At 44.1% G+C, this 69,538-nt stretch overlaps 6 protein-coding genes and 1 long non-coding RNA gene across 10 annotated transcripts in view; 2 read left to right on the forward strand and 5 right to left on the reverse strand.

Moving 5' to 3' along the window:
- Nucleotides 1–1,561: 1,561 nt before the first annotated feature.
- On the reverse strand, nucleotides 1,562–9,074 carry LOC118375406 (angiopoietin-related protein 1-like). The gene is made up of 5 exons (XM_035761948.2): nucleotides 8,745–9,074; nucleotides 5,516–6,385; nucleotides 4,204–4,397; nucleotides 2,708–2,978; nucleotides 1,562–2,579 (listed from the first exon to the last, which is right to left on the reverse strand). Exons 2-5 carry the CDS (start codon nucleotides 6,315–6,317, stop codon nucleotides 2,392–2,394), a joined length of 1,455 nt encoding a protein of 484 aa, XP_035617841.1. The 5' UTR covers nucleotides 6,318–6,385; nucleotides 8,745–9,074; the 3' UTR covers nucleotides 1,562–2,391.
- A 6,028-nt stretch (nucleotides 9,075–15,102) lies between these two features.
- On the forward strand, nucleotides 15,103–22,859 carry tada1 (transcriptional adaptor 1). The gene is made up of 8 exons (XM_035761949.2): nucleotides 15,103–15,439; nucleotides 15,641–15,732; nucleotides 16,061–16,126; nucleotides 16,418–16,515; nucleotides 17,547–17,759; nucleotides 18,499–18,650; nucleotides 20,030–20,186; nucleotides 21,979–22,859. Exons 1-8 carry the CDS (start codon nucleotides 15,366–15,368, stop codon nucleotides 22,129–22,131), a joined length of 1,005 nt encoding a protein of 334 aa, XP_035617842.2. The 5' UTR covers nucleotides 15,103–15,365; the 3' UTR covers nucleotides 22,132–22,859.
- Nucleotides 22,860–24,010: 1,151 nt separating this feature from the next.
- LOC118375408 (transcription factor Jun-like) lies at nucleotides 24,011–25,871 on the reverse strand. The gene has a single exon (XM_035761951.2). It carries the CDS (start codon nucleotides 25,483–25,485, stop codon nucleotides 24,520–24,522), a length of 966 nt encoding a protein of 321 aa, XP_035617844.1. The 5' UTR covers nucleotides 25,486–25,871; the 3' UTR covers nucleotides 24,011–24,519.
- A 1,911-nt stretch (nucleotides 25,872–27,782) lies between these two features.
- On the forward strand, nucleotides 27,783–37,347 carry fggy (FGGY carbohydrate kinase domain containing). 3 transcript variants are annotated; one of them, XM_035761945.2, is made up of 16 exons: nucleotides 27,796–27,960; nucleotides 30,288–30,494; nucleotides 30,709–30,820; nucleotides 30,931–31,082; nucleotides 31,207–31,295; nucleotides 31,429–31,544; nucleotides 31,710–31,838; nucleotides 32,752–32,855; nucleotides 33,244–33,351; nucleotides 33,681–33,742; nucleotides 34,216–34,369; nucleotides 35,115–35,189; nucleotides 35,440–35,560; nucleotides 35,821–35,915; nucleotides 36,555–36,616; nucleotides 36,847–37,347. In XM_035761945.2, the coding sequence occupies exons 2-16, from the start codon at nucleotides 30,297–30,299 to the stop codon at nucleotides 36,923–36,925; spliced, it is 1,656 nt and encodes a 551-aa protein (XP_035617838.1). In that variant the 5' UTR covers nucleotides 27,796–27,960; nucleotides 30,288–30,296; the 3' UTR covers nucleotides 36,926–37,347. The 3 variants fall into 3 exon arrangements, with proteins under 3 accessions (XP_052332646.1, XP_035617839.1, XP_035617838.1); XM_052476686.1 differs by lacking the exon at nucleotides 34,216–34,369 and having other exon boundaries at nucleotides 27,783–27,960; nucleotides 33,681–33,761; XM_035761946.2 differs by lacking the exons at nucleotides 34,216–34,369; nucleotides 35,115–35,189 and having other exon boundaries at nucleotides 27,788–27,960; nucleotides 33,681–33,761.
- Nucleotides 37,348–37,879: 532 nt separating this feature from the next.
- LOC118375405 (peroxiredoxin-6-like) lies at nucleotides 37,880–52,097 on the reverse strand. Its single transcript, XM_035761947.2, has 5 exons — nucleotides 51,937–52,097; nucleotides 40,149–40,305; nucleotides 39,852–39,998; nucleotides 38,678–38,824; nucleotides 37,880–38,441 (listed from the first exon to the last, which is right to left on the reverse strand). The coding sequence occupies exons 1-5, from the start codon at nucleotides 52,026–52,028 to the stop codon at nucleotides 38,313–38,315; spliced, it is 672 nt and encodes a 223-aa protein (XP_035617840.1). The 5' UTR covers nucleotides 52,029–52,097; the 3' UTR covers nucleotides 37,880–38,312.
- Nucleotides 52,098–53,313: 1,216 nt separating this feature from the next.
- LOC118375404 (uncharacterized) lies at nucleotides 53,314–56,641 on the reverse strand. 2 transcript variants are annotated; one of them, XR_004823802.2, is made up of 2 exons: nucleotides 56,096–56,641; nucleotides 53,314–55,281 (listed from the first exon to the last, which is right to left on the reverse strand). It is a non-coding gene; the product is annotated as an uncharacterized LOC118375404 (long non-coding RNA). The 2 variants fall into 2 exon arrangements; XR_004823801.2 differs by lacking the exon at nucleotides 56,096–56,641 and adding an exon at nucleotides 55,433–55,780.
- A 9,452-nt stretch (nucleotides 56,642–66,093) lies between these two features.
- The window catches only part of LOC118375409 (myocilin-like), a 3,888-nt gene continuing 443 nt past the window's right edge, over nucleotides 66,094–69,538 (reverse strand). The window contains exons 1-3 of the mRNA XM_035761952.2: nucleotides 69,263–69,538; nucleotides 68,531–68,614; nucleotides 66,094–67,321 (exon numbers count right to left, since the gene is read on the reverse strand). The exon at nucleotides 69,263–69,538 is cut by the window's right edge and continues 443 nt beyond it. Coding sequence (XP_035617845.1) covers nucleotides 66,519–67,321; nucleotides 68,531–68,614; nucleotides 69,263–69,538 — 1,163 coding nt within the window. The 3' untranslated portion in view covers nucleotides 66,094–66,518. The remainder of the gene's footprint in view (nucleotides 67,322–68,530; nucleotides 68,615–69,262) is intronic.

Genomic DNA, 69,538 nt, shown 5'->3' on the forward strand with positions numbered 1-69,538 from the left:
TCTAACTATCTTATACAAAACCTAGCCTTAACCCTAACCCTAGCTTCATCTCTAACTCTAGCTTATACTGAACCTAGCACTAACCCTCGCTTCATCTCTAACTCTAGTTTATACTAAACCTAGCCCTAGCCCTAACCCCAACCCTCGCTTCATCTCTACCTCTAGTTTATACTAAACCTAGCCCTAGCCCTAACCCTCGCTTCATCTCTAACTCTAGCTTATACTAAACCTAGCCCTAGCCCTAACCCTCACTTCATCTCTAACTCTAGTTTATACAAACCTAGCCCTAATCCCAACCCTCGCTTCATCTCTAACTCTATCTTATATTAAACCTAGCCTCAACTCTAACCCTTGCTTCATCTCTAACTCTAGTTTATACTAAACCTAGCCTTATAACCCTAACCCTGTCGTGGTTCTGTAGCTCAGTTGGTAGAGCATGGCGCTTGTAACGCCAGGGTAGTGGGTTCGATTCCCGGGACCACCCATACGTAGAATGTATGCACACATGACTGTAAGTCGCTTTGGATAAAAGCGTCTGCGAAATGGCATATATTATTATTATTATTTATATTACCCTCGCTTCATCCCTAACTCTAGCTTATACTAAATTTAGCCTCAACCTTAACCCTCGCTTCATCTCTCACTCCAGCTTATACTAAGCCTACCCTCAACCCTAACCCTAACCCTCGCTTCTTTTCCACATCTTGGCTCAAACCTAACCTTCGCCATAACCCTATCCCTAATTTCTTGTCCACATCTCCGAGCCAAGATGTGGAGGGCTAGAGTTATGGCTAGATTTGGGATGAGCCGGGATGTGGACATGAAGCTATGGTTAGGTTTACGGTTGAGTTTAGAGTTTGCCTGCCTGCCTGCCTGCCTGCCTGCCTGCCTGCCTGCCTACCTGCCTTTTTTCCCCATTGACTGCAATTTATTGACATCAGATTGAATTGGTTGACACTTATCTTTCCCCATTGACTCCAATGTATTGACATAAACGACAACCCTGTGACACTCATCTTTTTCATTGAATGCAATGCATTGACATAATTGTCAACCCTGTGGCACTCATGTTTTCCCAATGACTGCAATGTATTGAGAAAAACATCAACCCAGTGGCATTTGGATGACATTTTCAGGCTGATAATGGGCTGTTCAGGCAGCATCAAAACTCATGATAATACTTTTTTTTCAGTCACGAATCAGTCCCTTTTATTAATTCCCATTGACATTCAAGTTTTGTGATATGGATGTGTATGTAGTGTGCCGTGTGTTGCAGACCAATCAGTCAGAGGAACCCGCTGGTCTCCTCTTCTGGGATCGGTTTCCCTCCAGATACAGCCTGTTCTACCGGTGATTACAGACCACAGGGAGTCGTGACTTTTTCAATGAAATATATTCAAAAACATATAGCCCAAGCACTTTTGTATGGAAAGAATGTACATTTCTCTGTAAAGGAAAAAAAGATCACTTGGAAATGTGGACAGATTCCATTCCAGTTCCCCCCTCCCCCTCTCACCCACTTTTCTTTCTCTTTCCCTCTCCCCCAACCTTTCCTCCCCCTCTCCTTCTCTTCTTCCCTTCTCTCTGTCCTGTATGGCTTTCAGCACTGTGTTTCTCGCTGGCTGTTCCAATGCCTCTCACTAACTCTCTGCTTCGTCTGCATTTTTGAAGTCTCCAAAACCACACAAAACAAACCATAATTCCTTTTCTTTTTTTCCATTAATACTTGTTTTGACTCTGGCTCGTATTGAAATTTGATCAACAGCAAAATTAGAAAAACATCCACACAGCTTGGAGTACATAAGTCAGCTGTGAAAGCGCAATACATGATGCATGATGCACAAATATAGTGAATAGAAAACCCAATGTTTTCTGTTGGATGAGTTACAGCTTCACCTTGGCGCCTGGTTTATTTCAAACATATAAAATACAAATCATAAAAGCATCAGAAGATGGAGAAGTTGGAACAAAGTAGATTGAATGCTTTCTTAAGAAGTTATTACAACTAAAGATATTTACACACCTCTAAAATAGGCAACATTTTATCTCTAGTGTCTAGAATGGATATACAGTATCAATGCCATACCATAGGTCAGTTGTTTTGATTTCTTCTCCATTGTAACTTATATGTCTGGTACTCCTTGCTCTAATTCTAGTGCTGCCAGTGATGCCTGGATAGTAGTTTCTAAAGGAAGTGCTGAGGGTCTCTAGGCCTGCAGGAAAAACCTGTCGTCTGCCTGCAAATTAGCTTCACATGTGAAATACTATGCCACCTCACACAATGAGGTCACACAATGTTTGTAGTCAATGTCTGTGAGTGGGTTTGAGATAGGCAGTACTGTACATGTGTTGGTTGAGGGTTAAGATGGTCATGGTTCTCCCTCTCTAGTCTCAGTCTATGGGTCTGACCATCATGCGGACTCCCTTCATAGAGTAGAATCCTCCGCCGTAGTCCGCCCAGAAGATTCCGTCCTGAAACTTGCTGCGATAGACCCCACCGGAGTACCAAACACCGTTCAGATTGGCCTGGCCACAGGAGTTGTACCACCAGCCTCCCTTATGGAAATGTGCACAGTTACCTGCATCGAGAGAATATAAATAGTCCATTAAAAAATACCCATTCAGTTTGGCTCATATGCGTTCTTAAGGACCTACTGGATGTCTTAGGTGTTTAGTCAACAGTGTATCATTTGATTGATTGACCCACCTGAGAAGGCGTCCTTGTCTTGGTCCAGTGTGGTGAACTGCTTGCCGTTGTGGCTGCTGAGTGAGTCACCAGCATTTCCCTGATAGGTGCCCAGCCTCAGGCGGTAGCCCTCGCTCTCAGGCTCCAGGTGAAAGCTGCTGTACTCAGCATACACTTTCTTCCCCACCCAGTCCTCCAGCTCCACCAGAAGTCTGTAGTCAGACTGCTTCCCTAAGTTGTAGATCCCAAGCAACCCCAGCCAGTACTCACCGTCTATGTTGCCAAATCCATTCTGAGAAAGACAGAAATAAAAAAAATAGTCATTGGTTTTGTAGTCAGAGTGGTTTAAAAAGAGGAATGTTAAAATAAGGAATACTGTAAATCAACTTTTGTCAAAAAGTATGTTTGGAAGACAAGACAAGTAATCTTGGCCAATCATTTAATTTACTTTTTGATTCTCCTGCAAGTTAGTATTAATCTTCCTTGGACATAATAATATATAAGACAAACAATCATTTGATATTCGCATTGAATTACTCGACTGTAATTAAAATTGGCTATACAGATGAAACTAAAGACATTGTGGAATCCATACTGGAAAATAATAAGCATCAATCTTAGAAATGGGGGCTTTCATTGTTCATATTTCAACCCCAAACAACAGTTGGAATCCCTGCTAATGGTGATGACACTGGCCCCACTGTGTGTGCTGAAAAACCATGACCAATCTGTACCTGGCTGTTCTCCTCAGAGCACTTCAACACTAAATGGCTGTGGTCTGATTTGGTTTCTGATTGCGAATTAAGTAGTCCAGCCGGGAATTATGATTGTCCTGGTTCTCCACTACAGCTGTGTGTGTGTGTGTGTGTGTGTGTGTGTGTGTGTGTGTGTGTGTGTGTGTGTGTGTGTGTGTGTGTGTGTGTGTGTGTGTGTGTGTGTGTGTGTGTGTGTGTGTGTGTGTGTGTGTGTGTGTGTGTGTGTGTGTGTGTGTGTATGCATGCGTACGTGTTTATACAGTATGTGGTGGATTGGTGGTGGGAGATTGATTCACAACCACTCATCTATGTCGAGGAGAGTTATTAAGTTCCAGTTAAACATACGCTTGCTAGCCTGGCAGAGCTATATGGAACGCTGAATCAAATCTTCAAGCAAGAAGCAAGGCCAACGCAGATACAGTTCATCCTTAAGATGTACTGGATGGATGTAGCTAGCAGAGCTGTAGTGGTTTGGAACGTAAATGTTGGAGATTGAGCGGTGGAACATACCTTCCTGCTGGGTCTTCCTATGTTTCATAGTGGCAATCTCAAACTTAATCTCTTCAGCATGAATACGCTGAAACACACATTATATTATATTATAAGTGAAAACACAAGGGGACCAGGCCTTGGAAAGGATCCCGAGACACCAGACCAGATGAGTTCCTTTGGATAGGTCATATAATGGCACCATTGTTGTCTCTGGTTTAAAGGTTTTGTAAGAAGAGACTGGACAGGCAGAGGTGTCTTTGTCATTGTCACCTTGTAGGCGTCCCAGTTCCTGAAGAAGTTGACGGAGCCATCCCTCCTGCTCTGGATGACAGTCCAGCCTCCGTTGTCCAGGCCCTGCTCACACCACACCTGCATGGGCCTCTCTGCCTCGTCAGGTTTCAGCAGGTACATACCGCTGGTGCTATGGCCAGCCTCCTGCGCCTGAAGACAGTCCCTGAAAGGACCTGGGGCAGGATGGATGGAGGGATGAAGGGAGAGATGGAGGCAGAGATGGAGGAATGGGGAAGAGATGGAGGGATGGGGAAGAGATGAATGACCAGAGGGAGTGATGGAGGGATGTATCTGTTACAGACCTTTAATCACCAACCAGATGTAGGCAGCTAAACCAGTGAGTGTGTTTATTATTCTAGTTTACCTCTTACTACAGTTCATTTGTTATACATTTGTCTTAGAGAAGATGTGGACAGTTAAAAACAGTGACTCACTGGGTGCAGATGTCATTTTAACGTCTAGGTCTGATTTACATTTGGTTGTCAATTAACGTGAGTTCAACGTGAAATCAGTCAAAACATTTAATCAGGATTTAGGTTCAACTTTGGGTGGAAAAAAAGACTAAGTTCCTTTATTTTGATGACTTTTTGAAAATCCAATCAGTTTTCCACGTTGATTCAACATCACCTTGAATTTTTTTCTTGAAATGACGTGGAAACGATGTTGATTGAACCAGTTTTTGTCCAGTGGGTAAATTGTTTAATGTGAGATGAATATTTTCCTAGTTTATAGAGGAGTGTAGCTACTGTATTAGTCTGTATTAGCCTGAGCAAGCAGTGGTGAAGTAAACCAGAAGTGCTGCTACTTGTGGTTAGGGGAAGGAAACCATGTCATTCCATCCTGGCTTCTGTCCATGCTTAGCATGAGAGGGAGCAGTCCTGGAGAGGGTTTGCTTTCATACAGAGCTGCCTTCAAATCACACATGCTTTATTATTCTAAATGTGTCAGGAATTTTGGTTGATGAGTAGAATCGCACAGGCTTTTCCTTTCTCTTTTCTTTCTTCTGATTTTAGACAAGACCACATTTTTATTTCCATCGAGGTCTTTCTTTCTGGTGAGCAGCACCAAACCTAGTTCCAGCTGAACCTAGTTCCAGCTGATATGCAAATGTTTCATAATAAATACTCAGTCTGAGAAGAAAATGAACCTGCTGTTCCATTCATTCACCCATTGGTCTGAGGTTGTGAGGTTCATTTAGAAATACCTGTTTTACCCTTGGCACCAACCACCCACCCACACATCCCACCAACCACCCAACCTATTAAATGACTCAATCAATCAGTTCCCTCACCCTCTGCGCTGAAGTTGCCCTGCGGAGCCGTCCGGAGCTCCAGGGTGCCTCCTGTGGGTGCCGGCCCCACTCGGGAGCTCCTGTCTCTGGGGAACGCCCGGCTATGGTCCCTCTGGATCTCGTTGGTGAACCTTGGGATGCTAACCGGTATGTTCTCCGGCACTACCTGTACCAGCGGTGGGCCCTGAGGAGGCTGCTCCTGCCGCCGGCCGTACACCTGTAGACAGCGCTCCTCCAGGGCACCAATCAGAACCGACTGGTTGTTGACCATGGCAGAGAGCGTGGCGTAGCGGACCTCCAGGTCGCGGTAGCGGGCGGCCAGACGTAGGGACTCTGCTGTGGCGTTGAGAATGCGTCCCTCCAGCTGAGCCAGCTCCAGAGAGTTGTCTCTCTTCCTGATGATCTCATGAAGCAGCTGCATGTAAAGCTGGGTCACCCTGGAGTTCATGTTCCTGCTCTCCTTCCTCAGCAGCTTCATCTCGTTCACCATGTTCCCGTCCACATCCACCACCAGCTTCAGGTTGTCCATCTCCCGTCTCTGTTTGGAGAGCAGGTCCCTCACTGCCGCCACATCCAGGCGGGTCACGCGATCCTTGTCCGTGTGTAGGCCCCGGCTGGCGCAGATGGGCCCTGTGATCTTCTGCTCAGGGACCAGGAAGGTGTACGAGCACTTTTTGGGTGGTTCTCCTGTGTCCCCTGGGGCCCTCCGCCTTCGGGTCAAAATGGGGGATCTGAGGCCCTCACTGCTGCCCCAGACAGACAGCCCAAGCAGGACAAACAGACATAAAGCTCTGGGCCCCATGGTCAGTCTCTTGGTTACTCTTCTCTTCTTCCGTTCCTCTACAGCTGACGGCTGTGTCACTGTTGCACCTAAAACACAGACGGGAAAGCGGGGAAATATGTGGTTGAATTCTTAGCAGTGGTGTGTGCAAGCATGCAGAAATATGTTATCACAGCTCCAATTCTGGCTTCAGTTCATTTACTCCTGGGTGTTCCTTCATGCTACTGAGCATGTTTGGTTAGCTCCTGTTATCATCTCCCCTGCTTAATCAAAATTCTCCAAAAGCTTCCAGGTTGTATCTTTAGATTTGAGAAAAGGGCTAAAGAAAACATTTGTATTATTATGTGGACGGATACTGTTAGAAAAGGTCTGTACTCTTCCATAAAAAAGTCTGAAAACCAAGTAGAGAATTTTTGTTTGGCATTAAAGGAAGGCAGACATGTAGCCCCAATTCTAAATAAAATATAAAGGTCTCAGAGAGACCTGTGCACCTCTTTGGCACCAGTTGGAGGACAATGATTGTTTCAGACTGACCCATTTTACTCACATCCTATTTCGTCTGGATGGCCTAAATATGGAGACATTTGGTATCGGCTGAATTTGGTACAGAATTAAAGAGCTGGATGTGTGAGACTGTGAACATGAATCTCCTGGTTTATGAGTAATGTTTTCTGGGAATCTATTTTAAGAGGAGAGGCTCACATTTTTACCTTATTGGTCTTGACAAAGAATGGAGAGCAGGGAGGGGTGCTGTTAAAAAATGCATGTTAAGTGAAAGACCCCTCCTTTTCAATAGATAGCTTGGCTTGCCTCCGGGCATTCAGATTGCTAACAGCAGGCCAAACGTTAAGACTGATGTTGCACTTCAGCCAAACCACAACTAGAATGGCGTATGCAGAGGATGTGGGCCAAAAAGGTTAAATAACCCTCAACCATCCAACACTTTTGACAGGCGCACATTATGACCTACTTCACATCAATAGGCTACCCATCAAAACAAATCCCCTGGATTCAAACATACTGAGGAAGCAAGGACTCACTGTCTCTTGAATGGAAAAAGCAGTGGGGGCACTCAATCATTTCTGCCTGCGGTCTTTCATGAAATATTCTAAGCTGCATTGAAGGTTCCAACAATACTTAATGGGAGGATGGTGGCAGTATTACCTAAACCAAAATGGTGACAAAATTGTTCCCTTTATCACTGTCAAGAGAGAGAAACATTGTTTTACTGCCTGGCTTTGGCAGTAGACAACATACATTTTGTTCATGTATGTACTATTGATTTAGTTATTTGTCATTAGCAGTGCAGCACTGGAAATCCATTCATTTCCTTTGTGTCAGGCTTTCAGACAAATCAAATCAAAAACACCCAAAATACAGACTAACAGATGAAAAATAGTTTTAAGGAAAGTTGGAGGAGAGATTTTGAAAATGATATTAGAATTTGAGACTTGGTTCTTGAGCATAAGCCATCAGCTGTCTCTCCTTCTTTTAGTAAAAAACACTCATTCATAATCACTCTCAATAATTTGGCATCAGTGATTGACCCTTCTTAAAAGTTAGTCCCAAACCCCAATTACAGACTCAGATAAGTGACAATGTTTACACAAAAGGCTCAGTATGAGAATCACAGGACTATTAACCTAATAGTGTGTTATTACTGCTATATGTGTCTGTCGCTAACAGCCAGCCTAGGCCTGCTGGTCTTCATCAAGTCAGCCACAGTCAGAGCATGACATTTTTAATTGACTTATAAAAAAAGTATCCAAAGTACATTTTCCTACTCAGGCAGAGCCAGACCAATAGCTCATCAATATTAATGGGGCGGTTTGCATCCAGACAGGTCAAACTTGCGGTGACTGTCCTACAGTACAGTAGGCTAGCAGAGGACAGTGCCAGTCATTGGGGTAAATGCCCTCCAGTGCCAGCGGGTCACTGGCTGTTCTGTTGTGACTCAAGTGTGTCTGTCCATTCACTGGCATGCCCAGGGGGGATGTTTGCTCAGCCTTTTCCCCCCTACCTTGTGTCTGTCTAATAGCTGGCGCTTGTACGTTAATAAACCATTGATAACAGTTAATACACCTTTAACAGCAGCTACTAAAGAGGTAATAAACCGAAAATAAATTAGCACACGAGTGTATTACAATAAATAAATGAACAATTCATTGTGGTGAATGGTGCCAGTTCTGGGAGGCTTCTATTAAAGTACAAGACCTTTGTAATGACATTTCTACAAAATGAACTACTTAAATATAATAGACCGCAATTTGGTAATCACAGAAAATAAACAACCACGTACCCATGGCGATGACAAATACGATCTACAAACTATCTCTGGTCTGAACAATACCGGAACTGGAATTTGCCATTGAGGCATCTGTTGAGCAATGTTTAAGAAAAGACACACAGGACAGTATAGGCCACAGGAAAAGAAAAGTGTGTACACACCTGTAGCTATGTGTGAAGACAGCCTGTGCGTCTCAACGTTGTTTGCTTCTTCTGCTGGTGCTTGTCAGAGGCTTGTGGGGGCCGATGTCTCAGTCTCAGTTGTGGCTCTGTATAGCGGCATGCTCTTCACTCTCCTGCCTTCTCCTCAGTACTGGTCTCTCTGTCTCTCTCTCTCTCTCTCTGGCCTCACAAACTGGTTAGTGAATGTCTGTGCAGACACACACACACACACTCACAGTAGGATGGAGGCTGGTCCAGAAAGTTTGAGCTAGCCTGGGGGGGATGGTGAGTTTTTCCCTCTGGAGTGGTAGGTTGTCCTGCCTACTCCCTCTGTCATAGTGCTCCTAAAGAATAACATCACTCCTCCTATTATAAGGTTCCAATTGCTAATGAAAGAAAAAAAGAAAAAGAGCAAAATCTACTAAGCCTGGGTGCCTGGAATTGGTGTGTGGTGATGACACCCACTCAGGATCACACACACATACTCACTCTTGCCATTGCAGCTTAGAGCATGGAATATGTCTCACTCACACAAACTCTCTCTCAGTCAGGCATAAACATTCAATCTGTGGTTAAACTAGGAAACTTTCCCATATACGCCATACACACACTTGTTATTAACAACTCTCAATCAATTTTATTTTAGCAAAGCTCTTTGAACATTTCTCTCTCATACATACTCCATCTCTGTCAAAAACACTGGTCCTACAAGTCCTCTTAGAAGAACTGATCTTAGGGATATTGGCAGCTGTGTTTATTTGGCTACGGACACAACATGTGGAGGTCTTAGCAGACAAAGACGTCTTTAGACAAAATGTTTGGGACGTAAATCCCAAGGGAGGAAATAATTTTGAGTGTGGGAGAAGGGTATCACTTGGAAGATACTGGGATGGGGGACTATTAAACTTTCTTGACTGCGGTGTGTGTGTTCATATGTTTTAGTTTCTCTCAAAGGTGGTCGTTTGAATATAAAAAGAGGTCTCTAAATAAATTATATCGGAATGTAGAAGCACTTAACTCTGGAGAAAAGGTCCCTTATGAATGTGAAGGACACCCGAAGCATGTAGCATTTATTTATTATATTTTTTAATTTATTTAACTAGGCAAGTCAGTTAAGAACAAATTATTATTTACAATGACGGCCTAGCCCGGCCAAACCCAGACGACGCTGGGCCAATTGTGCGCTGCCCAATGGAACTCCAAATCAAGGCAGGTTGTGATACAGCCGAGCAATTGATTTCATGCTTTCTCCACCCCTCAAAACTCTTTAAGGAACCTGTTACAAATCACATGCACAGATTATATTTTATTATTGTGCCATAGTCCTCAATAAAAAAGTAAAGTCAGGAATTATAGTCAATGAAATAGATTGTTCTGTCGGATTTAGACACTGTACTTTTTTAGAAATTGTGTTTTATATTTTTATTTAACCTGTAATTAACTCGACAAGTCAGTTGATTAGAACAAATTCTTATTTACAATGACGGCCTTGTGCACCGTCACCCAATCACGGCAGCATGTGATACAGCCTAGATGTGATACTGTAGGCTAGTGATTTTTTAAATGTTTATTTTATTTCACCTTTATTTAACCAGGTAGGCTAGTTGAGAACAAGTTCTCATTTACAACTGCGACCTGGCCAATATAAAGCATAGCAGTGTGAACAGACAACACAGAGTTACACATGGAGTAAACAATTAACAAGTCAATAACACAGTAGAAAAAAAAGAGAGTCTATATACATTGTGTGCAAAAGGCATGAGGAGGTAGGCGAATAATTACAATTTTGCAGATTAACACTGGAGTGATAAATGATCAGATGGTCATGTACAGGTAGAGATACTGGTGTGCAAAAGAGCAGAAAAGTAAATAAATATAAACAATATGGGGATGAGGTAGGTAAATTGGGTGGGCTATTTACCGATAGACTATGTACGGCTGCAGTGATCGGTTAGCTGCTCAGACAGCAGATGTTTGAAGTTGGTGAGGGAGATAAAAGTCTCCAACTTCAGCGATTTTTGCAATTCGTTCCAGTCACAGGCAGCAGAGAACTGGAATGAAAGGCGGCCAAATGAGGTGTTGACTTTAGGGATGATCAGTGAGATACACCTGCTGGAGCGCGTGCTACGGGTGGGTGTTGCCATCGTGACCAGTGAACTGAGATAAGGCGGAGCTTTACCTAGCATGGACTTGTAGATGACCTGGAGCCAGTGGGTCTGGCGACGAATATGTAGCGAGGGCCAGACGACTAGAGCATACAGGTCGCAGTGGTGGGTGGTATAAGGTGCTTTAGTAACAAAACGGGTGGCACTGCATCCAGTTTCCTGAGTAGACTATTGGAAGCTATTTTGTAGATGACATCGCCGAAGTCGAGGATCGGTAGGATAGTCAGTTTTACGAGGGTAAGTTTCGCGGCGTGAGTGAAGGAGGCTTTGTTGAGGAATAGATAGCCAACTCTAGATTTGATTTTAGATTGGAGATGTTTGATATGAGATGTCCACATATTCTAGGTCGGAACCATCCAGGGTGGTGATGCTCGTCGGGCGTGCGGGTGCAGGCAGCGAACGGTTGAAAAGCATGCATTTGGTTTCACTAGCGTTTAAGAGCAGTTGGAGGCCACGGAACGAGTGTTGCATGGCGTTGAAGCTCATTTGGAGGTTAGATAGCACAGTGTCCAAAGAAGGGCCGGAAGTATACAGAATGGTGTCGTCTGCGTAGAGATGGATCAGGGAATCTGTGGCACCCCCATAGAGACTGCCAGAGGATCAGACAACATGCCCTCCGATTTGACACACTGAACTCTGTCTGCAAAGTAGTTGGTGAACCAGGCAAGGCAGTCGTTAGAAAAACCGAGGCTACTGAGTCTGCCGATAAGAATATGGTGATTGACAGAGTCGAAAGCCTTGGCCAGGTCGATGAAGACGGCTGCACAGTACTGTCTTTTATCGATGGCGGTTATGATATCGTTTAGTACCTTGAGCGTGGCTGAGGTGCACCAGTGACTGGCTCGGAAACCAGATTGCACAGCGGAGAAGGTACGGTGGGATTCGAGATGGTCAGTGACCTGTTTGTTGACTTGGCTTTTGAAGACCTTAGATAGGCAGGGCAGGATGGATATAGGTCTGTAACAGTTTGGGTCCAGGGTGTCTCCCCCTTTGAAGAGGGGGATGACTGCGGCAGCTTTCCAATCCTTGGGGATCTCAGACGATATGAAAGAGAGGTTGAACAGGCTGGTAATAGGGGTTGCGACAATGGTGGCGGATAGTTTCAGAAATATAGGGTCCAGATTGTCAAGCTGATTTGTACGGGTCCAGGTTTTGCAGCTCTTTCAGAACATCTGCTATCTGGATTTGGGTAAAGGAGAACCTGGAGAGGCTTGGGCGAGTAGCTGCGGAGCTGTTGGCCGAGGTTGGAGTAGCAAGGAGTAAGGCATGGCCAGCCGTTGAGAAATGCTTGTTGAAGTTTTCGATAATCATGGATTTATCGGTGGTGACCGTGTTACCTAGCCTCAGTGCAGTGGGCAGCTGGGAGGAGGTGCTCTTGTTCTCCATGGACTTTACAGTGTCCCAGAACTTTTTAGAGTTAGAGCTACAGGATGCAAATTTCTGCCTGAAGAAACTGGCCTTGGCTTTCCTGACTGACTGCGTGTATTGGTTCCTGACTTCCCTGAACAGTTGCATATCGCGGGGACTATTCGATGCTATTGCAGTCTGCCACAGGATGTTTTTGTGCTGGTCGAGGGCAGTCAGGTCTGGAGTGAACCAAGGGCTATATCTGTTCTTAGTAATGCATTTTCTGAATGGAGCATGCTTATCTAAAATGGTGAGGAAGTTACTTTTAAAGAATGACCAGGCATCCTCAACTGACGGGATGAGGTCAATATCCTTCCAGGATACCCAGGCCAGGTCGATTAGAAAGGCCTGCTCACAGAAGTGTTTTAGGGAGTGTTTGACAGTGATGAGGGGTGGTCGTTTGACTGCGGATCCGTAGCGGATACAGGCAATGTGGCCGTGATCGCTGAGATCCTGGTTGAAGGTCAGGATGACACCTATGAGGGTGTCCTTGTTTACAGATTTAGGGTTGTGCCTGGTGGGTTCCTTGATGATTTGTGTGAGATTGAGGGCATGTAGCTTAGATTGTAGGACTGCCGGGGTGTTAAGCATATCCCCGTTTAGGTCACCTAACAGAACAAACTCTGAAGCTAGATGGGGGTCGATCAATTCACAAATGGTGTCCAGGGCACAGCTGGGAGCTGAGGGGGGTCGGTAGCAGGCGGCAACAGTGAGAGACTTATTTCTGGAGAGAGTCATTTTTAAAATTAGTAGTTCGAACTGTTTGGGTATGGACCTGGAAAGTATGACATTACTTTGCAGGCTATCTCTGCAACTCCTCCCCCTTTGGCAGTTCTATCTTGATGGAAAATGTTATAGTTGGGTATGGAAATCTCAGAATTTTTGGTGGCCTTCCTAAGCCAGGATTCAGACACAGCAAGGACATCAGTGTTTGCAGATTGTGCTAAAGCAGTGAGTAAAACAAACTTAGGGAGGAGGCTTCTGATGTTGACATGCATGAAACCAAGGCTTTTTCGATCACAGATGTCAACGAATGAGGGTGCCTGGGGACATGCAGGGCCTGGGTTTACCTCCACATCACCCGCGGAACAGAGGAGGAGTAGGATGAGGGTGCGGCTAAAGGCTATCAAAACTGGTCGCCTAGAGCGTTGGAGACAAAGAATAAAAGGACCAGATTTATGGGCATGGTAGAATATATTCAGGGCATAATGCGCAGACAAGGGTATGGTGGGGTGCGGGTCTAGCGGAGGTAAGCCCAGGCACTGGGTGATGATAAGAGAGGTTGTATCTCTGGACATGCTGGTTGTAATGGGTGAGGTCACTGCTTGTGTGGGAGGTGGGACAAAGGAGGTATCAGAGGTATGAAAAGTGGAACTAGGGGCTCCATTGTAAACTAAAACAATGATAACTAACCTGAACAACAGTATACAAGGCATATTGACATTTGAGAGAGACATACAGCGAGGCATACAGTAATCGCAGGTGTTGATTGGGAGAGCTAGCTAAAACAGCAGGTGAGACAACAGCTAATCAGCTAGCACAACAACAGCAGGTAAAATGGCGATGACTAGGCAGAGAGTTCAGATAAACTACACACAGAGCCTGAGTGCGGCTGGGGCCGACAGATAAAAACATAAAAAACATAAACAAACAGAATGAGTACTGTGATTAATGGACAGTCCAGCAGGCATCAGCTATGTAGCCAAGTGATCAGTGTCCAGCAGGCATCAGCTATGTAGCCAAGTTCACAGCAAGGATCCGGTGGAGTATTGGGCTCTAGCCGTGTATGAGTGTGGTTCGGTTGAACAGCTGAGTAGGCCGGGAAGTGGGCCTCAGGGATAGCTTCGGTACTGCGTGCAAGCTAGCTGCGTGCAAGATCAGAAGTAGTGGTCCAGGGATTATGGTAGGAATCCGTCGTTGTTGTCGAGAGACAGCTATCCAGGCAAAAAATAAAAAATAAAAAAAACTGGCTGGCTGTGCAGAAGGTAAAAGCCACTAGCAGTGGCTAACAATGACTCAATAGCTTATAGCTAGTTAGCTGGTTAGCTTCTGGAGGTTCTTGAATGTGTTCTAAAAATTAAAAATAATAGCGATTCCGTATTATTGGATCACATTGGGTGATCCAGAGGTACATCTGAATTTAATTTTGCTTCTTTATATAACCTTTTCCTCCAGTCTATACAAGTATGGATCAACCACAAGGAAAGGTTTTAAATAATTATAAATGCTTTTAATGTCCAAGAAACAGCAAGTGAAAGCCAAACTGAGTGATCTTCTATGAGTGCAAGAATGGGTATTAATCATGTCTCCTTGTCTTGAGATTTTCATTTTTTTTTGTGGTGAAAAGATGGTCTTTCCCAAGGCAACTTTTGTACATAATACACTGGATTGAAAAGCTGTATATTTGTCTAACAGGCATATATTGAATCAAAAAGTGCAATATTTAACCCAATAACAATCAATCGAGAATGAGGACATTGTTCCACACTAAAATAAAGTACGTTTTGCTGATTCTTGATCTGTGCCTAATGGCAACGTGCACATGGGTCCACATAAAATGCACCTTCAGCTATGTTGAACTGTTAAACCTAAATCATATCTGCTCATACACAGCCACTGAGGGATATAATTAATACACAGCACTGTCTCCTGAGGCATGTGTGCTCTCTGCTGGAAAAAAAGGCTAATTGCAGGTGTGTGTTTGCTTATATTCCAAGTTCATAGGTGGTACTGTTACACTTTTAGCTAATGCACACACTTCCGAGGATAGAAGAAGAAGATGCAGCGCATGCGCGGAATAAGTACGTTAGAGGGTTAGTAATGCCGCGTTCAAAACAACTGGGAATTGGAAAAATACGTGGTCAAATCATGACTTCTGTGATCTTCAGGTCGGAACACTAGAAAGAGGCCAGAGTTCCGGAGTTGGAATTCCGAATTGGATGACTGTTTACATTTATTTTCCACAGTCGGAGATCGTTTTTCCAGATTTCCAAGTTCCTGTGAACGCGGCATTATACCAATCTGAGTGTGTCACACAATTATAGTCGTTATGGCAGCCCATGCTAGTGAGCTTGAAATTGCTAAGAAAAATTTAACAGAAGCAATTGGTGATAATGTCAAACAGTAAGTATGCTACCGTTGGTTGATGTTGTCCTTACACGGTATGTTTGTTTTACTTTCCTATTTCGCAAGTTGGTTTAAACGTCTACAAATAGATAGCAAAGCTAGCTAACGTTAGCTGTCTGCAAACGGCTATGCGGTGACTAGTGTAACCTTAGCTATCTTACTGAATGTTTATTTCCTCAATTTGCATATCTTTTAAAGTTACTGGGCGAACTTGAAGCTGTGGTTCAAACAGAAGATAAGCAAGGAAGAGTTTGACATCGAGGCTCGTCGCCTTTTGGCACAAGACAACGGTTAGTGCAGATATTATTCGACATTCTCTGTTTCTGTGTGTTGGACCAAGCTGGTCCGTGGAGCCCTGCATCTTTCCATTAACCTCGTTTTTAGTGACTGGCTTCATTATACTTTTGTTACTCACCAAAGTCAATATGTTACTAGAGTGCCGATTAACTTTTCTCTGAATTAGCGAGCTGTTGTTTCGTTAGTCCAAAATACGTAATGTGAGCACTTTATTTACCGGCACTATCCATGCGTCTGATCTGCACAAAGACCAGAGCTACAGTTCAATGCAAAAAAAGAAACAATTTCAAAGCTAACTCTCCCAATCTTCCACCCTCTCAGTTCATGTCCACAATGACTTTCTCCTGGCCATTCTCACTCGCTGTCAGATCATCATCTCCACACCAGGTAGGTTTTCCAATGTAGAATGTATCGATATCTTAATTGAAACAGTTTCCTCACATCTGTATTTTTTTTAATTGGACCTTTATTTAACTAGGCAAGTCAGTTAAGAACAAATTCTTGTTTTAATTGACGGCCTAGGAACAGTGGGTTAACTGCCTTGTTCAGGGGCAGAAACAACAGATTTGTACTATGTTAACTCAGGGATTTGATCTTGCAACCTTTCGGTTACTAGTCCAACACTCTAACCACTAGGCTTGACCACAAACCTGACTGCAACCTCCTCCTCTTTTCCAGAGGGTGCTGGATCTTTGCAATGGGCAGGTGGCTCAGCCTCCAAGCCTGGCAAGCCTGCCAAAGGAAAGAAGAAGTTCTCCTCCAGGCAGAAATTTGATGTGAGTTGTTAATAATAATGTATTAATTTTGTAAAGTGCTTTTCATTATCAAGAATAATCTCAGTGCATAAAATAGAATAGGGGGGAAAATAGATATATCTCTAATGAAAGTAACAATCAGTCTAGGAAGAACGGTAGGCCAGCCGATAGAGATTAGTCTTAAGGCTTGCTTTAAAAGCAGTCTGAACGGGTGGGTATAATTTGTGGAACGTTCCAACAGGAATCTGTTCCAAAAACTTTGAAGTACAAGGTTGCCAACAAATGCATACAAAGTAACATGGATCAATTCACCTAACGTTAGCTAAATAGCTGCCGAATAGGCATCAACTCATCACGTATCTTATTTGTAATCTTTGAATAGGCTACCAGAGTGAGGACAGACATTTTTCAGAATAAACATGGTGAGTGAAAAAACGTAATTAATTAGCCCACTCCCTACCTATCATTCTGCCGCTATACAACTTTATATGCATTGTTTGTTGGCAACCTTGTTGTTTATGAAGTTTTTAGAACAGATTCCTGTTGGAACGTTCCACAAATTATACCCATCCCCCTGAACAGCCCTAAGATTATCTGGAAGTTCCGTGGGCGTGGGAGGAAAGGCCACAGTCGCCCATTGTGTGGAGGCTGGTCCTAGGGGTGTGGTCCTAGGAGTAGTTTGGTGCGTGGAGGTTCATAGGGGGAGAGTAGGTCAGACGGGTAGGTTGGTCTGATGTCATTTAGGGCTTTGTAGACCAGGAGGATAATTTTATATTAAATTCTTTGAGGAACAGGTAGCCAGTGGAGATCAGCAGGAATGGGATTGATATGGGTAAACTGTTTTTGTTGGTCAGAATCCTTAACACACGTGTAACAAATGTGATCATACTTCCTAATTTTCTTCCAGTGTTTATGAAGAATATTGTTGCCCTTGCATAATAGGAGGTGGCAATAATGTATGGTTTAGATCATCTTTCTGTTGAAGTATAATGGTGTGTGTGTGTGTGTGTGTGTGTGTGTGTGTGTGTGTGTGTGACCCATGGCATCTTCAGCATCGTTTCCAGCCCCAGAACCCTCTGAGTGCGGCCCAGCCCTTTAGCCCACGGGAGGCTGGGGGTGACGAGGACGAACTGAAACTTAGTGCCCATACCTTGCTGCTGCCCACCCGTGGCCAGCTGGAGGCCCGCATGATGGTCACCGCCTTCGAGCTGGGCCTAGACAATGTCATGGAGGACGCTGTCAGCACCATGATCCATGCTGTCGAGGTATGTGTGCGCGATACTGGTACAAGATATGAGAAGGGTTGTAGAGTTCCTGTTTTCAGTCTAGGGCTTAATCCCCCCCGCGCCTTAACCCTCCCCATCGTTTGAGTGTCCCTCAAATGGACCAACTAGTGGTAGGGAGAGATATCATAACCCTAGGAAATGGGACATCTCTACATCATTGGCGCACAGCAGAAACTGTCAAAGGATTGTTTACCACGCAATTCATTGACGTCAAGCCTTGTTTATCACAATGCCTGTACTGGCGGCAGGTAGCCTAGTGATTAGAGCATTGGGCCAGTAACCGAAAGGTTGCTGGATCGAATCCCCGAGCTGACAAGGTAAAAATCTGTTGTTTTACCCCTGAGCAAGATAGTTGTTCAGGGGCAGTTAACTGACTTGCCTGGTTAAATAAGAGAGAATTAATAGATTCTTTTTTTCTCCCTCATGCAGCATATGTTCTTACCATATGAGCAACAAATGAAAGAACTGCAAAACAACAATGTGCCCTAATCTACATATCTTCTGGCTTTGGTTCAATGTGGAGTAGTACTGAAGTAGGACTTTAATCCCATAATAACAGTTTGACGGGGGGTGTATTGGGATTGAACCTAGGACAGATTATTTTATGCTTTGATACATGCTTTGTCTTCCCCCTTTGTACCCCCTCCAACATCAGCAGTCCACTCAGGATTCTCTAGGTTACTACTGTATTTAACCTGTTGTCCCTCCACTACCACAGAACCACCTGAAGGATGTGCTGACTGCCGTGGTGTCCAGGAGGAAGGCCTACCGGCTGCGTGATGGACACTTCCCCTACGCCTTCGGCAGTCATGTCACCCCACAGCCCTACTTGAAGAACAGCCTGGCTGCCTACCAAATCGTCACTGAATGGTAAGGAAGTCAGAGGTCAACTGTCTGCAGCTCTCCACTGTCATCTACCTCACATCAATTAGAAGAATGTTCAATTAAATATCTAACTTTTTGTGTCAATGAATCGCAAAGAAACTGAAATGTAATTACAATGCTATTATTAGAAAATTACATCCTGGTAAGCAGCTGACTGTAGAATAAAGTGTTACCAATTGTTCTGTTCCAAGTAAACTTCCAGGGTCAACTTTAAGGGCCTTTTATAAACATCAGTAGTAGCTAGCTAAATGGTTGTTCAAACAGCATATTGTGCTGTATGTTCATGAAGCAGAAGTAGTAACAGTTAGGTGAGGCAGGAGAGCTGCCAGTATAGCACCCTGCAAAAAGGATCACTGGATATAGGTCTGTCAAATACCTAGATTTTAAATTTACAAATGGCAAGGTGCAAAAAGGGCAACGTAGTGCATCATTTTTGCACCATTCTGTAAGGTTTTCTTGTTATTTCTAGAGAGAACTCCTTTGCGGTTTTGGGGGCCAGGCAGCATTTCCTTTTATATCAAATGTATTTATATAGCCCTTCGTACATCAGCTGATATCTCAAAGTGCTGTACAGAAACACAGCCTAAAACCCCAAACAGCAAGCAATGCAGGTGTTGAAGCATGTTGGCTAGGAAAAACTCCCTAGAAAGGCCAAAACCTAGAGAGGAACCAGGCTATGAGGGGAGGCAAGTCCTCTTCTGGCTGTGCCGGGTGGAGATTATAACAGAACAAGGCCAAGATGTTCAAATGTTCATAAATGACCAGCATGGTCAAATAATAGGTCTGTAGCACGTCCGGTGAACAGGTCAGGATTCCATATCCGCAGGAAGAACAGTTGAAACTGGAGCAGCAGCACAGCCAGGTGGACTGGGGACAGCAAGGAGTCATCATGCCAGGTAGTCCTGAGGCATGGTCCTAGGGCTCAGGTCCTCCGAGAGAAAGAAAGAGAATTAGAGAGAGCATACTTAAATTCACACAGGACACCGGATAAGACAGGAGAAGTACTCCAGATATAACAAACTGACCCTAGCCCCCCGACACAAACTTCTGCAGCATAAATACTGGAGGCTGAGACAGGAGGGGTTAGGAGACACTGTTGCCCCATCCGATGATACCCCCGGACAGGGCCAAACAGGAAGGATATAACCCCACCCACTTTGCCAAAGCACAGCCCCCACACCACTAGAGGGATATCTTCAACCACCAACTTACCATCCTGAGACAAGGCCGAGTATAGCCCACAAAGATCTCCACCACGGCACAACCCAAGGGGGGGGGGGGTGCCAACCCATTACTAATAGATTACCTTTATGCTCTTGAATCAATGTCCGTACTGACCAGCTGTCTTTCTCCTCGTCCCCCAGCCCACCTCCCAGTGCGTCTCTCCCTGCGGGCCCACCCCCTCAGGTGTCACCAGACAATACTGAGCAGCAGGCTGCTCTCCTGTTGGCATGTTCTGGTGACAGTCTCCCTGCGCCCCTCCCTCCTATCAGCATGTTTGATCTCTTGGAAGCGTTACAGGTGAGGAGATTGCAGCTTCAATTGGCTGTACCATCCCATGATATACAGTGGGGGAGTATTTAGTCAGCCACCAATTGTGCAAGTTCTCCCACTTAAAAAGATGAGAGGCCTGTAATTTTCATCATAGGTACACTTCAACTATGACAGACAATGAGAAGAAAAAAAATCCCAAAAATCACAATGTAGGATTTTTAATGAATTTATTTGCAAATTATGGTGGAAAATAAGTATTTGGTCACTGACAAACAAGCAAGATTTCTGGTCTCACAGACCTGTAACTTCTTCTTTAAGAGGCTCCTCTGTCTCCCACTCGTTACCTGTATTAATGGCACCTGTTTGAACTTGTTATCAGTATAAAAGACACCTGTCCACAACCTCAAACAGTCACACTCCAAACTCCACTATGGCCAAGACCAAAGAGCTGTCAAAGGACACCAGAAACAAAATTGTAGACCTGCACCAGGCTGGGAAGACTGAATCTGCAATGGGTAAGCAGCTTGGTTTGAAGAAATCAACTGTGGAAGCAATTATTAGGAAATGGAAGACATACAAGACCACTGATAATCTCCCTCGATCTGGGGCCCCACGCAAGATCTCACCCCGTGGGGTCAAAATGGTCACAAGAACGGTGAGCAAAAATCCCAGAACCACACGGGGGGGACTTATTGAATGACCTGCAGAGAGCTGGGACCAAAGTAACAGAGCCTACCATCGGTAACACACTACGCCGCCAAAGACTCAAATCCTGCAGTGCCAGACGTGTCCTTCTGCTTAAGCCAGTACATGTCCAGGCCCGTCTGAAGTTTGCTAGAGAGCATTTGGATGATACAGAAGAAGATTGGGAGAATGTCAGATGAAACCAAAATATAACTTTTTGGTAAAAACTCAACTCGTTGTGTTTGGAGGACACCCAAAGAACACCATACCTACTGTGAAGAATGGGGGTGGAAACATCATGCTTTGGGGCTGTTTTTCTGCAAAGGGACCAGTACGACTGATCCGTGTAAAGCAAAGAATGAATGGGGCCATGTATCGTGAGATTTTGAGTGAAACCCTCCTTCCATCAGCAATGGCATTGAAGATGAAACGTGGCTGGGTCTTTCAGCATGACAATGATCCCAAACACACCGCCCGGGCAACGAAGGAGTGGCTTCGTAAGAAGCATTTCAAGGTCCTGGAGTGGCCTAGCCAGTCTCCAGGTCTCAACCCCATAGGAAACTTTGGAGGGAGTTGAAAGTCCGTGTTGCCCAGCAACAGCCCCAAAACATCACTGCTCTAGAGGAGATCTGCATGGAGGAATGGGCCAAAATACCAGCAACAGTGTGTGAAAGCCTTGTGAAGACTTACAGAAAACGTCTGACCTCCATCATTGCCAACAAAGGCTATATAACAAAGTATTGAGAAACTTTTGTTATTGACCAAATACTTATTTTCCACCATAATTTGCAAATAAATTCATTAAAAATCCTACAATGTGATTTTCTGGATTTTTTTTCTCATTTTGTCTGTCATAGTTGAAGTGTACCTATGATGAAAATTACAGGCCTCTCATCTTTTTAAGTGGGAGAACTTGCACAATTGGTGGCTGACTAAATACTTTTTGCCCCACTGTACCTATAGCCAAAAACATTGATATTTTAATTGATTTCCTTTTCACTTGCATTCAAACGAACTCATTATTCTGTCTAATCAAAAGGCAAAGCTGAACAGAAGGTATTTATGTAAATGTGTGTGAAATCAAAAAATAAACAAACTACTTTATTGCTAATGTATATGCTTTTCCTTGATGTAGGTCCACCGGGGTGTGATGCCCTCTCACACCATGTATGCCCTGAACATGGAGCGTATCCTGTCCCGACTGTGGCACCCAAGTCACGAGGAACTGGAGCAGGACCATGTGCACCGCCAACGCCATGCAGGGAAGGACGGCCTGCTTGTCAGCTGAGACACACAGACGGTCAGGTGGACACGCAGACAGGTCGTGGTTGGGTAGGGCAGAGACAAATGGAGAGATGAACACAGTGTTGAAGCACCTATGTGGGTCCTATACCCTGCCTTGAAGCAGAGCGAGAGGGAGAGGATGATCTCTAAGACTGGATTAACACTCCACTAGGGAGTGCAACCAATTCACCACGCAACACAACTTTACACTAGTGTTAATAACGTTTTAGAGTGTAAACCCAGCCTTAGATGCATATCGGTGTGGAAGACTCACAGACCTGTAATGTAGAGAAAGAAAGGAAGTCCCAGTGTTGTGGTATGGTCACAGACATGGCTTTTTAAGGCACTAACATGTCTATACACATGCACACACATCTCTCCCATAACCCCTGACTGTTTTTTAAATGCACTGTTAACAAGTTTGGGTGCATTTCTGACCTTAGGGTGAGTTTATTTTGTTAGTTAATTTGTCAGTGTTACTTTTGTATTTCCCACACCTCTGTGAACAAATGTTGCGGCCCCGTTTATTTTGATATTGACATGCTCTTGTAGAATTATGCCTGAACTTCACTTGGGTCCTTGTTTACTGTATTTTGTCACAGCGATGCATGCATCACAGTATGTATGCAAATGTGTATAAATGGTTTTGTATTTTTTTTCACCAATTGTTTTTAATATCAGTCAAAAATGGCAAAATTAAATAAAAAATATATTACACTTCTGTTAACACAAGTTTTATTGAATACATGTTTTCCTATTACATGTTCATAATTTGCCCATTTTTAATCTTCAGTTAAAATAGATTACTAAGTTATCTTCTATTAATTAAATAGTGTATCTATTTCTATGGTGGAATAGAAATGTCATCTTTGGGAATAGGTGTGTAGAATGTTCCCCCTCATTACTCATGTGCACTTGAGCTCTGTAAAACACCACCAGTGGTATGTCCAGAGACTGAAGAGGAAGTGCGACACCCCACTCTTGTTTTCTTCGGTTCAATTAACTAAGTAGGCCAGACACAACTGCTATAGAGCTTGTAGACCTAAAAAACGAATGATTTACCTCTGGTTGTTCAGCCTTGGGCAAAATTAATGGAGAAAGAATAGTTAGTCGGTTAACATGACCTTTATGAACTATGAAGCCTTTTATGTGAGTTTGGTCTTACATAAAAGCTTCAGTGTAAAAAAAAAGCCACGTTAGCTGATGAAGATCTCATAGAACAAAATGTATAAGCTCCCCTAAACCTGTGTTTACCCCACCTTATTTTAAGCGTTTATCCCAAAAAACTCACTATTTCCGTAGGCTTTGTTCAACGAACCATAGCGGAGTTTCTGCCTACAAAAAAAATCAATAATGCTCCCATTTTTTTTTCAATGGTAAACGGCCTGCGTGAACTATCTTAATTTTTCCACCATCTTTGGTACGACTACTAGGCCTACTACAGACCAGCATTTTCAACAGAACACCGTATTTTAGGCACACTTTCGCGAATCCTACCTCTTTTCCTAACCTTAACCTGCTACGTTAATTCTCCTAACCTGCAACGAAAAAGTAACTTTGGTATCAAAGTGCCGTGAAAAGAGTGTCTCCAACACCCACCCGTCATAGACAAGGTAGCTTGCTCACAAAGCTCTCTTGCCATATTTGGCTTGCTTGCTGCTCATTTCCGACACGATGTCGTCCAATCGTTTGTCGAGGAGTACGGTCCACTACCAAGCGATTACACTACACAGAAGTGACTCAATGGTCTGTCTGTCCATATTTCACTGTCAACAAACATTGAATTAATTCACTGTTCATCCTAGGCTGAACTATTGACCTATTTCCCTGTCAATAAAACGACATTGAAACCCCCATTCTGAATAATTATAACCGCGACAATATCCTTAATGAGAAGTTTTATTCCACGTTATATTTTGTCGTTTATACATACATTTCGCATAAAAGGCATAAAAACAGTTATGATAAAGTATTAATTCAGATCTAATATTTGTTATACCCCTTTCACAAAATGGTATTAATGTGTAAATGTTAAGAAAGTAAGGAAGTTGTATCAGTCCTAGTAGCCTAGCCTACACACACCTGTGAGTCAGTCCTTTCACAAGGTGTGTCAATAACGCAATGTCTCATATAGTGTTACATTGTACAACTTGTTGCTGGTGAGAAAACTCAGTGCTAGACTTGGACTATTTACATACTAGACAATTCATAGGACAACAGGCACTGGCACTGTTTGTTGGCCTTGGCCACCGCTAGCCTAATTATTCCACGAATAAGTGTATATTGTCCCCACTCTGTCAGGCGCAAAGACGAAGTAATGTATCACGCCTCTAGGAGCTGCGTTTGGTCCCACAATGAAATGTCTCTCGCTCAAAGCGCAGTATTTGGCCGTTCAGAACGCCTGGAGCTGCTGCGTCAATATGAGTTGGCACCCGCTGTTAACGTGGTCCATGACCTTCTGTTTGAGCAGTGCCAGTTCGTCCCGGAGCACGTTGGCAGAGGAGACCAACTCTGTGTGTTGGGTCTTCAAGTTTTTGACCCTGTCCTCCAGCCTCGAGATCCTCTCCAACTTCCTTTTCCGGCATTTGGACGCGGCCACCCTGTTTCTCAAGCGCTTTCTCTCGGCTTTTATCCGCTCCTGGCTCTCCATGTCGATAGGAGACAGCGGAGGGGTATCGCCGCTCATCTCGGGCACCGTCTGGGGCTCCTCTTTGAACGACTGTAGCCGAGCATGCTGTAGCCGTGGATGCTGGGGTGGCCGCTGGGGCTCGACGTGGGTTTGGGACGGGACGGCCGTGTAACTAGCGGAGGAGTGTCGGTCGCCGTTAAGTGCCGACGCAGAGCTGACAGCCCGACTGAAAGTGCCCAAGTTTGTGTATTCAGGTGGGTCGGGGCGGACGGTGCAGCTGTAGGGTATAGGACTGTCCGACACAGTAGATGAGGGTGCCATGTTGTTGGCAGCATTGGCTTGAGCGTCAGAGCTGCCATTGGGCATATGCTGTTGATAATGAAGCTCCGCGAGCGCCTTTACGAATCCCTCGGCAAAACCCTCTTGCTCGTCGGTGATGTTCTTGGGACAGAGGAACTGAGTTGGGGTCGGAGTCGTCAGCCCATTGCAGGACTGGATGATAAGCCTTTCCAATTCAGGGGAAGCCAGTTTTAATAATCCCACATCGGGGGATGTCAGGATGTCGATAGCTTTCGCCCGCAGATGAGGTTTAAACATTTTAGGGTCGTTGAGGTTCAGTGTCATGCTCTGCTTCATGGTTTTCGGGTTAAACCCATGATATCCGCCCACTGCGCCTTGCTGACCATTTATAGATTCGTCATATAATGTAGCTTCCATCTTGGTGGGCATCAATTGACGGGCCTTTATCGCGAATATAATAGCTGGAATAAAAATCCAAACATCAAAGGTCGAAATTACAATAAACAATATGTAGTGATAAATTGCAATCTGATGTCCCCAATCTTTTTACAGTCCTCGGACAAGTAGTTTTCGAATTTCAACTCGGAGGACAACTCCTGATGTCCGATATGGAAACTTTTCTTGAGACTTTATAAAATAATAGTATAAAACAAACAAAATAACTTTAACTCCTCAATCGATAGGCGTCTTTGTTTCAATTAGAATTGAAAAAATATTCGATTCGCCTATTGAAATAAGGTTTTTCTTCTTTAAGCAGATACGGTGTCTGACTCGACACAATGTAGTTTCTACCACTTCCAACGTGGAGACGAACTTTATCCACTTCTAAGCTGCTGCTATACTGAAAATAACAATGATGTCATGTATGAGGCTTCCTATTGGTTTGAGATGATGTGATGGGCGTTACTTTTTTAATGACATGCATGTTGCGTTGACAACCAGCCATATTCCCGCCTCCCGCAAAGGCTGATGGGATTAGGTAATGCAGTAAAAGGAACGTTGTCCTCTGGGATTACGTTTTTATTTTGAATATCTTCTTACCCGCTTTATTTTGTGACCCAATCTCAGTCAGGTTGACCAGATTACCTTTTAAAATCAGCTTTCACAATATTTGCTTTCTTTCTTTTGCTCTTTGACTTTGTGGGTGAAAGCATGGAAATGTGATATACTTCTGGTGCGTGTGACAGCGTGATGGTGGGCAGGGGGGTGTTTTGTTTTTCAGGTGATACGTTATGAAGGGGAATGATCATGTTCAAGTAAATATCAAATAGAACATTGTGCCTCACATTTTAAGGGGTGTTAGGTGTACAGAGTATAGGTATAACAAATAAGCAACTGTATAAACAATGTGTTCCTTCCTACACTGTAATTACACAGTTACTACCATGCAACTACATAGTCGAGGTATTACCATTACTGAATGTAAAGTGGAGCCAACTCTGTAACTTTATTTTTCATGAAATATTTCCCCAAATAGGTGTAGTCTATGGTTTATTATATTTATGATTTTCATGTGCAATATGTGGAGAAACTCCTTCCAGTTCCAGTAGAGCTCACTGGGCTTCAAAGAGGTGCTCCTCAGTCTCAAGCAAACTGTCTGACTGATTGATAGTGTTGGTATTGTGTCTCTGCTCGGGCCTTGCCGTGAGCTTTAACTCTGTCTGCTCACTCCTTGCAATATTCAACACATTCTATTTAACCCTGACTATAAATAAGTGGACAGACTTCAGCCACAGGCCACAAACTGAGGTTAACCCTGAAGTGACATGCTTGCCCTCAGGTTGCCTTGACGGCACAACAACCACCACCATTTGGAGGTATTTGACACCTTCACTTGGAATTCCAGATTGGGATATTTAGGAAAGTCTGTTCCTCCTGTCACAATAATGATACTAACAACAAATGGGTTCAATGACAACGTTCCAATCCCACAAACATATACACAGTCACAGGGACACACCAGATGAACACAGGCCAAAAAACAAAAACATGTGCGCATGCTCTCTCTCTTTCTCTCTCTCGCCCTCCCTCACACACTCATGCATTCTCTGTATGAAACTAGTAGTACTTGAGACAAGTTTCACAGCAGTCCCTCAGCAGTAGCTCCCTATAGAAGATAAAAGAGGTTTACACATTTCCCCCAGCACGCACCTGTGTTTATAACTGTAGCGGGGAATTTTCCTATCAACCTACCGCTGACCCGGCCATACTTCCTGTTTCTCTGTCCCTGTTTCCTGTCCAGTGGCCTGATGGGTAACCTCTAGATAACACCACCTTCCTCCCCTGGCTCAGCCAGCTGCTTCCACTGCATGGAGGTTTCTAATCAAGAGTTTAGTTTAGAACCCGGCCCAGCTGCTACAAGCTGTCCTTTGTTGTAGCGGTGGACCCTCAGTACATGAAAACACTCTTCCTTTCTGTGCTCTGCTCAGACCAAAATGTGGAGAGTTCACTTAGCATGTGTTGATCATAAATAGAGGAAAGTTAGATTACTCACTCACCAGTGTGTGTGTTAAACATGTCTACAGTGTTTGTTAAGGACCATCTGTTTCTTCCTGTCCTGCTGCTCTGTTTCTCTGTCTTCTCCTTCCTCTATTCTCCCTCTCTAATAAAATAGGGGTTTCTTGATATCCTCACTTTAGAAATTAAACTAAAATTGTACATCTGATTTAGTGGGCTAGTGTACATTCAGATTTGTGTGTGTACAATGACGAGCTGCCAGTGTTACAAACTCTCAGTTGAACAAACCAAAGAGATCCCCCGCTGCCTGGCCTGCTATGCGAGACCATAACGACTTACCATTTTTGGTCACTAACGCGTTCCGTTGGAAATCAAAGTACATTTCGCTAATCATCAAAGAGTGATTTCGTGGAAGTTATCGACATAAATTGTGATCTTCGAGGTCAGGTAATGTATAGAGCAAGTTGTTAAAGTTTCGTGTCGGGTTGACCCTGGTTAAATCAAATGTTTAGGGAGTCGCTTTTTACACCATGAATTGTCAAATGTACCAGACTGAACCGAGACCGGAATGAAATATAACAAATTGATTCCAAAAATGTAAAAGCAACATTGTATCACTTCAACGATCACTCACGCATAGTGCAACACTTTTAGTACTTTCACACTCTATCAACAGGAAAGCGACATGATCCCGTTGCTAGTGAATATCTATCTATACTGTTTTATGCGTAGTACACTATTTCCAGGGTTGGGGAGTAACGAATTACATGTAATCCGTTATATGTAAAGGATTACAAAAACGGTAACTGTAATCCGTTACATTACCAGCAAACATATTGTAATCAGGTTACAGAGACTTTTGAAAAACGAGGATTACTTCCGAGGATTACATTTAAATTCAGAAAGGATGTTTGCGGGAAAAAAATCTGACACTTCTCTGTTTTCCCAATGACATTCAAATCAGCATTGAAAAAAGGCGCAAATGTACATTTGTTCCAGTTGAGCGAGTCTGACCACAAGTCAGAGACCACTATGATGACACACCAAATGGGTTTGATGGATCGCGGGAAAAGAGCAGGAAAAGGTTTTTGTAGAATACAGTCCAAATGATGTCTTCCAATGGTGCGACTGCTGTCGGCATCCAAAGATGATCCAATTTGAATAAACTCTTTGAGGGAAGGTTGACAGCAGTGGTTTGGCCTCGCGATACGGATGCCACTTATTATTGATATCTACATAGTGCATTGATGTGAATCCTGCTCGCTCATTTAGTCATGCAATAAAATGCAAATTAATTACTTAAAAATCATACAATGCGATTTTCTGGATTTTTGTTTTAGATTCCGTCTCTCACAGTTGAAGTGTACCTATGATAAAAAATGACAGACCTCTACATGCTTTGTAAGTAGGAAAACCTGCAAAATCGGCAGTGTAACAAATACTTGTTCTCCCCACTGTACATACAGTACCAGTCAAAAGATTGGACACACCTACTCATTAAAGAGTTTTTCTTTATTTTTACTGTTTTCTACATTGTAGAATAATAGTGAAGCCATCAAGACTATGGAATAACACATATGGAATCATGTAGTAACCAAAAAAGTGTTAGCAAATCAAAATGTATTTTAGGTTCTTCAAAGTAGCCACCTTTTGCCTTGATAACATCTTTGAACATGCTTGGCATTCTCTCAACCAGCTTCACCTGGAGTGCTTTTCCAACAGTCTTGAAGGAGTTCCCACATATGCTGAGCACTTGTTGGTTGCATTTCCTTCACTCTGTGGTCCAACTCATCGCAAACCATCACAATTGTGTTGAGGTCAGGTGATTGTGGAGGCCAGGTCATCTGATGCAGCACTCCATCACTCTCCTTCTTGGTCAAATAGCCCTTAAACAGCCTGGAGGTGTGTTGGGTCGTTGTCCTGTTGAAAAACAACTGATAGTCCCACTAAGTGCAAACCAGATGGAATGGTGCATCGCTGCAGAATGCTGTGGTAGCCATGCTGGTAAAGTGTGCAAGTCCTATTCTTGAAGATCAAGGAATATAACATTTATTGGGATGACTGGAATTCTGATAGACTTTGTTTTTTTAATGTAAAGATATAATTTAATCGTATATGTAGTAGAAAGCGATGGGTTAGAAGAAGCCTACATAACCAACCCATAAAGTTAAATTGAACATCCATATATGGCCAGCTATGTAAACTTTAACATTGATTTATCCTGGAATAGATTTCATTCAGTTGGTAACATACATTTTTGTCTCCTTTTTTTAATTAAGTTAAAAACAAATTCTTATTTTCAATGACGGCCTAGGAACAGTGTTGCCCTGCCCTGCCTGTTCAGGAGCAGAACGACAGATTTGTACCTTGTCAGCTCGGGGATTTGAACTTGAAACCTTCCAGTTACTAGTCCAAGGCTCTAAACACTAGGCTATCCTGCCGCATTCTTCTAATGCTTCTTAAGGGGAAAGTAATCCAAAAGTAACTGAATGTAATTAGATTAAATTCCTGATTTTGGGTAATCCAAAAGTGACATTACTGTTTACAATTTTGGACATGTAACTGTAATGGATTACATTTAGAAAGTAACCTACCCAACCCGGATTATTTCTTATATCTTTAAAAAAAAATAAACACAATAGGTTTGTATGTTTTAATTTAATATTTTAGACCATAACCTATATGCATGTCTAAAAACAGATCCCTAGACATGCCATAAAAACCTTCTTCACCAGTAATCTATTTTTAATGATTCCGCTCTCTCTGTCCTGCAGGTGTTTTACATGGCTGGGTCAGACCCAGTAGAGTGGTACTATGTGGGGGTGGACGTGGGGACAGCCAGTGTGAGGGCTGCTCTAGTCACCAGGGAGGGCCAAGTAAAGACCACTGCAGAGGAGATGGTCACCATCTGGAAACCTCACTCAGACCATTATGTCCAGTCATCCACTGACATTTGGGCTAAGTGCTGTAGCACAGTCCGGGTAGGTGTTAGAGACTGTGTTCAGGTGTGACTAAAGTGCTCTGCAAAGTGATGTACTCTCTTGGAATTTCTTTAATTATTGGCGTAGATTAGTTTGATGTCTAACTCCAAGACCTTTTTGAATACTTTTTGATGTTTTGCAACGTTTTCGCACATTTAGCAGCAATACAAAACATAAACATCAACATGTAACCAACACCATATTCTTATGACAGAAAGTGACCCAGGGAGTGCAGAGGAATCAGGTCAGAGGGGTGGGTTTTGATGCCACCTGTTCCCTAGTGGTCCTGGACCAGAACTTTAAGCCTGTAGCTGTCAACCAGGATGGTGAGTGAGGGAATGATTCAAAATAGATTTATTACAGTTTTATTGAGTCCAACATTTCAACTACGTATTTGTCAAAATGTCTCCTCCCCTCCCTGTTGCCCTGTGTGTAGGTGAGGCTGAGAGGAACGTGGTGATGTGGATGGACCATCGCGCTGCAGAGCAGGCTGCACGCATCACCAGCACTGGCCACAGGGTCCTGAGCAGAGTGGGAGGGGTAATGTCACCAGAGATGCAGCCCCCCAAGCTGCTCTGGCTGAAAGAGGTTAGAGGTCACCCACTATAAGTCAACAGACAGTTTTATTGTTGGACACCGCTGATTGGCTAGTGCTGAGGTTTATTGCCCTGGTTTTATGTAATTTTCCCCTTACCCATAATTCTTTTGTCAGAACCTGAGAGCGACATGCTGGAGGGACGCTGCCCACTTTCTGGACCTCCCTGACTTCCTGTCCTGGAAAGCCACAGCTTCTCTGGCCAGGTGAGCTTTAGAACAGAAGGAGAGGGGGTTTGTGCGTGTGTGTGTGCGTGTTTGTGTATCTTGACCAGTCCCAGTGTGTGTATCTTGACCAGTCCCAGTGTGTGTATCAGACAGATTCTCCCTTATCCTTCAGGTCCTTATGTACTGTGGTCTGTAAGTGGACCTATTGCCCCACAGAAAAATGGGACACTAGCTTCTGGACAGCCATTGGTTTGGAGGACTTACTGGAAAACAACAATTTCAAAATAGGTGAGCAGAGGGAACCGGTTTTCAACATCAAGGGAGTTTTCCTGGATAAATTAAAGATAAATAAGAAATATCAAACTCAGCACGAGTTGGTTTTGATTTCTCAATGGGAGTACCTACCTGTGGTTGCTCTCTGCAGCCAATGTGTGTTTCTCCAAACCCACCTAGGCAGTGTGACCTGCTGTCCAGGGAGCCCAGTGGGAGAAGGCCTTACCCAAGAAGCTGCAGCCGAACTGGGGCTGGACACGGGCACTGCAGTGGGAGCCTCCCTCATCGATGCCCACGCTGGAGGCCTAGGTAGACACTCATTCCAAGGGCCTCCTGTTTTTTTTGTTTTTAGTCACAAAATTGTTTTTGCGAATACCACTGGTGCTTCATATTGCCGCTAACAATTTATAGATGAGAATATAATAAAAATATAGATGAGCAGCTCAGTTTGTTTGAGTTTATTATCATCACCTGGATGAGTCACCTAACCAGACCTCGGTCATCTGGTTTCGTTTAGGCAGTTAAACTGCTCATGAACTTCGACTTTTGACTCCTGCTGGGACCTCTGCTGATTACAATTGCATGGGGTCAAACGTGAAAGTCTAAAGCACTCCGTGCTGTTCTAAACCTTTGTACATGTCAGACATGTACATGCACTCTGCTCCTTCACCTCTGTGTGCCTCCTCTTCCCCACCTCCTCCCACATTTAAAACTAGAACCAGCTTGGCAAACATTATCCCAGCAGTAAATGTCAACACTATATTCCACCGTGGAGGTTACAGACCCACTTCAAAGAGTGAAGATACTGATTTAACAATCCTCCATTTTGTGGCCCAGTCTCCCCATTGGCTATTATAAAACCCATGTTTTGGAATCATAAAGGATGTTTTATTCTGCTTGTCAAACAAATGTGTTCTTAGTGATAAAAAGAGAATAAGTAGAAGCCTTGTGCACAGCTTCCAACGGGTAGGTTATGGCAGGAACAACTTAGAATCATTTTTTATTTAGTTTTTATATATGTGTTTTGGGAATTCTCAGTGAACTTTGCAAAAGGTCAAAATGTAGTGGAAATGTCAAGTAGGCAGGGGAATGAGAAATATAAAGAAATCCACAACATACTGTACTTGATAGAAATGTAAATGTACAAATGTTCTTGGTACATGACCTACCCACATTTTTAACCATGTAAATAATGAGAATATGGTGTGTTTTGTGGATTCAGGTGTTATTGGTGCAGACGTGAGGGGGTTCTCCCTGCCCTGTGAGGACCAGCCAATCACGTCGCGCATGGCCATGATCTGTGGAACATCTTCCTGTCACATGGCGGTGAGTTGGTTAGACTTAAACAGCTCCTGTTGTCATATAATATAATATGTGCCACTTAGCAAATTTGATCTAAAGTGACTTATAGAACATTGACAGTGACAGACATATTCAATATGTGGGGCCCATGCAGGAATCCAACCCACAACCCAGGTTGCATCTTAGCCAAGTATGTTTATCTAGCATGGCGAATAGTATTGCAATGCCATTGGTCAGCAGTCCTTCCTGGTGACCAATCATGAGGGGTAGACCCTGACCTGCTGCAACCTCTTGAATCCTTCAGCTGGAGTCTAGTGTCATGAGTTTTAACATCTAGCTCTACTAGGGGGAGGTGAGGGGGCCTGATGCTATGTTGAAGCCTCTATGTGTTATTCTGTCCCCATGTGTTCAGATCAGCCAGGGGCCCCTGTTTGTACCGGGTGTGTGGGGACCATACATGTCCGGCATGGTGCCTGAGTTGTGGCTCAACGAGGGAGGACAGAGTGCTACTGGAAGACTGGTTAGTTCAGCTCTGCTCCCCTGGGTCCTACTCTACTAGACCAGGCCTATTCAACTACTGGTCTATGGCCCTGCAGAAATACTGCTTTTTCTTCTCTACCCAGTAGTTAATTGATCAATTTATGTCACCTATTGGGCCAAGAACCCATACACCTGGTGTCTCAGTCTGTAATCGTGACTTTGTCTATGTGTGAACTGTGACCTGAAGTAATCTGCTACATATGCATTATACACTGAGAACTGTCTGACACAGTACGCCTCGATGACTAGCGTTGCTCAAACCACATCCACAAAACCATAATGTCTCTTTTTTTTCTTCTCCGACCTCAGATTGACCATGTGGTGAAAGGTCATGTAGCCTACCCCCAGCTACAGGAGCAGGCGGTGAAAGGGTCAGCTATTTACAGCAATGTATGTTGTTGAAACAACAACATACATTTCACATGGAATAGTACAGAATACACACTTAACATGAACCGCATACTCTGTCCAGATATGTAGGCCCAGAATGCTTAGAATCCATATGAATCCACTAACCTACTAAGAGCACGGTGTAACTGTCTGTTATCACCTGTCCTGGCATGTCAATTGACAAAGGTCTTGGGCAATGGGAAAAACAGTTTTTCTCGCTCGTAAACATTTTTTACATTTTTGTGCCATCTTCTGTTGCGAGAAAATGATTGATTTACTATTGCTCGAAGACATTACATTGTTCCAATAGCAGCTGAGAAGTCAATTACTTGATACACTTTACAAAATAAATTCCCAATGAGAAACCACCTTTCTACACAAAGAATTGTCAATCAGCAACATAATACGAAGTAGGTTTCAAAAAGTGTAACATATCACCTATATTTCCCTGCAGTGGGGAGCATATCTACAGTTACCTAAACAGACACCTGTCCTCCATGGCTAAAGACCTGGGGGCTCCCCTGGAGCTGCTGGCCTCCAGCCTCCACGTCTGGCCAGACTTTCATGGCAACCGCTCCCCCCTGGCAGACCCCACTCTGAGGGGCGCGGTGAGGAGATACCACCTCTGGTTCAGGGCTCTTATAGACTGCTCCCAGATCTGTTTATGCTATCTTGCCTAGTCTTTATCATCATCGGGCAAGGACAATGACAATAGAAGTTGGCAACACACACATACACACTTTTCACACATCATATGCTGTCACTACTCTAGTCTTTATTTAGACTATTATTATTATCTACTCTGATGCCTAGTCACCCTGCCTTTTATGTACATATTTACCTCAAATACCTGGAACCCCTACACATTGTTCTGGTACTGGTAATACCTGGAACCACTACACATTGTTCTGGTACTGGTAATACCTGGAATCCCTACACATTGATCTGGTACTGGTAATACCTGTATATAGATAGCTTCATTCTTGTGAAAACATTTTTTTTTCAACTCTGCGTCGTTGGGAAGGGCTTGTAAGCAAGTATTTCACGGTAAAGACTACACCCTTTGACAAATACTTTTTATTTTTTATTAGTATTTGATTTGAAGACAGCACAAACCGATCTGGGACCAGGCTAGGTCTCTGACCCCCTGGGCTCAGAAATCATTCAGAAACAAATGTCATGACACTATATAAAAGCCAATGAAGGGTTTTATGCCAAAGTGTCAAAATGCCAGACCTGTATGACTTTGCTTATAAATGATTTGTGAAGCATCTATTTAGTTCTTAGGAATCCTTCATGAATGCCCAACAAAGCTTTTCTAAGGGGTACTGAAGGTGCTCTGTGTGTGTACAGGTGGTTGGGCTGCCATTGTCCCAGACCCTGGATGACCTGGCCCTGCTTTACCTTGCTACTGTACAGGCACTGGCTGTGAGTGTCACTACTAATAATCCATAGCGCTTTTCTGAAACCCAAAAAAGCTTGAATACTACATTTTAATATAAACATGTCACACATTACTTGAAATATGTACCTAGATTATCCTATCCTAAATGATTGTGTGTGGTTATGATAGCCAGAGGAGTATGTCCTCCCTGTAAATTGTAAAAAGGGCTTTATAAACTAATTAGATTGATTGGTTATATATCGTAACAATCCCCTCCTGCCTCTCTCCTTTCAGCTGGGCACCCAGCATATCCTAGAGGCCATGACACAGGCAGGACATGACATCACAACCCTCTTCCTGTGTGGGGGGTTGAGTAAGAATCCTCTCTATGTGCAGATACACGCCAATGCCACAGGTGGGTGATGGAGGGTGATCTAGTTTGTGTCCAGCAGCTGTAAAACATGTGAAACGGGAAGTACTACCTAACCTGAACTCGAGAAACACCCCCACTGAAAACTAACCTAGATTATTTCAGTTGAGGTTCTGAATTATTATTTAGAAATGTATATTTCTCATTATGAAGAGAGTGAGTAAACACTCCTATTAATTCCCTATTTGTAAAATAACTTGAGTGCTTATGAAGGGATGTAACAATACTGCGTGTTGTCTCCTCAGGGTTGCCCTTGGTGCTTCCTGCCCAGACAGAGGCTGTGTTGGTGGGAGCAGCAGTCCTAGGTGCCTGTGCTTCCCATGATTATAGCTCCATACTGGTGAGTGCAGAACACACACATACACAATAAACACAGCAGTAGAATATTTAGTTGGACATCATAGCAGCTCATTCCTGACTCCATACTACCATCTACTGGAGAGGAACTAAGGTAAAGGAGAAATGCACAGATTCCCTTGCCGTGTCTCAAGGAGGAGACTTGTGCAAAGTCTGGTGAGATGACATGGAGGTGGCTAGATAGCTATCTAAAGAGAGGGCTCTGGGGGTGTCACTCTGTGGCATTCAGCAGCATACCACTGAACACTGGGTAGTGGCCCACCCCATAAGCCAGACGTGCTAAAAATATGAATGTGTGTTATTGTTTGCACAGGGTCGCACCAGTCCCCTCATTTGGAGTCATAACTGCTCATGCAGTTGGTGCTGTCTGAGGATTTGAGCTAGGGATGACAGACTAGGGATGACAGGGCAGTGTGAACTATAGAGATTATACAGAAGGATAACTATAAGGCCAGGAAGGAGAATTGTACTGCCTACGTACTGTATGTCACAAACTTCATAGACAGTTGAGCCTTCCCTTTTCAAAGCAGGTGATGGGCTGTTCTCGACCTCACCTCTCCAGATCAAAACTCAATGTGTATGATTTATGGATCACTGCTTGGTTTATGAATGCATGTTTTAGGAGGCGATGGAGAAAATGGCCAAAGTGGGAAAAGTTGTTCAGCCTGACCACGAGCTCTGGAGGTGAGACGAGAGACTGGCCTGCATCAGTGTTGGGTTTCATTGGTCAAACATCTGTGGGTTGTGCTGGAGGCATGTGCTGGGTACAATGATGAATTAACATTAATGTTGGAAACATCACTACTGATATATGAAAGTATATTTGTCATCAATTTTGCTCTAATGATGTCATTCTAATAATGTTTTTCTATTGTTCTAGTATCTGACTAGAGGAACTGTTCTCTCTCTCTTAGCTTTTACAGGAAGAAGTACTCTGTGTTCCTGCGCCTCCATGTCCACCAGAGGGAGTACATGGCCCTTATGAATGACTGACTGAGAACCAAGAGGTGCCACTGTCCAACCTGTTGAAATAGCAGACAGCGAGGTTGGATTAGACTGAATGTAATATCAAGTAGAGACTGTGGATACGACTATGATATCAAACACCCCAAATGAGTTGATTCCAAAAATCAGCTGGAACCAGATACCCAATACACCTATTAGGTGAAAAGAGTCTGAACTCGAACGTGATTTATAAAATGCTAAATGATGGTGACACTATATCCATCTCCAGTTGACGCATGCGGGAAGATGTAGGAAATGAATGCAATTTCCCATTATTTAAGATGTGAAGTCCTGGCCTGAAAATCTAATATGGCCTACAGTACTATCCACAGGACACTGATAAGAGTTAAAAATGCACTGACAGAAAGTCAACCTGTGAAAAGCAATAAAACAGTCATCTTGAAATATTATGCAAGTTTATAAGAATTTGAAATTGTGCCCATTGTCACTTTTTCACACCAAGGTCTATTTGCTATCATGAATCCCTCTCTCATGTCCTCTCTTTGATCTCTCTATCACACACATTATTTCTCTGATCTCCTCTTATCACATCTCTAACCTCTGATCTCATCTCTAACCTCTCTGTCTCCTGCTGTCCAAGCAGGCCGTAGAGGAATGTGTGTTCCTATTCCCTGTGCTGTACAGGATCAAAGACCAGTGTCCTCTGATGTTCTCCTGGTGACACAGAGGAATGCTCAAATCGCACACAGCTGAGTTATCAGGACTGGTTCATGTCCAGACCCAATGGCAGATCATCCTACACCAACCAGACCTGTATTTGATTTCTGTCCCGCTATGTTACATATAGTGGGGCAAAAAGGTATTTAGTCAGCCACTAATTGTGCAAGTTCTCCCACTTAAAAAGATAAGAGAGGCCTGTAATTTTCATCTTAGGTACACTTCAACTATGACAGACAAAATGAGAGAAAAAAATCCAGAAAATCACATTGTAGGATTTTTAATGAATTTATTTGCAAATTATGGTGTCGGGTTACGGTTGCTTTATTGACTGCAATAAGTAACATTGAAGTGAAACAAAAGGCTGTGTTGCTGTTGAAGGCGTTTTATTAATCGTCTCACTATGAGAAGTAAGGCAGCACACCTGTCCAAAGTATTTAATACATCTTAAACCTGACAACTGCACATTCAACTCAATAAATTGAGTTGTCTGCTATGTGTCTTTGAACATGCGAGTACTACAACAAATGCAACACGTCCTGACACCATATTATCAGCAAAATGCTACCAGTCAATCTGATATGACCAGCATTTCATCATCCTAAAGAGAATGGCAATCCCTTTCATTGTCCTCATCATCTCCCTCTGTGGTTGTGTGGGAGGCTGTGTGACTATAGGTGTGATCCTCTGCTGCCCCTCATGGCTGAGGCGTGTAGCGCAGGTACTTCCTTTCTGAGGGTAGCTCTTTGGTGTAGACCCCTGCAGGGAACATGGCTGCTGCCTCCTCCTCGGGGATATTTGGAGGAACCATCACACGCTCGCCAGGCTGGACAGAGAGAGGGAATGAGAAGGGGAGTTAGCAGAGAAAATAGAAATGGGCATAAGTGGCATGCCGACTGACAATGGATTCTAAGTGTTTGGAGATGTGATGAATGATGATGTTAACTGACTGTCTATTGGGTCACTCAAGCTTCCATTTATATTTGATTGATAATACTTCCTGAAGGATGCTGCAAATTCCACTGTCAGGCTATAGAGCTTGATATGGATTGGCTGACTGACCTGCCAATCAGCAGGGGTGGCCACCCGGTTCTTTGCTGTGAGCTGCAGGGAGTCGACCACTCTCAGGATCTCATCAAAGTTACGCCCCGTTGTGGCAGGGTAGAGCAGGGACAGCTTCAGCTTCTTGTCTTGGCCAATCACAAAAACCTGAGACATAAAAACATGTCACACTTTGGTGGGATGGCATTAGGCAGGTAGGGGCTGAGCATTGGTGGAAAAAATACCCAACTGTCATACTTGAGTAAAAGTATAAATACCTTAATAGAAAGTTACTCAAGTAGAAGTCACCCAGTAAAATACTACTTGAGTAAAAGTGTAAAAGTATTTGGTTCTAAATATACTTAAGTATCAAAAGTAAAAGTATAAATAATTTAAAATTCCTTATTAAGCAAAGCAGATGTCACCATTTTCTTGTTTTTAAAATGCATAATTTACAAACGATGCATTTATATGTAGTGAGTCTGCCAGATCAGACCGTAGGGATGACCACTTGCGTGACTTGGACCATTTTCCTGTCCTGCTAAGCATTCATCATATAACAAGTACTTTTGGGTGTCGGGGAAAATGTATGGAGTAAAAAATGTATTATTTTCTTTAGGAATGTAGTGAAGTAAAAGTAAAAGTAGTCAAAAAATATAAATAGTAAAGTACAGATACCCCCAAAAACTACTTAAGTAGTACCTTCAAGTATTTTTTACCTAAGTACTTTACACCACTGGGGATGCATTTACTCACATGGCAAATGGTTAGCGGGCGAGAAAAAGTGTGTGTGTGTGTGACAGAGTGAGAGAGTGTAGCAGATAAGGGCTGTGTTCACGAACAGGCAGCCATCATGCGGTGATATCACCCTCACTGATTCATGTAAAAAGATGACATCATGCAGCAAGGGGCTGAGGTAATGAGTGTTTTTGCCAGACGGGGTGGTGGGGCGTGGGTAGTTAACTCATACTAGCCAGTGAAGGTAGGCTGCTTGCATCAGCATGAATAAGTAATGTTTATGGAAGATAGAGCACCAGAAAGAGGAGGACGATCTCATGGTGGACAATGACTTACAGAAACAGAAACGGTAGAGATACTGACAGGAAGAAAGGGAGAGAAAATGTGGCTCGAAGTGTGTGTTTTTTGTTTGTCTGTACCTGTGTACATGTGTGTGCATGCATGTTTCGACACTCACACAGCGGGCAGTGAGGGGCATGCCGTCCTTGTCCTTCTCATCTGGGTCCAGCATGCCCAGGGCCACTGCCAGCTCCCTCTGATTGTCTGCTATGATGGGGAAGGGGAACGCACAGCCAGACTCCTCATTGTTGTAGGCCAAGATGTCCTACAGGACCACAGCACATCCGTCCATTACTATACACTGGTCATTGGTTGACACACTCACAACTGGGTGTCCCAAATGGCACCCTATTCCCTTTTGACCTGGTCAAAAGTAGTGCATTATAAAGGAGTGCCATTTGGGAACAGCCTATACCTTGGTCCAGCCACGGTGGTCCTCTAGACTGTCAATGGACAGGGCGATCATCTTCACGTTGCGCCTGCTGAACTCGTCGCTGAGTTTGGCTGCTCGGCCCAGCTCTGTGGTGCAGACAGGGGTGTAGTCACGGGGGTGGGAGAACAGGATACCCCAGCTACAGAGAGAGGGGGGTGGGAGTGATGGACAGAGGGAGAAAGAGGAAGATACAGAGAAAGAGGGGGCGGGAGTGATGGACAGAGGGAGAGAGAGGAAGATACAGAGAGAGAGGGGGGGAATGATGGACAGAGGGAGAGAGAGGAAGATACAGAGAGAGAGGGGGGGGGAATGATGGACAGAGGGAGAGAGAGGAAGATACAGAGAGAGGGGGGAGTGATGGACAGAGGGAGAGAGAGAGAGGGGGGAGTGATGGACAGAGGAAGACAGAGAGGGGGAGTGATGGACAGAGGAAGAGAGAGAGAGGGGGGGAGTGATGGACAGAGGGAGAGAGAGGAGGAGAGAGGGGGGAGTGATGGACAGAGGAAGAGAGAGAGAGAGGGGGAGTGATGGACAGAGGGAGAGAGAGGAAGATACAGAGAGATGGACAGAGGGAGAGAGGAAGATACAGAGAGAGAGGGAGTGATGGACAGAGGAGAGAGAGAGGTGGGGAGTGATGGACCATAGGGAGAGAGAGGAAGATACAGAGAGAGAGGGAGTGATGGACAGAGGAAGATACAAAGGGAGGGGGGGAGTGATGGACAGAGGAAGAGAGAAAGAGGTGGGGAGTGATGGACCATAGGGAGAGAGAGGAAGATACAGAGAGAGAGGGGGGAGTGATGGACCATAGGGAGAGAGAGGAAGATACAAAGGGAGGGGGGGAGTGATGGACAGAGGAAGATACAAAGGGAGGGGGTGATGGACAGAGGAAGATACAAAGGGAGGGGGAGTGATGGACAGAGGAAGATACAAAGGGAGGGGGAGTGATGCACAGAGGAAGAGAGAGGTGGGGAGTGATGGACCATAGGGAGAGAGAGGAAGATACAGAGAGAGGGGGAGTGATGGACAGAGGAAGATACAAAGGAAGGGGGAGTGATGGACAGAGGGAGAGAGGAAGATAGAGAGAGAGGGGGTGAGTGATGGACAGAGGAAGATACAAAGGGAGGGGGGGGAGAGGGAAGATAGAGAGAGAGGGGGTGAGTGATGGACAGAGGAAGATACAGAGGGAGATGGGGGTGTGATGGTCAGAGGAAGATACAGAGAGAGGGGGGAGTGATGGACAGAGGAAGATACAAAGGGAGGGGGGAGTGATGGACAGAGGAAGATACAAAGGGAGGGGAGTGATGGACAGAGGAAGATACAAAGGGAGGGGGGAGTGATGGACAGAGGAAGATACAAAGGGAGGGGGGAGTGATGCACAGAGGAAGAGAGAGAGGTGGGGAGTGATGGACCATAGGGAGAGAGGAAGATACAGAGAGAGAGGGGGGAGTGATGGACAGAGGAAGATACAAAGGAAGGGGGGGAGTGATGGACAGAGGGAGAGAGGAAGATAGAGAGAGAGGGGGTGAGTGATGGACAGAGGAAGATACAAAGGGAGGGGGGGAGTGATGGACAGAGGGAGAGAGGAAGTGAGTGATGGACAGAGGAAGATACAAAGGGAGATGGGGGTGTGATGGTCAGAGGAAGATGCAGAGAGAGGGAGAGAGAGAGGAAGTTACAGAGAGAGGGGGGGAGTGATAGACAGAGGGAGAGAGAGGAAGATACAGAGAGAGGGGGGGAGTGATGGACAGAGGGACAGAGGAAGATAAAGAGGGAGAGGGGGGAGTGATGGACAGAGGGACAGATGAAGATACAGAGGGAGAGGTGGGAGTGATGGACAGAGGGACAGAGTAAGATACAGAGGGAGAGGGGGGTGTGATGGTCAGAGGAAGATACAGAGAGAGAGGGAGAGAGAGAGAGGAAGTTACAGAGAGAGGGGGGGAGTGATAGACAGAGGGAGAGAGAGGAAAGATACAGAGAGGGGGGTGTAATGGACAGAGGGACAGAGGAAGATACAGAGGAGGAGTGATGGTCAGAGGAAGATACAGAGAGAGAGGAAGTTACAGAGAGAGGGGGGGTGATGGGCAGAGGGAGAGAGGAAGATACAGAGGGAGAGGGGGAGTGATGGACAGAGGAAGATACAGAGAGAGAGGGGGGAGTAATGGACAGAGGGAGAGAGAGGAAGATACAAAGGGAGAGGGGAGTGATGGACAGAGGGAGAGAGAGGAAGATACAGAGAGAGGGGGAGTGATGGACAGAGGAAGAGAGAGAGGTGGGGAGTGATGGACCATAGGGAGAGAGAGGAAGATACAGAGAGAGAGGGGGGAGTGATGGACAGAGGAAGATACAAAGGAAGGGGGGGAGTGATGGACAGAGGGAGAGAGGAAGATAGAGAGAGAGGGGGTGAGTGATGGACAGAGGAAGATACAAAGGGAGGGGGGGAGTGATGGACAGAGGGAGAGGAAGATAGAGAGAGAGGGGGTGAGTGATGGACAGAGGAAGATACAGAGGGAGAGGGGGGTGTGATGGTCAGATACAGAGAGAGAGGGAGAGAGAGAGAGGAAGTTACAGAGAGAGGGGGGGAGTGATGGACAGAGGGAGAGAGAGGAAGATACAGAGAGAGGGGGGGAGTGATGGACAGAGGGACAGAGGAAGATGCAGAGGGAGAGGGGGGAGAGAGGGACAGAGGAAGATACAGAGGGAGAGGGGGGAGTGATGGACAGAGGGACAGAGGAAGATATGGAGAGAGAGAGAGGAAGTTACAGAGAGAGGGGGGGAGTGATAGACAGAGGGAGAGAGAGGAAGATACAGAGAGAGGGGGGAGTGATGGACAGAGGACAGAGGAAGATACAGAGGGAGAGGGGGAGTGATGGACAGAGGACAGAGGAAGATACAGAGGGAGAGGGGGAGTGATGGACAGAGGGACAGAGTAAGATACAGAGAGAGAGGGGGGTGTGATGGTCAGAGGAAGATACAGAGAGAGAGGGAGTGATGGACAGAGGGAGAGAGAGGAAGATACAGAGAGAGGGGGAGAGAGAGAGGAAGTCACAGAGAGAGGGGGGGAGTGATAGACAGAGGGAGAGAGAGTAAGATACAGAGAGAGAGGGGGAGTGATGGACAGAGGGAGAGAGAGAAGATACAGAGAGAGGGGGGGGAGTGATAGACAGAGGGAGAGAGAGTAAGATACAGAGAGAGAGGGGGGAGTGATGGAGAGAGAGGAAGATACAGAGAGAGGGGGGAGTGATGGACAGAGGAAGATACAGAGAGAGAGGGAGAGAGAGAGAGGAAGTCACAGAGAGAGGGGGGGAGTGATAGACAGAGGGAGAGAGAGTAAGATACAGAGAGAGAGGGGAGTGATGGACAGAGGGAGAGAGAGGAAGATACAGAGAAGAGAGGGGGGAGTGATGGACAGAGGAAGATGGGAGAGAGAGAGAGGAAGTCACAGAGAGGGGGAGTGATAGACAGAGGGAGAGAGAGTAAGATACAGAGAGAGAGAGGGAGTGATGGACAGAGGGAGAGAGAGGAAGATACAGAGAAGAGAGGGGGAGTGATGGACAGAGGGAGAGAGAGAGGGGGAGTGATGGACAGAGGAAGAGGGAGAGGGGGTGTGATGGACAGAGGAAGATACAGAGAGAGAGAGGGGGAGTGATGGACAGAGGGAGAGAGAGGAAGATACAGAGAGAGGGGGCATGATGGACAGAGGAAGATACAGAGAGAGGGGGGGCGTGATGGACAGAGGAAGATACAGAGAGAGAGGGGGAGTGATGGACAGAGGAGAGAGAGGAAGATACAGAGAGAGGGGGCGTGATGGACAGAGGAAGATACAGAGAGAGAGGGGGAGTGATGGACAGAGGGAGAGAGAGGAAGATACAGAGAGAGGGGGGGCATGATGGACAGAGGAAGATACAGAGAGAGGGGGGGCGTGATGGACAGAGGAAGATACAGAGAGAGAGGGGGGGAGTGATGGACAGAGGGAGAGAGAGGAAGATACAGAGAGAGGGGGGCATGATGGACAGAGGAAGATACAGAGAGAGGGGGGCGTGATGGACAGAGGGAGAGAGAGGAAGATACAGAGGGAGAGGGGGGAGTGATGGACAGAGGAAAAGAGAGGAAGATACAGAGGGAGAGATAGATTAGTAGGGGCCTATTATAGGAATGTCAGCCTTTTTGTCTCCCTGCTCCTGTGTTTCTGTTTTAGTGGAGCAGCTAAGCTGTCAAATTTGACTCAAATCGTTCACTTTGTGATAAATGCACCACATTTGGTACAAAGGTAGATTTGGGTACCTTGAAAAGATTTAGATATGGAGTCACCACATATTTGGCTTCTGGAGGGCGTGGCAGTCCTTTTTCAAAATAGCCCTCGACTGTAACACTATGTTACAATTCAGAAGGACTGCTTTGACAAAAAGGCAACAAATTAGTCATGGTGCTAGATTTATTGACGCTGAAAAGATTAAGATATGGAGCCACCACAGATTTGGCCCCTGGGGGCCAAGGCAGGTATCTTACAAAATGGCCACTGTTGGTAACACAATATTGCAGTTACAAAGTCATTTTTTGTTGTTGTTGATAAACACCAAATTTGACAAAGAGTTCAATTTATATATCCTGAAAATATTTAGATAGGGAGCCATGACTTTTAGAGGTCCCTTAGGGAGTAAGTACACATCTACCCGATACTGCCTCAATCACCACCAAATGTCCATGGCATACCGAACTGTGGCATACTGAACATAGCCTTTACTTTGTTGAAATAGCAGAACATATTCAAATGCAAGTAGAAAAACTAGTGGGTCATACTTTTGATCATGAAATTGGTTGAAATAAATATATTACAGCTTGAAAGATTTGTTGTCCACAGCAATTGTGAACTATTCCAACTCAATGGGGTGTTTTCCCATGTACAGCTGAAGTTACTGTATTTGCTCCTTGCATTGCAAAGTAGCTTTAGTAGCCATTTTCTCTGGAACCCAACGTCTTAATGTCATGGTGTATATGAAGGTGAAGTCAGGTGCAGGAGAGCAGAGTATGATTAAATAAAGCTCACTTTATTGTAGTTCCAAACCGGGAGCACAAAACAAACACACTCAAAAAACGGAACAATAAAGCAAAGCGCTAAACGAACATCACTAGACATGAAAATAATTACACACAAAACATGATGGGAATCAGAGGTTAAATACAAGTAGATTGATTGGGGAAATGAAAACCAGGTGTGTATGAAAACAAGACAAAACAAATGGATACATGAAAAATGGAGTGGCGATGGCTAGAAAGCCTGTGACGTCGATCGCCGAACGCCGCCCGAACAAGGAGAGGAGCCGACTTCGGCGGACGTCGTGATACTTAACCAGTTGACCAAAATAATATTCTGTTCTGGGCCAAAGCTGGTTGTAAGTCGCAGGCAGGGCTACCTCATCTATAGAGCGTTCTAACTCACCTCAGATACACAGTCTCAGAAATATTATTTTTCCTACAAAAGATAACTGCTGTATTTCCCTATGTACTTATTGTATTGTACTCTGTTAAACATTTTAAACAGATTGAGGCCAATAAGTATAGGCCATGACTTTATATACAGTGCATTTGAAAAGTATTCAGACAACTTCTCTTTTTCCGCATGTTGTTATGTTACAGCCTTTTTCTAAAAATTACTAAATAATCCCCCCTCATCAATCTACACACAATACCTCATCATGACAAAGCGAAAACATTTTTGGGGAAATATTTTCACATTTATTAAAAATACAAAACAAAAATACCTACCGTTCAAAAGTTTGGGGTCACTTAGAAATGTCCTTGTTTTTGAAAGAAAAGCACATTTTTTTGGCCATTAAAATAACATCAAATTGATCAGAAATACAGTGTAGACATTGTTAATGTTGTAAATTACTATTGTAACTGGAAACGACTGATTTTTTTAATGGAATATCTACATAGGAGAACAGAGGCCCATTATCAGCAACCATCACTCCTGTGTTCCAATGGCACGTTGCGTTAGCTAATCCAAGTTTATCATTTTCAAAGACTAATTGATCATTAGAAAACCATTTTGCAATTATGTTAGCACAGCTGAAAACTGTTGTCCTGATTTACGAAGCAATAAAACTGTCCTTCTTTAGACTAGTTGAGTATCTGGAGCATCAGCATTTGTGGGTTCAATTACAGGCTCAAAATGTCCAGAAACAAAGACTCTTCTTCTTTTCTTCTGAAACTTGTCAGTCTATTCTTGTTCTGAGAAATGAAGGCTATTCCATGTGAGAAATTGCCAAGAAACTGAAGATCTCATACAACGCTGTGTACTACTCCCTTCACAGAACAGTGCAAACTGTCTCTAACCAGAACAGAAAGAGGAGTGGGAGGCCCCGGTGCACAACTGAGCAAGAGGACATGTACATTAGAGTGTCTAGTTTGAGAAACAGATACCTCACAAGTCCTCAACTGGCAGGTTCCTTTAATAGTACCCGCAAAACACTAGTCTCAACGTCAACAGTGAAGAGGCGACTCTGGGATGATGGCCTTTGGAACCACCAAGATTCTTCGTAGAGCTGGCCACACGGCCAAACTGAGCAATCGGGGGAGAAGGGCCTGGGTCAGAGAGGTGACCAAGAAACTGATGGTCTGTATGACAGCGCTCAAGAGTTCCTCTGTGGAGATGGGAGCATCTTCCAGAAGGACAACCATCTCTGCAGCACGCCACCAATCAGGCCTTTATGGTAGAGTGGCCAGACGGAAGCCACTCCTCATTAAAAGAAACATGACAGCCCGCTTAGAGTTGCCAAAAGGCACGTAAAGGACTATCAGACCATGAGAAACAAGATTCGCTGGTCTGATGAAACCAAGATTGAACTTTTTGGCCTGAATGCAAAGCATCTGGAGGAAACCTGGCACCATCCCTACGGTGAAGCATGGTGGTGGCAGCATCATGTTATGGGGATGTTTTGCAGCTGCAGGGACTGGGAGACTAGTCAGGTTTGAGGGAAAGATATATGGAGCAAAGTACAGAGAAATCCTTGATGAAAACCTGCCACAGGGGGCTCAGGACCTCAGACTGGGGCGAAGGTTCACCTTCCAACAGGTCAACAACCCTAAGCACACAGCCAAGACAACGCAGGAGTCTCTGAATGTCCTAGAGTGGCACAGACAGAGCCCGGACTTCAACCCGATTGAGCATCTCTGGAGAGACCTGAATATAAACTCAGCAAAAAAATAAACAGCCCTTTTTCAGTACCTTTTCTTTCAAAGATAATTTGTAAAAATTCAAATAACTTCACAGATCTTCATTGTAAAGAGTTTAAACACAGTTTCCCATGCTTGTTCAATTAACCATAAACAATTAACTTCTCTAGGGTAGGGGGCAGCATTAAGAATTTTGGATGAAAAGTGTGCCCAAATTAAACCGCCTTTTACTCAGGCCCAGAAGATAGGATATGCATATAGCGCCACAGCATCACGCCACAGCATCATCGGACTGAGCTTGTTGTCATTGCAGGCAATCTCAACGCTGTGCGTTACAGGGAAGACATCCTTCTCCCTCATGTGGTACCCTTCCTGCAGGCTCATCCTGACATGACCCTCCAGCATGACAATGCCACCAGTCATACTGCTCATTCTGTGAATGATTTCCTGCAAGACATGAATGTCAGTGATCTGCCATGGCCAGCGAAGAGCCTGGATCTCAATCCCATTGAGCACGTCTGGGACCTGTTAGATCGGAGGGTGAGGGCTAGGGCCATTCCCCCCAAAAATGTCCGGGAACTTGCAGGCGCCTTGGTGGAAGAGTGGGGTAACATCTCACAGCAAGAACTGGCAAATCTGGTGCAGTCCATGAGGAGATGCACTGCAGTACTTAATGAAGCTGGTGGCCACACCAGATACTGACTGTTAGTTTTTTTACACATTATTTAATTTCTGTTTGTCACATGTCTGTGGAACTTGTTCAGTGTATGTCTCAGTTGTTGAATCTTGCTACACCGGGGTAAAACAGTATTTAGTCAGCCACCAATTATGCAAGTTCTCCCACTTAAAAAAATGAGAGAGACCTGTAATTTTCATCATAGGTACACTTCAACCATGACAGACAAAATGAGAAGACAAAAATCCAGAAAATCACATTGTATGATTTTTAATGAATGTATTTGAAAATGATGGTGGAAAATAAGTATTTGGTCACCTACAAGCAAGATTTCTGGCTCTCACAGACCTGTAACTTCTTCCTTAACAGGCTCCTCTTGTCCTCCAATCGTTACCCGTATTAATGGCACCTGTTTGAACTTGTTATCAGTATAAAAGACACCTGTCCACAACCTCAAACAGTCACACTCCAAACTCCACTATGGCCAAGACGAAAGAGCCGTCAAAGGACACCAGAAACAAAATTGTAGACCTGCACCAGGCTGGGAAGACGGAAAATGCAATAGCTTGGTTTGAAGAAATCAACTGTGGGAGCAATTATTAGGAAATGGAAGACATACAAGACCACTGATAATCTCCCTCGATCTGGGGCTCCACGCAAGATCTCACTCAGTGGTCTTAAAATGATCACAAGAACGGTGAGCAAAAATCCCAGAACCACACGGGGGGACCTAGTGAATGACCTGCAGAGAGCTGGGACCAAAGTAACAAAGCCTACCATCAGTAACACACTACACTGCCAGGGACTCAAATCCTGCAGTGCCAGACATGTCTCCCTGCTTAAGCCAGTACATGTCCAGGCCCGTCTGAAGTTTGCTAGAGAGCATTTGGATGATCCAGAAGAAGATTGGGAGAATGTCAACTTTTTGGTAAAAACTCAACTTGTCGTGTTTGGAGGACAAAGAATGCTGAGTTGCATCCAAAGAACACCACACCTACTGTGAATAATGGGGGTGGAAACATCATGCTTCGGGGCTGTTTTTCTGCAAAGGGACCAGGACGACTGATCCGTGTAAAGGAAAGAATGAATGGGGCCATGTATCGTGAGATTTTGAGTGAAAACCTCCTTCCATCAGCAAGGGCATTGAAGATGAAACTTGGCTGGGTCTTTCAGCATGACAATGATCCCAAACACACCACCAGGGCAACGAAGGAGTGGCTTCGTAAGAAGCATTTCAAGGTCCTGGAGTGGCCTAGCCAGTCTCCAGATCTCAACCCCATAGAAAATCTTTGGAGGGAGTTGAAAGTCCGTGTTGCCCAGCAACAGCCCCAACACATCACTGCTCTAGAGGAGATCTGTATGGAGGAATGGGCCAAAATACCAGCAACAGTGTGTGAAAACCTTGTGAAGACTTACAGAAAACGTTTGACCTCTGTCATTGCCAACAAAGGGTATATAACAAAGTATTGAGATAAACTTTTGTTATTGACCAAATACTTATTTTCCACCATAATTTGCAAATAAATTCATAAAAAATCCTACAATGTGATTTTCTGGATTAAATTTTTTTTTTGTCTGTCATAGTTGAAGTGTACCTATGATGAAAATTACACGCCTCTCTTATCTTTTTAAGTGGGAGAACATGCACAATTGGTGGCTGACTAAATACTTTTTCCCCCCACTGTATATTCATACAAATATTTACACATGTTAAGTTTGCTGAAAATAAACACAGTTGACAGTGAGAGGACGTTTCTTTTTTTGCTGAGTTTAGTTGTGCAGCGAAGCTCTCCATTCAACCTGACAAGGGCTTGAGAGGATCTGCAGAGAAGAATGGAAGAAACTCCCCAAATACAGGTGTGCCAAGCTTGTAGCATCATACCTAAGAATAATCGAGACTGTAATCGCTGCCAAAGGTGCTACAACAAAGTGCTGAGTAAAGGATTTGAATACTTCAGTAAATGTGATATTTCAGTTTTTTTTTTAAAATACATTTGCAAAAATGTCTAATAACCTGCGTTTGCTTTGTCATTATGGGGCATTGTGTGTAGATTGATGAGGGGGGGGGGGACTATTTAATCCATTTTAGAATAAGGTTGTAATGTAACAAAATGTAGAAAAAGTCAAGTGGTCTGAATACTTTCTGAATGCACTGTAGATTAAAGGTTTGTGAAATAGTGGGTCAGTCTGTAGTCATTTAGTAAGATGGCTACCACAGCTCCCTGGGGCCAAATCTGTGGTGACACAATATCTAAATCTTTTCAGGGTCCATACATCTAGCTCTGTGGCAAATTTGGTGCCTTTACCTCAAAGCAGTCCTTCTGAATTGTAAACTCATGTTACAGTCGTGGGGTATTTTGTAAGAGAGCCACCACAGCTCCAAGGGCCAAATCTGGGGCGGCTCCATATCTAAATCTTTTCAAGGTACCCAAATCTACCTCTGTACCAAATATGGTACTTTTATCACAAAGTGAACAATTGAGTCAAATTTTACAGCTTAGCCGCTCCACTAAAACAGAAACACAGGAGCAGGGAGACAGAAAGGCTGACATTCCTATGCTAGGCTAATCTCTCCATCTCTCTGTATCTTCCTCTCTCTTCCTCTGTCCATCACATTTTCAGGGTACATAAATATGCATTTCTGCCAAATGTGCTACTTTTATCAAAAAGTGAACAATTTGGCCTCCTGGGTGGCGCAGTGGTTAAGGGCGCTGTACTACAGCGCCAGCTGTGCCATCAGAGACTCGTTCTGTCGTTACCGGCCGCGACCGGGAGGTCCATGGGGCGACGCACAATTGGCCTAGCGTCGTCCGGGTTAGGGAGGGCACCAGCGACTCCTGTGGCGGGCCGGGCGCAGTGCGCGCTAAACCAAGGTTGCCATGCACGGTGTTTCCCCTGACACATTGGTGCGGCTGGCAACCGGGTCGGATGCGCGCTGTGTTAAGAAGCAGTGCGGCTTGGTTGGGTTGTGTATCGGAGGACGCATGACTTTCAACCTTCATCTCTCCCGAGCCCGTACGGGAGTTGTAGCGATGAGACAAGATAGTAGCTACTAAAACAATTGGATACCACGAAAAAGGGGGGAAAAAAGTAAACGATCTCTACTCAAAACACTTCCATTCTACGCACTCGATTTTTAATTATTTGAGCACTATTGTTTTTTAGGGTAAGAAATAATTAAATGTTTAATAGACATAATTAAATGTTTAATATAATTTAATAAAACATGTTTAATAAAACATTAAACCCGATTATGCCAAGCAGCCTAAATATTTATTTGATCATGTAACCAAGAAGAAAAATATAGGCGGCCTCAAGTGTGCCCACAGAGCACTGTCTTGTTGCAGCAACTGACATTTCAGTGTTGTCAGCGTTTTCATTGAGTGGGCTTAGAGAACAAATGATTTGAGCTGCAAGCAAGCAGTTTTTTTTCTGACGTTTCAACCTAGTTAGGCTGACACAACCAACTGGCCTAGATCAAATAAAACCACAGACCATGAGTAAAGATACATGTCTAAATATTATTCAGATAGGGGAAGAATAGCTGTTTATTATTATATCTACGAAAAAATAGAGATGTCAAAGCATCCTCGCTATACCCAATAACGTTAGGTATCAGATTAAAATTCACACCAACAGAGTTTGAGAGTACAGTAGGATATGACAGCTATCAGCATAATCAGCTTTACGACTTTTGCCAAACTATACTAAACCTTTATTTTTTACAAGTGAATGATTTAGGTCTCATTTCTTTAGAAACAGGTGCCTTGTTGAATGCAAATGATATAGTGAAATCGAAAAGAGAACATCAATTATATAACGGAAAACTGGAATCTCAGGTAGTATATTCCAAAATGCTAACACGTGATTTCAATCGATGGTATATTTAATGTCATATCAGCCTTTAAAATTACTTACGAGTCACCCAAAAAATCGTGGAATTTAATTTTGCCGTTAGTGGTTTCGGCCTCAAAATTAGGAAACACATCTCCGAGAAGTAGTCCGGGCATGGTCGCAATGAAGACCCGCGCGCTCCAGTAGCAGCATACTGATGACAGCAGGTTCAAATCGTCTAACCCGGAACAGGTTTTAACACTTAGTATGATCATTTTTCAAGTGTCAAATGTCATATTTTTGTAGACATGATTTTTTTTTCACTTATCCAGTTTGCTTTTAAGGTGATAAAAATACAAAAACTATTTATAAAAAGCGTTTTCAGGTGACTTGGACGTGTTATCATTTTTTTGCTTTTTTCAAGTGTCAACAGTACGTTTTACACGTGTTCTTTACACCTGTCCAGTGCGCATTTACAGGTGATTAGAACACTTGTTATGGTCATTTTTGCACGTTCTATATACCTGTCCAGTGTGCTTTTACAGGTGATTAGAACGCTCTAACCCAGAGTCTCACACCAGAGACTGGGTGGGCCGAGCCCCCGGGACATACTGGTTGTTATTAGCTAGCATCCTGTGGCTCTCCAAGCAGCTGGAGGTGTGCGTCTTTGAGGACTCCGCCTGTGGCAGCATTCTGCACCTGGTGAGATCACTGGCCACTCCGTGCCCTGGTTCATTGGCACCTTGTACTGTTTACTTCACAGTGAAACCATCCCTTTAAAGCTGCATTAGGTTAATGGTCTGGACAATATCACACACAGAGCTGCATAATTGGCAAACAGTTCATCAATTCACGAAAGTGTCTGATATTTCCTTTATATCTGCCAATTAATTTTGTGTTCAGTGGTAGGCAAAGGGCAGTATCCATTTTAATCGTGGCTCCATCATCGAGCCGGTCTGTAGTAGCTGGCATGGCGGTGGGCCTGCGCCAAATACCAGGGCCCATGGGAAAGTTCCCTGCCTTTAACCTGCCGACAGTGTCACCCCTGCAGTCAAAGGAAAAACAGAAGTGGCTGTTCACGATTATAACGGTATCGATGTGTTTACATAACACTGCATTTGGGTTGTTGATTCGAATTGTTAAGGTTGTGTCATACTTTCCTAGTGGAAGAGTTCCCAGGATGGCCTATCAATTGCTTTTTAAGACTCTTTAGAACCTTGCATGGGCCAATATTTTACCATGACATTTGTGGTATGGTGACTTGAAACATCCTGTTGACTGAACAACTCTTCCTTCCTCACTGTTTCTCTCTTCTCCTCCCCTTGTCATCATCAGCTCTACTCCTGGACCTGGTCCGGATTGTGAAGACTTTGTTCCACTGTCAGAGGCCCAGAACCGCTCCAACATGTTCTCTACCTTCTTCGAGGAGTATTTCATCAACGGAGACTTCATTTCAACCAGTAGAGAATGTGAAATGCTTTATTGAAATAAGTTAATTATCCAAATGTTATAATTACATAATATATGCATTATAAATATAATTGTAATATTATAAATACAAGTTCAATCTGTACTTCAATGCACATCTGTTGTGCATTATAAAAACAGGAGGAAAGAGGTGGCAAGAGAGCTGTAAAAGACAAAGGGAAAGAACAGAGGAGCAGGGAAGACATTATATGATTAATGAATTACAGTGCTACCCTAATAATCTCTCAGAGACCGTTAGAGAAAATAAGGTAGTTAAAGAGACAAGTGTTCAACAGGAATCTGTGTGTGTGGCCACACCTGGTGTCCACACTAAGTGGCTGCAGAGTAATGTATGCTGGAAAAACGTGCACAGACTTACGAGGACAAACAATATAGCGCAGTTACAGAAAGACCCAGCCAAGTTACTATTCTCTGTGGTTGGCCCTCTTGCCTATTCTTTGAATGTGGAAGGAGCCACAGTTATACACCTGAGTCTGCTTACTGCACAACCCATGAAACAGATTGATACATAAGTGTGTAGGTGTGGGTTATAGGGTGTCTAGTTGTTCTACATCTTTTCAATATGGGAGACTTAAAATAGCCTGTTTTGTTTTTGTACAGACACCACACCCTTACCTAAACAGCACCCTCACCTGAGAAATAGAAATTAAAAGGGAGAGCAACTGGGAATTGAACATCTGCAGTTGACATAGCTAAGCAAATGGAAGAATACTCTTATTGCAATGTGGATGGCTCTTAAAAGAGCCTTTGGTTGTTCATAGTGTAGTCTATGGTGTTGCCAGGGAACAGCACACGCTGAAGTAGGAGGTGAAGATCTCGCGCCTCTTGCTGCATTGTTGGACCCCATCCTTGAAACATCCTGAAGAGCAGCAGACTTGTCCTATGGCACATGGTGGCGAGTTGCAGATCCCCTCCTGGTCCTCGTGTCCATTATATTATGCAAGACACAGGTAGCCTTCACACACCCGAATTCCCCCAGGAAGCAGTCCCAGATGGCCCTGGTCACCCAACCTTGTAGTGCCCTACACGGTAACTGTAGGCAATCGTTTTGAAATAATGTCCTGTTACAAGGTATCTGTAGGAATATGGAAGATAATGTCATTTAGACTTTCACATCACCAGGTCATTGTGGATTACCAAAGTATAATATCCCTCATAACAAATCATGATAACATTGGATAGATAGATGCATGTGTAGCATGTGACAATAGCAGGATCATATCATGGATAGCATCACAAATGAAGATTGATGAGTTGATCATTTGAATCAGCTGTGTCGTGCTAAGGCTGAAACAGAAATGTGCAGCCCTTTGAGTTCCCAGGACCAGGACTGAGAACCACTGCTCTTCATTGGGACCTCTTCATCATTATTCATCGGCTTCTGTATCTGAGGACAGAAAACCTCACAAAAAACAGACTTCATTATATTAAAATTAGACTGCACTGAATATTATGTTACTATTATCACTGTCCTCACTTAATGGGAATGGAACTACAAAAGTCCATACCCTATCCAGAATAGCCTACTCTCTCACTTTGACAGTTGGAGCTGCTATCCTTTCACCCTTCTCCATGGCTGTTAGCTAGCTACCTACCTACCTACAAATGCATTTGGAGTGTTGTTTTTTTTACAGTGATAAATACATCAACATAGCTAACTAATACGAAGTTAAGTAGCGGGTGATATTTAATTCACTTAGCTATCTATACGTATGTAAAGTTGGCTAGATAGCTAACGTTAGCTAGCTACATTAGTAGCTCATTTGAACTAGCCTGCACTGTAGCTAGTTAGCTAATAATACATGATTTGATTTTACATTCGAAATATAACGTTGTTTACTTAACTTACTTGAATAGGTTATCCCAGCCTTGTGGACGATTGGAAACAGGGAAGAAACGTTTGTTTGTCACCAGAGCGTTTTAGAGCATCTTAAAATGTACCTGTGAATAAATTCATAAAATGTAATAACCAGACTTTCATACAAACTTGCTATGATGAATTGTTGACGAAACATCGAACGTGCTGCCTTAAGCTTCCAGCACACCCAAAAGCGAGCTACTCTGGGGGGCCTAAACCGCACGCATCCATTACCGTGTGCTAGTGTAGACAAACCGTTAACCATCTGGCCACGCTGGCTGCCTTGTGTGCCCACCTCCTGCTGGCCCAGCTGGTGGTGACGCCCCCCTCACCACAATTTTCTCTTAAAATATTTTTTTGTTGTGGAATGCAATGCATTTACAGTTTTTCGATCTGTTCTACGAATTGCCAAGTGGCATTCAGTTACAGTTGATGAAAATGTAAAGACTAATAGTGCATTTTGTCACTGGCTCTATGGAGCGGTATATATATTTTTTTATGTATATTTATTTACCTTACATAGCCCCCATAGCTATTGTAGTTTGAAAATATATATATATATTTGTTGATGGGTGTGCAAGAATTAACGATATATTGTTTTAATTGTGTGTCACAGGTTCTACTGGTAAGTGACAGACAGTGTTAGATAATCAAGACGTTGCCAACCTATGAGTTTCACACTGAAATAGGATAAAACGACGGAAAGTATCGAACAACAATGTTTATTTCAGAGAGGAAGTGAAATTCTGTTGGTAAAACAGTGAGAATGAGAGACATAAAAATAATGCATGGTTCCTGGTTAAGAGACCCATTACATATACAGTAGGGTGCTGTGGTATTGCGCTATTGTCGTGTATGTTTCTGTTTGTGTGGGGGGTGAAATGGTACCATACCCACCCCAAGCAAAGTTTCCATTAGTGTGCACAACAGCTGCTGCCGAGTGTCATCTCCTGGCTGTCATTATTAGTCTCCTTACAGTGTTGCCACACACACACACACACACGGTGGTAACACCCGAGCAATTACCTACCCTCCCCAGTGTTGTTGAATGCCCACCCATGCCAACATTCTGTAGACCCCCACCCCAATAGACATGTCCCTAGGTGTTAACAGTATAACACGTGGTTCAAGCCATTATGGAGGTCAGAATTAGAGACTAGCTAGCTCGGTCCAATAGCGCCGGTTGTTATGTTGATGAAGTGGCAATGTGTTGATGAAGCACATGGATTCCAGGCTAGGTTTATGAAGTAATCAGCACCTAAACTATAGACCTACGGACTATTCTATAGGCACATAGCTGTTAGCCTACACGGAATATGGCTCAATGCAGATTCCAGGCTACATAGCTAATTTCTTAAAACTCATTGAAATGATACTAGACATGTCAATTACTGGCCAGCAGATGGCACCACATGACCGATTAAAAACAAACCTGCATTGTCTCTTCCGAAATGTTTTGCTCTTTGTGTACTGTGGTTTATTCTGTAGTTTGCTGTGCATGTCAAGGCTTTGGGTGGCTTTTTCAACATGCAGTTATACCCTCAAGTTTTAGTATTGGATGTGTGGTCATGAAAATCCTCAGTGCAAAACTCAAATGTAATTTTAAAAAATGTAATTATTTTGTATTTCACCTTTATTTAACTTAGCAAGCCAGTTAAGCACAAATTCTTATTTACATTGACGGCCTAACAAAAGGCAAAAGATCTCCTACGGGGATGGGGGCCGGAGATTAAAAAATAAAAATAAACACAATATAAATATAGGACAAAACACACACAACAACCGAGACAACACTACATAAAGAGAGACCTAAGACAACAACATAGCAAGGCAGCAGCACATGACAACACAGCATGGTAGCAACACAACATAACAACAACCTGGTATAAACACAACATGGTAGCAGCACAAAACATGGTACAAACATTGAGCACAGACAACAGCACACAGGGCAAGAAAGTAGAGACAACAATACATCACGCAAAGCAGCCACAACTGTCATTAAGAGTGTCCATGATTGAGTCTTTGAATGAAGAGATTGAGATAAAACTGTCCAGTTTGAGTGTTTGTTGCAGCTCATTCCAGTCGCTAGCTGCAGCGAACTGAAAAGAGGAGCGACCCAGGGATGTGTGTGCTTTGGGGACCTTTATCAGAATGTGACTGGCAGAACGGGTGTTGTATGTGGAGGATGAGGGCTGCAGTAGATATCTCAGATAGGGGGGAGTGAGGCCTAAGAGGGTTTTATAAATAAGCATCAACCAGTGGGTCTTGCAACGGGTATACAGAGATGAGGAGTATAGAGTGCAGTGATATGTCCTATAAGGAGCATTGGTGGCAAATCTGATGGCCGAATGGTAAAGAACATCTAGCCGCTCGAGAGCACCCTTACCTGTGATCTATAAATTATGTCTCCGTAATCTAGGATGGGTAGGATGGTCATCTGAATCAGGGTTAGTTTGGCAGCTGGGGTGAAAGAGAATCGATTACGATAGAGGAAACCAAGTCTAGATTTATATTTAGCCTGCAGCTTTGATATGTGCTGAGAAAAGGACAGTGTACCGTCTAGCCATACTCCCAAGTACTTGTATGAGGTGACTACCTCAAGCTCTAAACCCTTAGAGGTACTAAAAACACCTGTGGGAAGTGGGGCATTCTTCTTTTTTATTTTATTTATTTCACCTTTATTTAACCAGGTAGGATAGTTGAGAACAAGTTCTCATTTGCAACTGCGACCTGGCAAAGATAAAGCATAGCAGTGTGAACAGACAACACAGAGTTACACATGGAGAAAACAATTAACAAGTCAATAACACAGTAGAAAAAAGGGGAGTCTATATACAATGTGTGCAAAAGGCATGAGCAGGTAGGCGAATAATTACAATATTGCAGATTAACACTGGAGTGATAAATGATCAGATGATCATGTACAGGTAGAGATATTGGTGTGCAAAAGAGCAGAAAAGTAAATAAATAAAAACTGTGGGGATGAGGTAGGTGAAAATGGGTGGGCTATTTACCAATAGATTATGTACAGCTGCAGCGATCGGTTAGCTGCTCAGATAGCTGATGTTTGAAGTTGGTGAGGGAGATAAAAGTCTCCAACTTCAGCGATTTTTGCAATTCGTTCCAGTCACAGGCAGCAGAGTACTGGAACGAAAGGCGGCCGAATGAGGTGTTGGCTTTAGGGATGATCAGTGAGATACACCCGCTGGAGCGCGTGCTACGGGTGGGTGTTGCCATCGTGACCAGTGAACTGAGATAAGGCGGAGCTTTACCTAGCATGGCCTTGTAGATGACCTGGAGCCAGTGGGTCTGGCGACGAATATGTAGCGAGGGCCAGCCGACTAGAGCATACAAGTCGCAGTGGTGGGTAGTATAAGGTGCTTTAGTGACAAAACGGATGGCACTGTGATAAACTGCATCCAGTTTGCTGAGTAGAGTGTTGGAAGCAATTTTGTAGATGACATCGCCGAAGTCGAGGATCGGTAGGATAGTCAGTTTTACTAGGGTAAGCTTGGCAGCGTGAGTGAAGGAGGCTTTGTTGCGGAATAGAAAGCCGACTCTTGATTTGATTTTCGATTGGAGATGTTTGATATGGGTCTGGAAGGAGAGTTTTCAGTCTAGCCAGACACCTAGGTACTTATAGGTGTCCACATATTCAAGGTCGGAACCATCCAGTGTGGTGATGCTAGTCGGGCATGCGGGTGCAGGCAGCGATCGGTTGAAAAGCATGCATTTGGCTTTACTAGCGTTTAAGAGCACTTGGAGGCCACGGAAGGAGTGTTGTATGGCATTGAAGCTCGTTTGGAGGTTAGATAGCACAGTGTCCAATGACGGGCCGAAAGTATATAGAATGGTGTCGTCTGCGTAGAGGTGGATCAGGGAATCGCCCGCAGCAAGAGCAACATCATTGATATATACAGAGAAAAGAGTCGGCCCGAGAATTGAACCCTGTGGCACCCCCATAGAGACTGCCAGAGGACCGGACAGCATGCCCTCCAATTTGACACACTGAACTCTGTCTGCAAAGTAATTGGTGAACCAGCCAAGGCAGTCATCCGAAAAACCGAGGCTACTGAGTCTGTCGATAAGAATATGGTGATTGACATTAGTGATAGTGATTTTCAGAATTAGTAGTTCGAACTGTTTGCGTATGGACCTAGAAAGTATGACATTACTTTGCAGGCTATCTCTGCAGTAGACTGCAACTCCTCCCCCTTTGGCAGTTCTATCTTGACGGAAGATGTTATAGTTGGGTATGGAAATCTCTGAATTTTTGGTGGCCTTCCTGAGCCAGGATTCAGACACGGCAAGGACATCAGGGTTAGCAGAGTGTGCTAAAGCAGTGAGTAAAACAAACTTAGGGAGGAGGCTTCTGATGTTGACCTGCATGAAACCAAGGCTTTTTCGATCACAGAAGTCAACAAATGAGGGTGCCTGTGGACATGCAGGGCCTGGGTTTACCTCCACATCACCCGCGGAACAGAGAAGGAGTAGTATGAGGGTGCGGCTAAAGGCTATCAAAACTGGTCGCCTAGAGCGTTGGGGACAGAGAATAAGAGGAGCAAGTTTCTGGGCATGGTAGAATATATTCAGGGCATAATGCGCAGACAGGGGTATGGTGGGGTGCGGGTACGGCGGAGGTAAGCCCAGGCACTGGGTGATGATGAGAGAGGTTTTATCTCTGGACATGCTGGTTGTAATGGGTGAGGTCACCGCATATGTGGGAGGTGGGACAAAGGAGGTATCAGGGGTATGAGGAGTGGGAGTAGGGGCTCCATTGTGAACTAAAACAATGATAACTAACCTGAGCAACAGTATACAAGGCATATTGACATTTGAGAGAGACATACAGCGAGACATACAGTAATCACAGGTGTTGAATTGGGAAAGCTAGCTAAAACAGTGGGTGAGACAACAGCTGATCAACTAGCACAACAACAGCAGGTAAAATGGCATTGACTAGGCAACGGGGCCGACAGATAAAACAAACAAGCAGAATGGAGTACCGTGATTAATGGACAGTCCAGCGTGCATCAGCTATGTAGCCAAGTGATCAGAGTCCAGGGGGCAGCGGTGGATGGGGCAGGGGGGCTGGACTGGCGAGTGTTATCCAGGTTAAAAAAACTAACAATGACTAAATAGCTTGTAGCTAGTTAGCTGGTTAGCTTCTGGAGGTTTTTGAGTGTGTTCTAAAAATTAAAAATAATAGCGATTCCGTATCACATTGGGTGAGGCAGGTTTCCGGAAGGTATAAACAATGTATTTATTTTTTTAATCGGGAAGAGATAGAAAGTACATATGGGCCACTGCGTGTTTGGGACGCGGCGATGCAGACAGTTAGCAGGCCTGTGCTAACAAGCTAACAGATTAGCAGGCCGGGGTAAACAAGGTAGTAGTTAGCGGACCTGGGCTAAACAAGCTAGCAGTTAGCATGCCGAATTAGCAAGCAAGGAGATAGCGAGGGCTAGAGAGTTAGCCTTTGGGGACGTCGCGATGGGGTGAGTCTGTTTATTCCTCTTCATGCGGTGACATCGATAGACCGGTCGTGGGTCCGGGTATTGTAGCCCAGGAGTATGCTACGGTGGCAGCACAGGAGCTCTGGCCGGGCTAGCTTCAAGCTACGTGGGTGGAAACGCTAGCCAGGAATAATCAACCAGGGTTGCGGTTTAGCTCGATAGCTAGTTGTGAAGATCCAGCTGAAAAATGTTCCGTTTGTGGTGGGAATTAGCTGGCTAGCTTCAGTTGAGGGTTCCGGTTCCGAAGTAAATATAAATACTTTAGGAAAAGTAGCTACATTGGGTGAGGCGGGTTGCAGGAGAGTATTTGGAAGCTTAGGTTTAGCAAAATGTTTTTAAAGATATGCGAAGAAAAAGATCTAAAACGAAAAAGAGACGATATATATAGAGAGACGATACGACAGGACAACTTACTGCTATGCAATCTTGGATTGTACACCAAAACACATTATCGTTTTGGAGGTGTTCAGAACAAGGTTAAGGGTAGAGAAAGCTTGTTGGACACTAAGAAAGCTTTGTTGTAGAGCATTTAACACAAAATCCAGGGAGAGGCCAGCTGAGTATAAGACTGTATCATCTGCATATAAATGGATGAGAGAGCTTCCTACTGCCTGCGCTGTTTTGTTGATGTAGATTGAGAAGTGTGTGGGTACTCCCTTGGTGACAGGCAGTGGCTGAGACAGCAGATTTTTTTGACTTTATACACTGCACTCTTTGAGAGAGGTTGTTAGCAAACCAACCCAAAGACCCCTCAGATACACCAATAATGGAATGGTCTACCATATCAAAAGCTTTGGCCAAGTCAATAAAAATAGCAACACAATATTGCTTAGAACGAAGGGCAATGGTGACATCAATGAGGACCTTTAAGGTTGCAGTGACACATCCATAACCTGAGCGGAAACCAGATTGCATACCAGAGAGAATAATATAGACATCAAGGAAAGCCACTTTTGATAAACAGAGGAAAATAGAAATAGGCCTATAACAATTAGGATCAGCTTGATGATCTCCCCCTTTAAATAAAGGGTGAACCGTGGCTGCCTTCCAAGCAATGGGAACCTCCCCAGAGAGGAGAGACAGGTAAAAAGGTTGGAGATAGGCTTGGCGATGATAGAGGCAGCAACCTTAAAGAAGAAAGAGTCTAAACCATCTGACCCAGATGGGTTTTTGGGATCAAGTCACTGAGTCTCAGTGACCGCCTGCAGGGAGAAACTTTGTAGCGGGGCAGGGGAAAAAGAGGGAGAAGCATTGGGGATAGTTGCATTAGAAGGGGTGGGAGATGAGGAAATGTTGGATGGGCAAGGAGGCATGGCTGAGTCAAATAGGAATCCTGACTAAATGAAGTGGGGATTAAAGAGCTCAGCCATGTGCTTCTTGTCAATAACAACCACATCATCAACATTAAGGGACATGGGCTGCTGTGAAGAGGGTTTTTTCTCCAGGTCTTTAACAATTTTCCGGAACTTCTTGGGCTTAGACCCCCAGAGAGAGAACTGCTCCTTAAAGTAACTAACTTTGGCCTTCCGGGTTGCCTGAGGGCACTTATTTCTCATTTGCCTAAACGATAGCCAGTCAGCCTGAGTATGCGTGTGCCGAGCCTTTCGCCAAATGCAACCTTCTCGAGGTGGAGTAACTCTGCAAGATCACGGTCAAACCAGGGGCTGAACTTGTTTTTAATTCTCATTTTATTTATGGTGGAGTGTTTGTTAACAATACCACTGAAAATATCAAAAATAAGGTCAAAGCGTCTTCGACAGAGGGGATCAAGCTGATTCTATATCATTTTACAGAGACCAGTTCATGAAGGCTTGCTCATTAAAGTTTAAGAGTTTATGACAAATCAGGACAGCTCGTTTCACTGAGCAGCCATTACGAACACAGGCTGTAAAACAGTGATCACTAAGGTCATTATGGAAAACTGTCACGCCCTGGTCGAAGTATTTTGTGTTTATCTTTATGTATTGGGTCAGGCCAGGGTGTGGCATGGGGTTTTTGTATTGTGGTGTGTTTTGTCTTGGGGTTTTGGTATATAGTGGGATTGTAGCTAGTGGGGTAATCTAGCAGAGTCTATGGCTGTCTGGAGTGGTTCTCAATCAGAGTCAGGTGTTTATCGTTGTCTCTGATTGGGAACCATATTTAGGCAGCCATATTCTTTGGTTGTTTTGTGGGTGATTGCCCTTAGTGTCCTTGTTCCTGTCTGTGTTAGTTTTCACTAGTATAGGCTGTTTCGGTTTTCGTTATGTTCTTTATTTTGTAGTGTTTGTGTTTTTAGATTCGTGTTACGTTTTTTTGTTCATTAAACATGGATCGCAATCTACACGCTGCAGTTTGGTCCGACTCTCCTTCACCACACCTAGAAAACCGTTACAAAAACACCAGACTGATACCTATCAGGATTATTTGTGAGGGTAACATTGAGGAGAGTAGCCTTTTCTGGGTGTTTGGAGTCATACCTTGTGGGATTGGTAATAATCTGAGAAAGATTTAGGGAGTCCCATTGCTTTAGGTCTTGGTCAGGTGGTTTAAGCATGTCCCAGTTTAGGTCACCAAGCAGGACAAATTCAGACTTAGTGTAAGTGGCCAGGAGAGAGCTTAGGGCAGGTAGGGTACAGGCCGGTGCTGATGGAGGATGATAGCACCCAGCAACAGTCAACAAAGAGCTATTTGAAAGTTTAATGCTTAAAACCAGCAAATCAAATTGTTTGGGGACAGACTGGGTGGAGATAACCGAGCACTGAAGGTGATCCTTGGTAAAGATTGCCACTCCCCCACCTTTGGAAGATCTGTCTTGCCGACAAAGGTTATAACAAGAAATGTTAATAACATCAGTATTCAAAACACTCTTCCTTAACCACATTTCAGCAATGACCAACACATCTGGATTTGAGCCGTGAACCCACACCTTCAATTGATTCATTTTAAGTAATAAGCTTCTAGTGTTAATGTGCAGAAAACCCATGCTTTTACGAGAGCAGAAATCAGTGAAGCAGGTATCAGAGCACAAGTCAGAATTGGGGCTAGCAACAGTAGATGGGCCAGGGTATACAGTGCCTTGCGAAAGTATTCGGCCCCCTTGAACTTTGCAACCTTTTGCCACATTTCAGGCTTCAAACATAAAGATATAAAACTGTATTTTTTTGTGAAGAATCAACAACAAGTGGGACACAATCATAAAGTGGAACGACATTTATTGGATATTTCAAACTTTTTTAACAAATCAAAAACTGAAAAATTGGGCGTGCAAAATTATTCAGCCCCTTTACTTTCAGTGCAGCAAACTCTCTCCAGAAGTTCAGTGAGGATCTCTGAATGATCCATTGTTGACCTAAATGACTAATGATGATAAATACAATCCACCTGTGTGTAATCAAGTCTCCATATAAATGCACCTGCACTGTGATAGTCTCAGAGGTCCGTTAAAAGCGCAGAGAGCATCATGAAGAACAAGGAACACACCAGGCAGGTCCGAGATACTGTTGTGAAGAAGCGGATTTGGATACAAAAAGATTTCCCAAGCTTTAAACATCCCAAGGAGCACTGTGCAAGCGATAATATTGAAATGGAAGGAGTATGGAAGGAGTATCAGACCACTGCAAATCTACCAAGACCTGGCCGTCCCTCTAAACTTTCAGCTCATACAAGGAGAAGACTGATCAGAGATGCAGCCAAGAGGCCCATGATCACTCTGGATGAACTTCAGAGATCTACAGCTGAGGTGGGAGACTCTGTCCATAGGACAACAATCAGTCGTATATTGCACAAATATGGCCTTTATGGAAGAGTGGCAAGCAGAAAGCCATTTCTTAAAGATATCCATAAAAAGTGTCGTTTAAAGTTTGCCACAAGCCACCTGGGAGACACACCAAACATGTGGAAGAAGGTGCTCTGGTCAGATGAAACCAAAATGTAACTTTTTGGCAACAATGCAAAACGTTATGTTTGGCGTAAAAGCAACACAGCACCCTGAACACACCATCCCCACTGTCAAACATGGTGGTGGCAGCATTTAACTTTGTTAAAAAAGTTTGAAATATCCAATAAATGTCGTTCCACTTCATGATTGTGTCCCACTTGTTGTTGATTCTTCACAAAAAAATACAGTTTTATATCTTTATGTTTGAAGCCTGAAATGTGGCAAAAGGTTGTAAGTTCAAGGGGGCCGAATACTTTCGCAAGGCACTGTACATGCACATTTCCAGATATCATCAACAGTAATACAATCAAGGCACGGCAGAGGACAGGGAGAGCTCTGAAATGCTGAATTATGACATCTGAATGCGCATCAGATGACAACAAGATCATATTGTACAGCAATTTCATCAGGTAACATGAATACAAAGCCAGCGATAGGTGGTTAGAATAGGATGGGAGGCCAAGAGTCTGTGTAACCAATAGAGAGTCAGAGTCCCGAGTGTGTGAACAAACAGTCTTTCCCACGGTTGGGTAAAGACAGTTTGTAGTCAACAAAGTATGCAGGAGTCATGAGGAAAAAAGAAAAATGCACAATAAAAAAATAATATATATAATGACTTGGGGCTAGCCAATGTAAGTTCAGAGTCACTCGCCCCAACAGTGTGTGCTGGAGACGATCAAAATCTTGGGAGAGATGGGGGAGTGTGGTGGGGGTACCTGTAGTAGACATGGGGAGACAGGCCAGGGCATATGATAAACAGATTGCCAGGTGGAATCCAAACAGCAGTGCAGCAGGCAACAGGAGTAGGTCTCACACCCACTTGGGAGAAGCTTTTATTTCTGGAGTCAGATTTCTTGTATAAAATGCCAGTAGATGGTCTTTGAACAGCAGGAGGGGGCTTCAGAGGATGCTTCAAAGACTCCTGACACTTGTTGTGCCCAAAGGCCTCGACACCTTTTACTTCACACCTTGGTGCTAATTGAATTTGTATCTGGTCTGTCCTTGCAAGCCTGACAGCCTTAACTCAGCATTCAGTCCCCATAATATCATTGTGATGTCCTTTATGTTTCATTTTTAAATTTTATTATTGGCTTTCAAAATAGCATCAGATCAAACACAACTCACTCAGTTCCAGGTTGGATGGTGTCCTCAGGTCTCTGATGTTTGTCTGCTAGAGCACCCTCTGTATAGCTTGGAAAAAGAAAAACCTTGGAAGCAGTAATCTCTAGGGTTAATTTTGGTCAAAATTAGGTTGTCGGTTAGGAGTTTTGATATGGAGCGAAATCCATGCTGTGGGGGGTAGCATCCTGCATATGTACCTGCCGAAAAATCCAAGTTTATCTAATTCCAAATCTAATAACATGTTGAAAAATGTGAGAGCTCACATGCAGCTGTGTCTCTCTCTCTCTCTGAGGGGGGCGTGCCACTGGACAGAACAAATGCAGACTGATCAACTCTTTAGGGATCATTTTAATATTTATTGAGAGATAAAATGACATACAAAAGGTCATTGGAGCCCATATAATACACAATAGTGAAGATACAACTTGAATATAGACTTGGACAGTACATGGACAGTACAGTACATTTTTAAATTAAAATAAGTAAAATACATCGTATATAATACAGGAAGAGCAATATCTCAGACTGTTTACATGGAGTTCCACCTTTGTGAATCTCCTGCCATTCATTTTATTGTAAGATTCATTCATTCATTCACTTATTTACATTAGTAGAAAAAAAATGCATTGTAGTAGACAGAGTAGCAACAGGCCTCGCTGTGATCTGATTATAAAGCTGTTAGTAATGTTGTTGGTTCATAATATTCTAGTAACAGCGTATGAGTTCACGCCACACCAGTCCATCATCTCTGCCCAGCCTCCTCTTATTGGCTGCTTCTGCTGGGTCTCCCCAAGCTGACGTCGTAGGTGATCATGTGGAAGTTGTCCCAGGCATAGAGCTTCCTCTGGGCATGGTTGTAGTCCACCATGCTGTTGTAGCGGTAGTGGTTCTTAAAGGGCACCGCCATGCCTCTGCCCTGGCCGGTGGCCGTGTTGAACACGTGGTTGACGGTGGTGTCTGGGGCGGTGTAGCTGGCCACCGTGTAGAGCCGACCGCAAATCATGAAGGAGTTAGCCACTGTGTTCTTCCTGATGTTGGTCTCCCAGCTCCTCTTCACCTCCAGGCTCTCAGGGTCCAGCTGGGACACCACGATGGCTCCCTTGGCCTTGCTGGTGCTGTAGATGGCCCACAGGCCCTGCTCGTCCACCGCCAGGTCGATGTCTGTGTAGCCGCCCCAGGAGTAGGGGTGCTGGCCATGGAAGCCAGCGTGGGGGAGGTCCAGGCGTGCCGCCAGGCTCTCGTAGGCAAGGTCGTAGCGGAGCAGGGTGCGGCTGCGTCGGCGCTGGTAGTAGAGGGAACCACGGTACAGGGTGGCCCCTGTGCTCTCCACGGGCTCAGGCAGCACCATAACTTTCATGGGGAAGCCCTTGGCAAACTGCTCCATGTCCTCATAGGCGAACAGCTGGCGGACGTCCGTGCCCACTGTGTCGATGCGCCACACCGTCTTGTTTCCGTATGGAGAGGCCATGGGCTCAGGGTCCTGCAGCCACACCCCGTACTTCCCTGTGATGCTGTCAGCTTTTCGGTGCAGGACGGGCTCTCCCACAGACACCAGCTCACCACAGCCTGGACACAGAGAGAGGGTAGTTACATTAAATTCAATCAATCAAGTAAATTGGAATATGTGCTTTATGAAATATGATCACTACCTTTATGATCATCTCTCATTTATTTTAGTTTTTAGAGGTGACGTGCATATACATAATACACTGAACAAAAATATAAACACAACATGTGAACTGTTAGTCCCATGTTTAATGAGCTGAAATAAACCATCACAGAAATGTTCCATACGCACAAAAAAGCTTATTTCTCTCAAATTTTGTGCACATATTTGTTTACATCCCTGTTAGTGAGCATTTATCATTTGCTAAGATAATCCATCCACCTGACAGGTGTGGCATATCAAGAAGCTGGTTAAACAGCATGATCATTACACAGGTGCACAGTTTGCTGGGGACAATAAAAGGCCACTCCAAAATGTGCAGTTTTGTCACACAATACAATGCCACAGATGTCTCAAGTTTTGAGGGAGTGTGCAGTTTTTGAGAATTTAGCAGTATGTTCGACCGGCGTGTATGGTGTTGTGTGGGCGAGCGGTTTGCTGATGTCAACGTTGTGAACCGTTTTCCATGGTGGCAGTGGGGTTATGGTATGGGCAGGCATAAGCTATGGGCAATGACCACAATTGCATTTTATCGATGGCTATTTGAATGCACAGAAATACCGTGATGAGATCCTGAGAACCATTGTGAGGCCCATTTTGTTTAACATACTGTACCTGTGTCCAACAGATGCATCTCTGTATTCCCAGTCATGTGAAATCCATAGATTAGGGCCTAATACATTTATTTAAATAGACTGATTTCCTCATATGAACTGTAACAGTAAAATCTTTGATATTGTTGCATTGTTGCATTATATTTTTGTTCAGTATAGTTGGTGTGTAGTGACTTTAAGAAGCCACTAGGGAGAGATAGATACAAGTTAAATCAGTGGTTTTCAACCTTTTTCTACAAGACCCCGTTGTTTTGCCAGAATTTCTGTCGACCCCACCCCAAATCTAACCTTCAAATCTGTACATTTTGATTTTTACATCAACAAATAACATTACATTACATTTTCCATATCTCTTTTCACAATGAAAAGAAACCAATAAATATATTTACTCAATAAAAAATGTATTTCTCAACATTTTGCTGTATATGGTCCCATACAATAATCTGTACTCTAAATGTGTTGTTCCCAAAAACAAAAACAATCCCAAAAGACGACCTGTGTGGTTCTGCCCAGCGTCTTGAATGAGACGTGATGCTGGGACCTCAGTCACCTCTGCCTTCATCTCCTGATAGAGAGAGTCTGAGAGGAAGAGAGAGAGAGAGAAATCACATTTTTTTCAATGGTTTATTTGGTGGCTGAAGTCATAAATAACTCAAAATATCCAGCATCAATAATCCTGAACACATTCAACGATGACACACTGACAACATGAAGGCATCTTGATATGTTCTCCAGTCATTTGACATGCAGCACAGCCCCCTATTTAATAGAGTTATTGTATTCCCCAAAAGATCACAGACACTTAAACTAACATGCAACGTGCAAGTGACAGAGTAGTAGAAGCAGAATCCGTATAAATACCATTCCGCTAACCCAACCAAGCAGTGCATACTGAAACCTGACCTGTACTCCACTCTGTTTACATTAGAACACTGATTTTGACCAGATCAGATAAACAAACACTCACAATCCACAGTTCCTAACTCATTATCTAGAAACTTAAAGGGTTCTTCAGCTGTCCCCATATGATAACCTTTTGAGGAACACTTTTTGGTTCCATGTAGAATGCTTTCTACAGATGGTTCTATCAGGAACCAAAAAGGGCTCCTATGGGGACAGCTGAGGAACCCTTTAGGAACTATTTTCTCTAAAAGTATATATAATAATGCATTTTCACACAGTTCAGGGGTGGGTTATAAGTGATGATGTGAGACAGTAGAGACTTACTTCTGTCTGGTCTCTGGTTGAGCTCGTGAAGTGGGAGTCCTGCTCCAGCGGCTTGGTGCTGGTGGCAGGGTCTCTGTCGCAGTGTCTCAGCCGCCGCACTCAGTTCGTCCACCCTCCTCTGGAGCCCCTGCACCTGCCTGTTCAGCTGCTCCTTGTCCCCCTGCAGCTGGCTCTTATCTCTCATGGCCTGGGAGTACGCTTCCTGGATGGTCTTGTCTCCCCCACCCCCTGGACCCTCTCCCCCTGCTCCCTTGCCCCCCAGCAGCCTGCTGACCA

Source organism: Oncorhynchus keta, chromosome 23 (genome assembly GCF_023373465.1).
Source record: "Oncorhynchus keta strain PuntledgeMale-10-30-2019 chromosome 23, Oket_V2, whole genome shotgun sequence".
NCBI classification, from domain to species: Eukaryota; Metazoa; Chordata; class Actinopteri; order Salmoniformes; family Salmonidae; genus Oncorhynchus; species Oncorhynchus keta.

Excerpts from the sequence above, each read along its gene's own strand:
- LOC118375408 (XM_035761951.2), bottom strand. The coding sequence starts at position 25,485 with ATGCCCACCAAGATGGAAGCTACATTATATGACGAATCTATAAATGGT.
- LOC118375406 (XM_035761948.2), bottom strand. The coding sequence starts at position 6,317 with ATGGGGCCCAGAGCTTTATGTCTGTTTGTCCTGCTTGGGCTGTCTGTC. Across the intron at positions 4,398-5,515 it reads GGGCAACTTCAGCGCAGAGG|GTCCTTTCAGGGACTGTCTT; the intron begins GTGAGGGAACTG and ends ATCCTGCCCCAG. Across the intron at positions 2,580-2,707 it reads AGACAAGGACGCCTTCTCAG|GTAACTGTGCACATTTCCAT; the intron begins GTGGGTCAATCA and ends CTCTCGATGCAG.
- fggy (XM_035761945.2), top strand. The coding sequence starts at position 30,297 with ATGGCTGGGTCAGACCCAGTAGAGTGGTACTATGTGGGGGTGGACGTG. Across the intron at positions 31,296-31,428 it reads GCCACAGCTTCTCTGGCCAG|GTCCTTATGTACTGTGGTCT; the intron begins GTGAGCTTTAGA and ends CTTATCCTTCAG. Across the intron at positions 35,916-36,554 it reads ATGATTATAGCTCCATACTG|GAGGCGATGGAGAAAATGGC; the intron begins GTGAGTGCAGAA and ends TGCATGTTTTAG.
- LOC118375405 (XM_035761947.2), bottom strand. The coding sequence starts at position 52,028 with ATGCCCGGACTACTTCTCGGAGATGTGTTTCCTAATTTTGAGGCCGAA. Across the intron at positions 40,306-51,936 it reads CACGATTTTTTGGGTGACTC|CTGGGGTATCCTGTTCTCCC; the intron begins GTAAGTAATTTT and ends CTCTCTCTGTAG. Across the intron at positions 39,999-40,148 it reads ACCACCGTGGCTGGACCAAG|GACATCTTGGCCTACAACAA; the intron begins GTATAGGCTGTT and ends GTGGTCCTGTAG.
- tada1 (XM_035761949.2), top strand. The coding sequence starts at position 15,366 with ATGGCAGCCCATGCTAGTGAGCTTGAAATTGCTAAGAAAAATTTAACA. Across the intron at positions 15,440-15,640 it reads ATTGGTGATAATGTCAAACA|TTACTGGGCGAACTTGAAGC; the intron begins GTAAGTATGCTA and ends TATCTTTTAAAG. Across the intron at positions 16,127-16,417 it reads GATCATCATCTCCACACCAG|AGGGTGCTGGATCTTTGCAA; the intron begins GTAGGTTTTCCA and ends CCTCTTTTCCAG.